The 72,089-nt window shown below is 31.2% G+C and overlaps 2 long non-coding RNA genes across 2 annotated transcripts; one reads left to right on the top strand and one right to left on the bottom strand.

Moving 5' to 3' along the window:
• Window positions 1-32,528: 32,528 nt before the first annotated feature.
• On the top strand, window positions 32,529-55,882 carry LOC139906401 (uncharacterized). Its single transcript, XR_011781895.1, has 4 exons — window positions 32,529-32,663; window positions 53,251-53,309; window positions 53,885-53,980; window positions 55,451-55,882. It is a non-coding gene; the product is annotated as an uncharacterized lncRNA (long non-coding RNA).
• LOC139906387 (uncharacterized) lies at window positions 48,548-51,443 on the bottom strand. The gene is made up of 2 exons (XR_011781873.1): window positions 51,256-51,443; window positions 48,548-51,193 (listed from the first exon to the last, which is right to left on the bottom strand). It is a non-coding gene; the product is annotated as an uncharacterized lncRNA (long non-coding RNA).
• Window positions 55,883-72,089: the final 16,207 nt, after the last annotated feature.

Genomic DNA, 72,089 nt, shown 5'->3' with positions numbered 1-72,089 from the left:
TCCTATTGTCACACATAGATATATAAATGCTCCAACAAATTAATTACCTAATTATATGTATGATACATGAAATTGCAGAGAGATGGTTCAAATAGAAAAGACAAATTATAATTTATTTCACATTATTACTTATACAATTTTTGCACTAACAAAAAAATATACTATAGTAATAATATCCTTAATTCTAGTCACGTTCATCTCTTTAGAGTAGATTTGTAATCTTCATGACATTGTACTCATTTTTTGTATGTACATTGTACATACAATCTTGAAAATTCTTAGCAGTAGTATTGGTAGGAAATCAGTGTTAAAAATATGATTTTATCTGGATATGTGATGCGTCAACACAAAAACAATCGTGAACATAAATAAAGAATATATTTTTTTAGTTGTAGGTAATACACATATAGTCGAATTTTTTTATAGATCTATTTGAGACAATTATAAGATTTGTATTTAAATTACTGGGATGAGTTAATATCTTCAAGAATATTAGCTTTAGTTTAGAACTTTGATTTGATTTAGTAGATTTATATTGGCCCTGATATAGCCACTTAAATAAAATCTGTCAATTTCACATTCTTATATTGTGACGATTAATTTTGGTTAATACAAGTGCAATTTTACGACACATCCAAATGATTAATAAGCATAATTTGATAGAATTTGACGACAATCCGTCGAATAATACAAATGTATAATAATACACTTTTTTATATGTGTTGAGGGACCATATATAGGTATATACATACGGGGAAGGAATTTTAAATTCGAAAATTGAAGAGTATTTTATATTGCAATTTTTTTCCAAAAATTAATTCAGTATTCTTTTGCTTTTATATGTAGGGGTAAATAGTGAATTCATTATTTCAATCAACATCTCCAGCTTCAACCACAGCCTCCAACGGGGCCTTCAACCGGGCACAAGCATTGATTAGGAACTCCTCGTCCATGTTGACCACTGCCTTGTGAATGACCGCAAGGAAACAAACTGTGTTATTTGCCCTGCACAGTGTAGTCCACGGGGTTCAGATCGGGTAGATGGAGGGCAAATTTCCTTTATCCATCCCACCCAACCCCCCGCCCAAAAAAAAATAATAACAAGGAACAACATAACTCAATATGCAACGCACTTGAGAGAAATTATTCTCTTGAGTTCCATGTGCGTAGGTTCGTGTCTCTGTTGTTCCTGGAGAAGGAAATATACTTTATCTATATGGACTTGTAAGACAATTACTAGGTCCGATTGATTATATAAATACATTTAAAGTTTACTTACAACTAATCACTGCAAATCCATCTGACCAATTAAAATAATATATAAAAATCTGGATTCTATAACAGATTTTGGACAAATTTAAAATTCAAGTATGACACCGGATCTGTTGACATCAATTTAAGGTATCTAGCATTTTTATCTTTGATTCTTTGGGAATGCACAGAAGACAGAGGGAAACAATAATGGCAGCTCAGCCTTCGTATTCGGAGAACATATCAAGAATTTTGTATTAATACTGGTAAAATTTGTCAGCTAAATCTGATGAGCAAAATTTCATAAAAATAGATCTCAGGCTTGCCAACATATAAAGATCTAAACTTGTTCCGGATATAAAATACCCACCCTGTATTTATACTCTTACTTTATAATGTTAAAAAAGATTGGAATTAGGGTTGAGCAAATTAACATTTTTTATACTCATTATTTTTGTTAATTTCAGTAGAAGGTATAATTAAAAATTACACATTTTGTAATTAATAGTCTTGAGGTAAATCAGAGTTACAAAAATGTTGTTGATCCGAAACACGCTGTGAGTTTAGAAGAACAAATAAACGATGGGAGTGAAAAAAGGTTTTTGTACTTTACCGATTTCATTTGTTATTTTAGAATTTATTTGGATCTTTAAAAAAAAAAAAAGAATTGAATCTACACACCTGCTATATTTTCATATGTACTCGTAGTTAATGAATTGGTTAAGGAGCTTGTCATAAATACTTCTTATTTTTTAAGAGGTTACATTGTTTGCAGTTGAATTATATCATTTTTATTTTCTCTAAGACGCTTTCTTAATGTATGTCGTGTACAGTAGTAGCCGATAGATCCATTATCACATCACCCATTGTATATGTAACCATTTTCCTTTTGAACAAATATCCATGAATTGAATGAGTCTGCAATCGAACAATAAATAGTTTCAATTCATTAGTGGAGTCTCGGAGAGAGATATTATTTGCACCTCAGAGTAGGAAGGAGTTTAGTCTTAATTTCTTTTTATTTCCTCGCATTTTGTATCAATTACATTTTGTTCCTTTTCGGATTCATTTCCAGAGGAAAATGCAAAATATTTATCTGTTTTGCACTTGCGTTTACATGAGGCTTGCGTTCCCTTTCACCTAAAAAGGATATTTGTTTGAAAACAACTTCTAAAGTGGAAGTTTATTCAGTAAAAATTAAATTTTTTTGGAAAAAAAAAAAAAAAAAAAAATTCCAGTATTACATTTTTGTAGTAAAAAACAAGAATCCTTAATTTGTGTCTGTGGAGGGGGAGGGGGGGGAGTGATGCAACATTTAACTTCATAAGATTGTAGATTCAGAAATTGATATACACAAATTTAAAACACAACTAATGCCATCCACAATTCATCAATTTAATCCGTCTGAACCGAATTTTATATAAGACAGATCCAAGGCAATTTTTCGTAAGACCGATTCAAACGGATTTTTTCTTTGTCATTGCTCCAGAGAAAACGTATTTATGAACCGATTTTGTTATTTCTACTAAAAACCATATGGGTCTTAGACAAGCCTAGGATATACAGACAGGAACCCAACACTAAACCTAAATATATATTTGCATGTGCCCCACGAAACGATGCACTTAAATAATTCTAATTTCTATTTAAAATGTGTAACGTTTCAATTAATTAATTATAAATTGTGTATTTTTAATTAATACAACGTGTGTCTATGCAGAAAATAAATACATATAGTGTGATTTTTATTGTGCAAAATAGATGAGAGGGTGGTAGTTAATTTTACAAATTAGGAAAGGTCTACCAAAAAAAAAAAGTAAATATCTCTGCCCAAAAAAATAAGTCATAAATTATAAAAAGGTATCTCACTTGTGCATGTATTTATATAGCAGGCTCTTAATACCTTATTTGGGCTCCCTCTAACGACATTTTTTTTCAAACGTGTTTTCACATTTTTTTAATAGCCTGAAATGTAGAAATTAAACCATTTAATGCTATTAAAAGATAGAAGGAAGAAGTTAGATTAAGCTACACCAAAATTCCTATCTATTTTTTCAACTGTATATGTGTATTTAAATATAAGCAGTTGAATATCCCAGCTTTTACATATGATATAAAATTAGTTGAGAATTATAACGTTATTGATTTACTAACAAGATTTGCTTTATTCGGCGTTACAGTTCTTGAACCGTAGCTAACAAAGTCGAACCGAGACTGCAATATTGCTTATTCGTGTCGGTTCTTGTGCTTTTGTTCCTATATAGAATATATCAAGAAAAGAAAGTATATATTATAAGTCAATTATCAGTATTTTTTTGAACAATTGTAGTGTTTTCCAATGATTTTTTTTACGTCGCTTGGGTGATAGAGTTGTTTCTGGGTTCAAAATACCTAAGGGCTTCTGACTGATATGAAAAAGTGGTTTTAGGCACCAGACGGTCTAAATAAAAAAGGGAAGGGGTGGGATAGATTATAGATCCAAGTCCACTACCAAGCCTGTCGGGGGCCTATATTATTTCTTAAGCTAGGGTTTCACAAACTTTACTATCCTACACTAATACATGTTTAGCTGAGATCCCCTTTATACAAAAGATGTGTACTATGTATGTGTAGACTGAACATAATCTTCAATTCTCCATCTTCCTGCCAGCCACCTTAGCCTGCCCTGACGGCCCCACTTTCAAACCCATTGTCTTAAGCAACCTTAGTTCGGGAGCCTGCTTGAAGTTTGGGCACTACGCACTCTGCGTATAAGGTATCTGCGGCCCTGTTTGTATCTAATATCATTTCCTGGGCCCGAATTTTCAGGAGACGCCCCTAGTTTATGTACCTGTTACCAAATTGAGCCTGTATAAAAAAGAACCGTTACCGAAGTCCGGAACCGAGGCCAATAAAGCTGAACCAAGGCTGAAACCGTTGAAAAGAAATAACCGATACTGGGATCGATAGTACTGCTAAACCTGAACCGGGCACAACCTTCCTTACTACTAGTTCTAAACCAGTGTGAGTATACAAAAAAAAACACTCTATATCCGTCTCATTTAAAATTCGATCTAGACATTGAATTTATTGATGTTTGTTTCAAAATTGTGAATATCGACATATAATGAACTTAAATATGTTGCATAAATCATAATTATAAATCAAGAGTGGGGATTAAATCGTTCCATAGATTGAGACCTACTTTTTTGATTTAGAAAAAAATTTCAAAAATAGAATTTTTCAAAAATTAAATTTCAAATCTCATATTTTTTTTCAAAATCTATTTACAAAAAACTTCAAAAATCTACAGCTTCTCCCAAAAAAATTCAAATTCAAATATTAAATTTTTTGAAAAAAAAAAATTCAATATTAAATAAAATCCACATTTATTCACAAAAAATTCAAAAATTTACAGGTGTTCACAAAAGATTAAAATTTTTGGAAAAAATTTCAATATTAAATGTTGTAGTAAAACTGCCATAATTATTTTTTTGAAAAAAAAATTTCAAAAATCCACAGCTAATCAAAAAAATATTTTTTATCAAAAAAAAACATTCAAAAATTCACTACTTTTTACAAAAAAAAAAAATTCTAATTTGTCGCCTTGTCTTCTTTTAGGTAGTGATTTTGTTCTATTTATTCGTCACTTAGTATGAGGAAGATCATATCACTTTCACCCTTATACTTTTTTTGAGTCAATTAGTTAGATTGATTTTCTACACTGATAGATAATGTATAATTACATTACTTACAAAATATAAAGATTTTTCTGGGGAAACAGTTATATATTTTTTATTATAAACATTGGGATCTGAGCAGGTGAATCTACATAGTATATATCACCTTTAAATACAGCCATTATAATTTTACAAATATATTTGTATCTATTTTTAACCAAACCCCCCAAAAAATCATTGAATTAACATAATGCACACGAAGGAATCTTGCGTAGGCTGACTTCCATAATTATAACTGTATATAGGTATATTAATTATAAGCCCTTCATAATCCCTTGTCGACATCCCAGAATTTGTTTTAAAGCCTTTGCAAATTGGGTTGCCGTCCCACCAAGGGCCGTAAGGGCCATAACATTCGTCTTAGTTAGTCAATAAGGCATCTTTATATTTATTCCATGTAAATATGAATGTACGTGTTAGTGTTGTTTTCTATTTGAAATCCTAAACCGGTCTGAGATTGTTATATTTTTTGTTGGACCAAACCAAAAAAGCTCCGTCTGGACCGGACTCATATAAAAATTCTGTCTAGATCGGTCCAAAGGAAAAGTTCAGTCTAGATCGGTCCAGAGGAAAAATTCGGTCTAGTTTGGTCCAAAAAAAAATTCGTTCTAGACCGATTTTAAAAATAAATTGTTTATAATATGACATCATATTATTTTTTTTAAGTACAATGACGTTAAACGAAGTTTAAACCAAGATAGCTTGGATTAATTTTGATCCTGCTGCTTATATGGATACAGTATTTGTTTTAGAACTTATCTTGTATTTTTTGAAAAAATGAACGACATTTGAGGGAGAAAAAAATGGTATCACATTATCCGAAATAAATAGGTCCATACATTGCGACCTAAAAAAAATGGTACATAGAGTGAGACTGAATCAAAATCGGTGTACAAAAAAATCACTTAAGACAGAACTGAAAAAAAACTAAAAAAATCGGTACTGGACCGAGTCTCAACACTAATACGTATGTATATCAAACATCCACTACCCACCATATTTAAATAATAACACATCTTTGACATTGTTAAGATGTTCGTTCATCAAAATAACACGAGTTACGTAACTTATGTGTATTGAGTTGATTCGACGTCTTGTAACCCACAAAAAAAATCAATGTATTTTTGTAAATTTATCGTTCCTTTCATCTCATAGCCTATACTATAATTTATTACTTTTGATGAATGCACATTTGATTAATTTATTATTTGGCGAATCAAATATTGAAGGTGATTCAGTTTCGTAATTTTCAGGAATTGTATTCAAGCTAATTAAATTTAGAAATTATTTTGCAAGAAAAAATTGTCTAACTAGATTTTGTTTTCTTCATTTACGATCTTCTAAGATGACGTCAACTGCTTTTTCTCGTGTTCTAGGGTTAAAATCGAACAAGACATATATAACGAGATTCTCGGGATTTGCAAACAAGGAAATTTTGTTAAATGAGGCCGATTTCTTTCTTTAGGGTTGAGATGCTAGTTTGCTTGATTTATCGAAAAGAAAACAATGTTTAGATCCGTGTTTGATGATAAGGAATCTGTTAATATGAAGGAACGTAGGACAAAGGACATTTAAAATCATTATACTATAAATTGCTGAATAAATATATAATCCCTAATTATTTATTTATATTTGTATACCGTCAATGATTACTTAATGAGTTTTAACTTACAAAAATATTATTTGCATTAAATAAAGGAAGACGATTCTTCTTCCCGGTCAGGGTTAATAGAAATACAAGGTTAGACCATCGTGTAATCGAGCATGCTAGCCATGATAATATATGACGTCACAATTGCTAGAATTTTCAATTTAATGTATCGTAACAACTGCTGGGCAAGAAAAAACATATTTTGACAGCATACACAACCACTCATGCCCTATGACGTAAATAATAAAAAGCGTGGTAGAAGTCAAACATCAGGTGTACACGTATTATGATATACCTCGTATTTCTATTAACCTTTTTCCCGGTGAGCCTTTTCCAAGGCGAGTAACCCCAAGGGAAACTTTCCAAGGGTAAGCTTTCTTTGATCCCTTTACAAAACTATCTCCCCTAAATATCTACACCAACCGGATGTACTTAGATCACTTTTTTTTTCATGTTTAGTTTGTGTTCAATTTGTTTATCCTCAGTTTTTGTGCATTTTTTATCATTAGTTATTTTTTTACAATATTTATAAAATTATAATACTCAACTAATAACTTCACATGGTCATTTTGTATATTTTGACGGTTGTATTTAATATATATATTTTTTTCATAACATAGAAAAGTAATGAATACATAAGAATTGAAATTGCAAATAAAATATTATTTTCCCTATGTCGATTTCAGAAAAAAACAACTAGTTCCAGCTAGTCTCATCTCTAACACTCGGGATTAATTTGGATTTCCCCTCCCCCTTTTAAAAGGATAGGTTGAGTGATACAAATGAAATTGCTTTGCTGATATATTAGGGATATAAGAATTTAGGGGATATCCTTTTATTATCCATGTCTTTGTTGCTCACATTTTTTGTTTGATTTTTTATTGAGTCAATTGTAATTAATTTGTATGGTGTGTATTTTCTCACAATGTGGCAATTAATGTTATAAATTAGGAACAAGTTTGATTTTATTTTATTTTCAGGTGAGAGATTAATGATATTGGAACAACGCGTTCATTTTAATAGTTTTACCTTTAAATACATATATTTTAGATTGGTAATTTATTATAAACTCAATCAAATAAATTCATTTAATTAGAATAGAGATAAAAACGTTTAGAATTGAATTTATGGAGCCATCATTTGAATTCTTGTATTAACATACAATAAACTTCCTTGAAGATGCTATTAAAATAAATATGTAGTAACATCTTAATTATTAATGGCTCTTCTTCTAATCTGGAGTAAGAGGATCAGGGCGTTCGCAAGGGGTGGGTTGGAGGTGTTGTTGCACCCCAAATATCCAAATTTCAAAAAAAAAAAAAATGATTCTAAAAAATTTAATTTTCTGTGAATAACTAGGGATATTTGAAAAAAAAAATTCCGAAATAATTCATATTTGAAATTCAATTTTTGACTATTTTGTGAATAGCCATGGATTTTTGAAACTATTTTCTAAAAAATTTAATTTTTTGAATTTCTTTTTTTTGAAATTCCCCAAAACAAGCCCACCGCTTGTTTTGGAGAATTTAAATGTATTTATATATAATTCTGTGGACACTTCGGAAGAAATGATTCGTGATTAATTTCTTGTCATATCAGAAATTAACCCTTCATGATACTTTTTATATATTGAGTAAGGGTAAAAATGTGAAAGTGGTCTTCGGAACCGATACAGTACTTCACAAATTAATATTGATCATAATTAGTTTCATGTTGGTACAAATCATATCTATAGAAAGAAATATATAGAAATAGCAAGATGTGCGTGACAATGAGCTACATAAAACTGTCTGATGTACAAAATTAGCCGTTAGGGAGCTCAATATTCAGTCAAAAGCTGACGGGAATACAAATTTTAAACAATAAGAGGAAGTCAAAATTCTGTAGAAAAATTGAAAATAATTTGTGTCATCATTTTCTTTCTATATAAACTAAAAAATCCTTGGATTTTTAGAAATTCATAATTTTATGAGTCATATATATCGTTTAAAATCCTATTTATATTTTTTCTGATACTACCGGACATTAAACAGTCATTATTCACTTCAACTAATAAAAGGGTATTCTGTTTGTATGTGAGTTTTTATTCAAATTTGTTTAAAGCTTAATTGTACCACAACGATTATACTTCCATAAAAAAACGTAACTTGGCATAAAATAAACATAACAAGGCCCCCCATTTTATTTCCTTATATAAATTCAAATATTAAAATATGAAAGTAATTGACCTGCACTTTGCTCTTAGGACTAGGTTCTTCTCACGGGGGAATAAGTGATAGCTAATTCAGTTTTAGAGATGCAAAAATCAATATCAGATGTTGAAGAAGTTATAAAACCTTCTAAAAATACAGTTTTGAATAGGTGTTGTTGATTAAATCTTAAAGCTCCGATGAATAGCTTAGATTCTATGCCTTTGATTGATGGTCATGTTGTAAACAAAAATTATGTATATGTCGGGATGGAGGCAAGAAGAGCTATATTAGGTAATTTAATCCGCGTAGGCAGGAACACCTCGGACATCATGAAGGCCTTAAACGTGAGCAAGGGAACAGTTTGACGGATCCGAAATCGTTTGGCTGTTGGGGACTTCCTTGTGGACAAACCCACCAAAGTGAAGCTTGAAGTCGTCAAGGATGCCTTGAAGGTCAACCCAATGATGAAGATGTCAGATTACGCTAAGAAAAAGAAGCTGCTTCGGTCTACTGTGGGCAAGACCATCCAAAAGGCGGGAGGAAGACAGCATAGAAGATTTGAGAGTCCATTCTTTCCCAACTTCAAAAATAACTTCGTCTTCATCGAGGTAAACAACTCTTGAATGATCTGAAGCACAAAAGAAAACGGATATTTTTTTGTCTTTGGTGAAAATACCTTTACCGTTAACCCCGTCTACAACAGGCAAAATGATCAGGTGGTATGCTTTAGAACGCCTGACAACAGTATCAGGACAATCACTAAGACCAAACATCCGGCCTCTGTGATAATATTGAGGTTTGTAACATCAACTAGAGAAAAAAGCATCCAATTTGGTTTTCAACTGGATACAGGTTACCTGTGGACGACTATTTGATGGTGTTGGAGGAAAATGTGGTCCCATAGATCACCAAGATCATAAAAAAGTCCAACAAGGCCACGAACGTATTTCAGCAGGACGGTGCTCAGGCCCATACTGCTAATATTGCACAAGAGTGGATGGGTAACATCATGAACTTCTGGTCCCAGAATCTATGGCCACCTACAAAATCCGGATCTGAATCCACTTAATTATTCCATTTAGCGTTAAATTGAGAAGAAAGCCTGAAAAGACACCTAACCAAATATTGATGCCCTGAAGACCTCCGTTAATCGGCAGTGGAGGCTCATGAAAAAGGAATTGCCAATGTGTGCAAGGGGTTCCGGAGGCGGTTGGAGGCTGTCATTGAGCCTGATGGTGGTCAGATTCATAATTAATGTGTATTTTTATAGTAAACAATATTATAAAATTAAATTTTATATGTACAGCATCATCCTGATCAGTTATGAGTCATTTTAATGGCTACTTAAAGGTAGGTCTCAGTAATTTTTTACACCCGGTATTTACATATTTGTAGCTGTGAAAAATTATAAAATGTAGATATTCTACAAATTCAAATATAAATATTTTAAAACATAACTAATAAGTACCGGATTCGAAAAACAAACTGTTTCCGAAAAATAGAACCGGCTAATATCTATGTTCCACCATATAAGAAATCTTGACCATTACAATATCAGTCCACATTTAAAAGCACGATCCTTGTTCCTACTTATCGGTCTTTAAAGAATATAACATTGATCCCCAGTTACGTTATGGTGGATGTTTTTCATTTATTCATTTAACTAACCAAGTAAAAATAGAACATATCTTGTAAAAATATTCATCTATTCATTATAATGCAATATAATACAAAAATGTACTAACTATACATCCCATAAATCTTATTTAGCTTATTATACCATCAATATTTGTTGAGAAAATTCCAAGGACCGGTCCCCCCCCCAATGACTGACAGTATTAAGCCCTAAGACTGAACTATGTATACCGAAAAACTAAGGACTGACACGACACTACTCTTGACATAGCAGACTTAAATTTATACAGACTATTAGGGACTTTTAAATCCTTCAATGCAAGGAAGCAACTCGCTGGAATAGGGTTGCGACTCAAAATTTATTATGAATTGAAAGAGGTGACGTTTTGTATCAAAATAATATATTTAAATTAATGAACATTTCCAGTTTAACAGTAGATTGATTGTGTTTACAGTGGGGTTTAGGAACTTATTTTAGGTATTGATACATATACTTTATCTAAAAGAACGATGAATCATTAATAAAAACCAAACTGCAACTTTATTAGGTTCTAGAATTATTTCAATCCTCCTAAATAACTTATATAGCAATTTCGGTGTATCCATCGACTTCACGAAATCATGGAAGTATCTTAAAAAGGGTGATAAGAAATTTTAACAACTATTTATCATGATTGTTAATTTGCGTGTTTGCTGGGGGTTTTTTTAAGACTGATTTTTCGAATATTAGCTGAAATTCTAAACTATAAAGTTAATTTATGCGCTTTAATTGCTCCGTTTTATTTATATATGCATATTTTATATAAGTATTAAACCAAATAAAGAATGCTGAAGAAAAAAAACTTATATAGCTTAACTTATAGGTATACAAATACCTAATATTATGTGATTAGGACCAAAACACGAGCTTAAATAAAAAGGTCACTATTTTATCGTTTCAAAAGCTCAATCCTTGTTTAAATTCTTTCTTTAATGAAGTTACGTAAGAGGAGGCGCAATTTGTGATCATTATACTTCATATTAAATCCTATTAAGAAAAAAAAATCTCCAGACACACACACTCTATCGCTGTAGTTATTTATTGGGCAAATTTCATAAAATTAAGTTGAAAATTTGAAGAGTATAAACGTGAACACTCATCATATCTACAATGTAGGGGAGTCCGGACCAGTTGCAACACTTTTTCTTTTGAGCTCAATCACTCCGAGTTGGTTATATTTAGACACGCCAAATTTTAACACAATATACCTACATTTGTGTCATACTGTTTAAATTTATTTAAAGCTTATAATAATTTTATATATAAAATATAAAAATTATAAGATTTTATACCCGATATTTTTAATATCAAGTTTTTATTACGAGCCTAAACGGTCTTCTCTACGTCCATGTCAGTTCCGAGAAGGCTGTAGAGACGTTGATATCTCCATCCAGTCTGCATAGTCTATACAGTCAAGAAGATCTAAAACTTCTGCAATAGTAATATGTCTGACTTTTGAGCGCGGGAGGTAAACCTTTTGTGAGAAAGAATGACCCAAAAAGTATTCAAAATTTATTTTTTACTCTAATTTAGCTTAACTTTTTTTAAATTTGATTTAACAAGGCAAAAAATATTTTATTTATGAATAAACCGTGTTGTTGACAGAAATATTCTAGATAGAAATCTATTCCCCCCTCCTTATTATCTTTAATAAATGATTTCACCTTGTGTTGCTCTCATCCAAATAATAGATTGGGGAAAAAGTAATTTCGTATTTTTCGCTTAATATTAATGCTTTATATGAAGTTTTACAATCATCCGATTTAAGCCAAGTGTTTTCTGTTCTGTTTGGTGACTTGTTATCAACGAGAATCAAACTTCATAATGCCCTTCTAATAAATACCCTTGTCTCTATGGGTAAAATAATCGTACAACCAATTTTCACAGGCCTCTATTGAGGCCGAATTTGTACCCCAAACGTGTTGTCCATAGAGAATAAAAGGAGGTAGTTACTTGGTGCACGGTGCAGATTGTAGAGTGGATACGTAAGAAATTCCCATCCGAGCTCCCGGAGGATCTAACGAGTCATCAAAGATGTGTGCGGCCTGGCGTTGTTTTGATATGACTTGTTGTCTCCTAATCACCAATACTGCCCACTTGTGTTCAATTGTCAGCTTCAAAAAGTCGATTTTTTCACAGTAGAGGGCAGAATTTATTAAAAAAATATATTTAATAGAATCGCTCAAACCACTGTTGTGCAACTCAAACCGAAAGAATATCGGCCCAGTATACATTGCAAATTTTCATAGTCGCTTTCAACATGTTTGTCTCTTCCAGGTATTAAAAATGTATAAAGTGCCAAACTTTTACATTTGAGACCTACATACTGGACGCACAATAATTCACGTCTGAACTAGCCAAGCTCAATAATATTCCATAAGCGTTTATAGTATACACTCACAGCTTTAAAAAGCTTTATTATAGGATCTGATATGACCAATAATGAACATGATATATTTAGTCCTAAAAAAAGCGGTCAAAAATGAAATTACTTTTTCCCCAAACTAAAATATATGTGCAAAGACATCTAAATGCAAGTAATTGTACTATTTATTACTCTCGCCTTTATATTCACTAACAAATACCATAATCCTGTGAGAGGCAACGCCGCCACCCACGAGATACTAATCCCTTCATGATGATTGTATATAGAATGTATTAAAAAATTCCTACTTCCGACAAGTGAATAGGTGACATTAACTCTCAGAGCTAATTCTATAGATCCGTCACACACAAATAATAGATAATAAATACTCACCATAGAGTGTCGTTCATGACACCTTTTATCAATGTACATACATATATGATCACAAGAGTACATATCTGACGAAATCATACATAGGTACATTCCCATCCTTTCAGAAAAGTTGTAAAAATATTTTTTTTTATAATTAATGTCTTAATTTTTATGAGTCATACATATGTAGTAATAATTTTTTTACACATTTTTTCAAAGGAATTTATATTAATACATACATATAAAATTGCATTTCAGTGATAATAATTATTTTTTTTAAATCCACTCTCCACGTGAGCGTTATATTTACATTCGTAATATAGCACATAATGTAGATTGAATGTTGTAATTTTATTTTTATAAATAGATCAAAATTATAAGAATTAGAGAAAAATATTTTCTTTATACACATAAATAATAGTGTTGGCTTTTGGACTCAAAATTCTAGACCGGGTCTGAGTAGTCTTGTGTGGTTCCTAATCTATTCGGTACACTTCAGTAATAGGAACGGTGCTATCTCTTCTTGGGACTGCTTCATATCCCAGTCAGTCCTTGGGACAGTTCATGGAACTATCGGTCGATGGAATTTGTTCTAAAAAGATCGATCGTTTATTAAAGAAAATAAGATGTATGAAACATTTGTTAAGGTTATTACACATATCTTGCAAAAAATATTCAATTTCTAATTATAAGGCAAAATAAAACGAAGATATTAAATTTGTAACTATTTATATATAATATATTCTGTTATACAACAACGTACCTAAAAAAGGAAAAAACCCTTAATCTCGTCACGAGGGATCAATTTTACCTTGTTGAAGGATCGTAAAGTAGTACTGGATAAGACTGGACCGGAGCACAGTCCTAAATAAGAACTGATAAAACACTAATTTTTTGTTTGACTTAAGTAATTTGCTCCGGACCGATCTCAAAGAATAATTCCGTCTGAAAAAGTATCACTTAAAATTCGGTCTAGACAAATCTCATAGATGAATGGTTGATGACATCAGTTTTGCACCATATTTTTGAACAACAGCCTACAATGGCGTCATATTAAGTTAAATCTGTAAATATTTGTACAATTCATAAACCAGATTAGGGATGAAATCGGTCCATAGTTTGAGACAGAAAAAAACTGTTGTATATATTGAAAAATTAAAATGGGTTCACTTTTTGATTAAGAATAAATTTGGATGAAAAAAATAGGTCTTCGACAGAGTATCAATACTATTAATACAATATCTAGCATATTGAATAATGATTAGGTATCTAAATTATAAAACAAAAATGGGAACCGATTCCATTTCTGAATCAGTCCTAGGAAATTGTTCGGTTTGGATTGTTCCAATAGTAAAATTATTTCTTGATCAGAATCGTACAAAAGATTATATTTGACTTTTTTAAAGGAAATGTTGATGATAAAGTAGGTTAATAAAACTTCCTAATGTACATGTCTATGACTACGGAGAGTGTAGACTCGCGATTCATCACTGATATGTGTAACGCATCAATACAAAATCAAGCTATAATGATTTTCTTAAAATTTAGTATTGATTACGTAGGCTGGGTTTTTGGAATTTTTTCCAAAAAAATACAAAAGGATTTTTTTTTGGAAAATAATATCAGAAATTTAATTTCAACTTTTAATTTCAAGGGAAAAAATATTAAAAATCCACAGCCATTCAGAAAAAATTTCAGATAATAAAATTTTTGGAGAATTTTTTTTTCCCATAAATTTAAATATTTGGAAAAAAAATTCAAAAAATCATAGTTCTTCGCAGAAACTTAAATTTTTTGAAAAAAAATTGAAAAATTAAATTGAATTTCAAAGACTTAATTTTTTTTTTTTTTAAATTCAAATATTACATGTTTTAGTAATACGAAAGTATTCCTTAATTTGGGGGAGCTATAGCCCCCCCAGCCCACCCCCTGCGGTCACCCTTAAAATTGACTGAAATATGTCGATAGAATAATGGGGATGCTCTCATTTTTTTTTATCTTTGTTAAATATTGGTTTAAAGTTGACGCACCACATTTATATATAATTCCATCCTTAAAGACAACTCACAATTTGTGAGTAAATATTAATCATTCAACACGTATGTCTGTGTGAATGTACTTGTTAATGTGAGACCTTAAGAGGTAAAACATACATAATTATGATTGTAGGTACGTTTTGTTTATCTGTAGATGTGTTTAAAAATGCATTTTTAATTAATTATAATCATTATACTCAGGGAGAGTGCTATGCAAATATGATAGATACTTTAATCGCACCTATTTTTCATTTGTCAACATACCCAAAAACATCTTAATTTTTCAAAAAAGAAATAGAAAATATGCCCTTGCCTCAACTTCTATTACATGAAAGAAAGAGTATTTAAATCTCTTTTACAGGGGTCCCTGCATGTTTGTATATTTGTATATATTTATTTTTGGAATATTAAAAGAAAAAAAAAAAAAAAAAATTTGAAAAAAAAAAAATCCATTGTTATTTACAAAAACTTAAATTTTTGGAAAAAAAATTCTAAAATTAATTTCCAAATATTAAATTATTAGGAAAAAATTTTAAAACTCCTTAGATATTTACAGAACGTAAAAGTTTTTTGGAAAAAAAAATTTAAAATTTAAATTTTTTTAACCAAAATGTCAACAATTAAAATTTTTGGAAATTTTTTTCAAAAATCCACTATTATTTATAAAAAATTAAATTAGTGAAAAAAAATTTTAAAAATTATTTTTCAAAATTCGAGACTTATACACAAAAAATAAATTTTTTTGAATAATGTCTTTATTATAAAGTTTTATATATTAATTTTTTTGTAAAAAAAAATCAAAAATCCATAGTTACTGACATAAAATATCTCATATTACATTTTTTTAAGTAAAAAGCAAAAGTTTCTTAATTTGGGGTGGTGGGGTTCTACCTCCCATCCGGCCCCCCATTCGACACCCCTGATTTATGTCACTAGAGAAGGCGGATTATGATTATGTATATTTTACTTTTTGTGTTACCTTGACCTGTCAAAATTTAATAGCCTCTTACTGTGGCCATATATAATCTTCGAACCAAGTGAATATCAATTAACATATATATTACAAACGAGAGAAAATAACTTTTTGTATTAGTGTTGTATGAGTCTTATCCAGTCCCATCTCATCCCTGTTATCGGTCCACAGACTACTGAAAATTATTGTGCCCCAACAGGCATTATTTTTACTAATATTTTTGTAAAGTATCTCAGTTTATCATTTGAATTAATATATATGAATATAAATATTATGATAATAATATTTTCCTTTCACTAATCTATTTTAAATGTAGAAGATTTTACATTTTATCGTCTTAATTAATTACATCCTCCAAAACCAGGCTGATTTTTCCATGAGTCTTAATTCAAGTGTAATTCAATATGTCTCGCTCCCACGTTTTCCTTGTACTCATTTTTCCCTTGGCAAATTTTGAACTCTAATTATGACATCCCCATTATATACATACAACCAAGTTTGATCAAAATCGATCAGTAACTTTTATCGTAATCTTTGTGATTTACAATGGATAACAGGCTTAGGAGAAATTTACACAAAAACATATCCTCTCTAAATATTATGAAGGTTATTGAGTAAAAACACCTCAAAAATGTTCTTCTGAAGATTATGTTGGGAATGAAATTAATAATTTTCGTCAATTTTTCTTCGAGATATTGGATAAAAACTCTTTTTGAGGCCCCTAAAAGTTTTTTTTTAATAATACAATCAGTTTTTTATTGTTTATTATATATATAACGTGTATATTCTGAATTATTGATTACTGGCAGTAGTACACGGCATTGTAGGGAATTATTAGGCGTCCACGAACTGACAAAATTTGTAGTAATACCATAGAAGAAAGCTCCCCAGCAAATCATCAGTGGTACTCTTTGTTTTCATGAGGAGGGGCACACGTAGTTACTCAATATTTAGATGTTCTCTCCTAAAGAATATAAAAAATGTAATAACAGCATCAGAATGCTTTGAAATATGATTCAATGAGCCAGGGAGTTACTTAACCTTTTCATAAGTCACATTCATTTTTTTAAATTTTATAAAAAGTATTTCTCACTTTTTTTAATATGAGTTGAACTAAGCGCCTGAGTTATTTCCACATACCAGCGTTTCATATTTTATAACACTTTTAACATATATTATGAATGTATGCTTATAAATTATGATATACATCAGAGAGCAATATTATATGCAGAGCTTCTTATAGTTCTATACACTATACTATAAACTGTATAGGTATATGATATACATCATGGAGCACTATATACTGTGCACTCTGTATACACAACTCCCTAATAAATATTCAGTGCCACTACATGTTTTTCATGAGTACATGTAACTACTACTCAATACTTGAATCAATTCATATGGGTTCTCTCCTCAAGAATTAAAGAAGAATAATAAGACTTTTTATTTGGGGGGGAAGGTAATGTGATGGGATGACTGAAGGATACTTTAGTCTATGGAGCGCTCACTAGCAACAATAAACGTACCAGTCTCCTAAGTACATATATAAAATAAAAATTGCCTCCAAGATTTAATTCATTTTTATAAAATCAGAGTTCATATTTATTACAAATCTTAACATATACTGCAAATGCATATGAATTATGATATATATCAGAGAGCAATAAAAAAATAGAAATAGTTATATTTGAAGCTAAATGCACATGCCTGCAATGTTTCATTATTACTACAACATGGTTATTCCTTAGATCTAAATATACCTATATGATTTAAGTTAGGAAAGAATATTTACAGTTCCCTCTGTGACTGTTTCTTTCAGACAGACAAACATTGCTTTGTTAATATAGATTAATCTACAGTCTGTAATACATCAAATTTGAATAATTCAACATCAGGAAATTCTACATATTTATTCATCAAAAAATATTATTTAGTTGAATTATTTATAAATTTTACTACCAACTCGATATTTTTTTACTATGACAACAGTCCCCTGCCTCGGGCACAGTCTTAACATTTGACAGATTACATTTAAATGCAATTTGTGAAAACTATTAGCTACTATAATCTTAAGAAATAGCAGTTACATATGTTGTGTTAAAATTTTGCGAGTCTTAGTCTAACAAGTTTGGAGTCATTGAGCCCCAAACAAAAAGTTACTCCATCGATCTCCCCTACTTCATGATTAAAATAACATTATACAATTAATGAAGAAACTCTTCAGTAGTTTTTTTTACTTTTGTGATTCAAATTGTTACGTCTTTGTTTCAACTGACGACTCATTGTCTGTGACATTCATTCAATTGAAGTTTATATTTTATTTTATTTTTAATTACTTAATATTGGAGGTTAAATCTTTTTAATAGCCTTGTTCACCTTTAATACCAGTAGTTATTTGGTCAAATTTTTGTTTGATCATAATATACATTATGGATTCCTTCGCATCTCCACTGCCCTTTTATAAAATATATATATATATTGCTTGAAAAAGGTCCTAGAATGTTATTATATAGAAAATTATGTTATATGTAAGGGAAATGAAGAGATGAAATCCGAGTTGGTACCTTGACATTCGAGTTTAATCCATTCCGTGACGGAGTTGGTAATTTAGTACAGGGTGGGGATTTTAAATCGTGAAAATTTAAGGATATTACATTGTATTTCCCAAAATTAATTTAGCAATTCACGGATTTTTTCCTCATACATGTAGGGGTTCATATGGTAAGCTCAATAACTCAAACTAACCACCTCCAACTTCAACCACAGCCTCCAAGCCGGTCTTGAACCTGACACAGGCCTCCATGAGGAACTCTTGTCCAATTTGGTGACTGCTTCAAGAATGAAAGGCCGTAAGGAGTCGATAATACTATGTGCACATATATTGGACCCCCTCTCCAAGACACCTCACACATAGAAGTCTAAGAGGCTTAGATTCGGCGAGTTAGAAGGCCACATTTCCTTTCCTCATAACATTTATTGATTATCTGAGTACCCTTTTGAGAAAGATAGGATGTGTGGGCTGGAGTTCGATCTTGCTAGAAGACATATAGCCTTCCAGCAGGAACCAGGTCCATCTAAGGTTTGCACACGTTCCTCAAGACATAAAGGTAGTGAGGGAGTTCATGACATCACCCTTGATGGAGAAAAGGAGGAAGAAATGGACTAGGAAGCCTTGAGTGCGTTTTTTGGATATCAGAACGATAATGATTTTTCTTTGCAGGTCTTCCTGACCCATCAGAATCCCTTATAGCCTTGGCTACATAGTAAAAAGTTCGTTTGGGAAGCTTTGTAAACTCAATAATCTCTTTATGGATTCACCGGCACAGAGGCACACAATAATGGGAGCACAGCTTTCTTATTTGGAGGATATCTCAAAGATTTTGTATTTTTTCTTGTACAGTTTTGTCAGATAAATCTAATGAGCACACATAGACATTTGGGTATCCAAAATATTGAAGTCTAAACTTCTTTCGGATTTGAAATTCCCACCTTTAAATAGTTTTTTGGGAACTTGTGTAGGTGAATATTAAAAAATAATCTTACATAGAGAATGTATTCTACCGTTACTAAATTATTAAAAGGCGTTTATGAAATATTTGTTGTTCAATAAAAAAGGGAATTTGGCTCTTATTTGGATAAATGATAGACTTATGAATTAATAGGAGTTTACTTATTTAGGGAGTTACTATCCTCAGAGGGGGAAAAAAAGTCCTTATATTGCAAGTTCTAAGTCTTTGCTATCAATTATCGTTAGTGTTTCAAGTCCTTGCTTACAAGTCTGAGTCCTTCCAGACTCTGTTTTTGGGGACTTAGACTTCTTTCGAGCTCAATTCAAGCCCATAATTATTTATTTTTTGATTTGAGCCACATAAATTAGTTTGAATAAATAAAAAGTATTGGTGCAATATATCTCAATTGTTTAATATAATTTCACTCATTATTAACAGTTCGCAATTTATTCTCAAACGAATATACATAGTTTTTTTTTCCAAATAGATACTTTGAAAAGTAACTACTTGATATCCATTGAAAATAGGAAATGATTGGTATAATATTTATTACAAGCAGTCTCAGATTCACTAAAATCTACAGAGTGTCTAAGTTTTCAGATCCAAGTCAAGTATCAAGTTCATCTTTGTTTTTCTATAATCAGAAACTGTTCAACCGGCGGTTATGGCCTCTCAACTTTTTTAAATTGATAAATTATCAACCCCAAAATAAGATCCGTTAATTAAATCCTTTAAATGAGCTTTAATAAGGATTGAAATTCGACAGAGCCTTTAAGTATGATAAATCCACAGAGTATTAACATTGGATGATTAAACTGAATGATGTATCTTTGTTTCTATGAGGGTCCTCGTTGCAAACAGGCCTCAGAATTTCAGTTTTCATTCTTGATTTAAAGGCTCAATCATTATAATTATTTAAAAAAATATCAAAACAAATTTGAAGATAGTTGACAGACAGCTATAAACTGATTGAAGGCGATATTTTCGTATGTATCTAGACAAGCAGCTGCTAATAGGATGTTTATATAACATATTTAACATGTTAAAGGCCTAATATAGTTTTATTTTCTCTAAAACTTTAATTTTAATATACCTATGTCAGCTCACCGAGAAATACATTTTTCTTGTCACCTTTTTTTCACTTAGACTCTATAAATTTCTCCATAGGGACGGTTTGATGTACAAGAATAGCCAACAGGACGCCCTCTATTCAATCAAAACCTCCTAGAATCTCAAATTTTGAACACTAATTTTAATTACTCTATGGCATCAATTTCTTGTGATATAAACTTTGCTTTCAGATTGGATAATGTTTTCAGCCATGATTAACCCTAATGAGTTTTGCCGTCATAATAGCTCCGTACATCCGCAGACAAGTCGTGCTGGACGTTTAACACTCCTTTATGGAGAATATATACAATTATAGTGCTTAACGACGAAATCCGGCGGATCAGATTTCCGAATTTTTCTGTCACATATGATGACAAAATGGTGCAATATTTTTTGTGATGAAATTTACAAATAAACGTTTCACTTTCTTGCTAAAAAACACTATGAAGTCAAGAACAAACGATTTCAAACGTAATACACTTTCAAATTCAGATATAATGTTGTGATGATTTTGGTGAACAATGATCTAAATATTAGTAATGTCTCAGCGAGGACAGGGATCTACAGGAGTCTATCAAAATGACTCTGCCCCTCACACACCTCGAAAACGACTCAGAATTGGCTCCAGGAGCACCGATAAGAATGGGTGGGTGTCCAAGGATATTTGGCTTCCTAACTACCCGACCTGAATCCGACTTTGTCTGGAGCTACCTCGAGTCAAAGGTCAACCGTGCTCGATTTTGTTGTTATATGTAATGTATTATGTAAACAGGGTAGCCATATGAAATATAAAATTTCCTTCCTAATAACATCTGCATAGATACAAAACATTTGATCATCGATTACAGTGAGATTTTTTAAGGGGTGGGGCTCTCATACACCTATCTAAGTAGATTTTACATTAAGTATATAGGTATATTGGAATCTTGGGTCATTCAACAAATGGACATTAATCTCGATGTCTGTTTATTTTATGTTTATCAAGATCAAAGACGCATAATAATAGTAATGTATACTTATTTATAATGACACTCAAGACAGTAGAAACTCCCATTTCAAAAACACGCTTATATCACATACTTATACCCCCAATACCACCACTTATGACTCCTAATTTAATGTATAAAATAATTAATCAATACTCTCCATTAATGGGGACTATGTGTACATACTATGTTGTAACCTCAGCTGATCAGAATCTTGAAGATGAGAGCATTATCGGATGCGAGACCCCCTTACACGTACTTCTTACTTTTGAACGTACTTTTTTTTTTATCTGTGCACCGGGTGTCAAAAGTTCATCATTATTTAGGCTCAAAAAGCATGATTCACAACCTTAAGGAAGTTTGTCACTGTAAAAAACAATAGGGTTGAAACTCAGATCAAGACCAAATTTTTGTTCGGTTCGGTCTTAAGTAATTTTTTCTAGAACGATTTGGAGCGATATTTTGGCACACGCCACAATTTCAGACCGTAGACAGAAATTTAATCGCTTTCACATCTTGAACCAATTTTTTAGTCTCTGTTTCATTTTTATGTATAAACTTATTTATTTTGACCTTAAACAATGGATTGATTTTCACCCTAATCCAGGGTTATACAAATATGATTTATGTATAACATGTAACTCCATATGCCGTTATTATATGAATATGGGGGGGGAGCTTGGTTTTTGAATTTTTTTTTAAACTCACAGCTATTCACAAAAAATTAAATTGTATGGAAAAAATTTCTAAATCCATAACTATTATCAAAAAATTAAACTTTTTTGAAAGACAGTTCTAAAATTAAATTTCTATCGTAAATTTTATTGAAAAAAATTTCAAATATTAAATTTTTCGGAGAAAAATTTCAAAAATCTATAGATACTTAAAGGTGATTAAATATTTTGGAAAAAATTGAAAAATTTATTTAAAATATTATTCAAATATTTAATTTTTTAGTAAGAATAAAAAATCCTTAATTTGACGAGGGTACAGTCCCTCCAGCCCTCCCCCTGCGGACATTCCTGTTATTCTAAGTCATCGTTCACAATTTGTAAACACAACTGACACCATCAACAATTCATCTATTGAATTAGTCTATACATAATTTTAAGTGAGACCGATCCAGACTGATGTTTTTTTAATTTTTTTTGTAAAACTTATGAATTTTTCTAATAGACGAGCATTTGCCGAACATCCTTTTTCCTAAATTTTACTAAATTAGTTCGATCCACTAAAAACCATAACAGTGCCATACCAGTCTAGGATTTTCAGACTGAACCTGGTCACTAGTAACTGCCCTCAGTCTCGATAATGGTATCTAAGCGGATCTCAAAAGCAATTCAGGCTTCTTATATTGCATTGACGGAGACTCTCAGAGCATTCGTATTGTAGTGATGTGTCTGGGATACTTTGCTTTCAACATCCGCCCAGAAACAATAATCCACTTGGATTGACAACAGGCAACAAATGGCGAGCACAACGTCTTGTCATAAAAGCACATGTCTCTCAAAAGCTTATCCATGCCCGTACATAATCGAAAGTGTATTCAAATAATGCATTGTTTATTTAGGTTTTTAGTCGCAAGGAAGTTGTTGAAATAAGCTTTTGTAGCCATTTCAATAATGGGGAAATAGTTATTTCACACCCGGTATGTGTTTGTATCCCCTAACACCACCCAATCCATAGACTGTGTTAATGTGTAAGTATATAGCTGATATAATCAATGAAAAATTACTTTTTTATTATTACTTTTTTCAAGTGTTTTAAGAATGCATCATGATCGATATAGATACTTAAAACAATTATGTAGGACCTCTACCCCTCAGACACAGATTCCATAAAACCATGTCTATATAGTAGTATGAAATAACAATAACAATAATGAGTAGACCTGGACTCTGATTTACGACGTCTTTAATTTATAGGGACGAAAAACATGGCATGTGATACATTTAATAGTCCTTTAACACTGAGATATATGTAAGACGGACTAACATGAAATAGTGTATCGAATATTAACGTCAGTGAATGGTTCAAAGTTTAGAAATAGTTGCATTCCATTTGAAAATACAACATGTGAAATATGCATCCAGGTGGGTACACACAAGCAATATTTCTCAAACTTTATTTCAGTTAGACAACCTTTCAAAAAAGCATAAAATCTCAAGGTACCACGTGTAGTACAAAGTGAAGAAAAAGTAATTCTAAAAATTCAGTTGTTGTTGTTGATTAAATCTGAAAGTTCCAATATTTTTTGAATAGCTTAGATTCTAAGCCCTTGGAGGCAAGAAGAGCTATCATAGTCAATTTAATTTGCTTGGGAGGACCACTTGGGGCATCATGGAGGTCTTAACCGTCAGCAAGGCCACAGTATTTCGGGTCACATATCGTTTGGCTGATGGGGACAATCTTAAGGACAACCCCAAGAATGGAAGACCCCCCAAAGTGAGGCCTAAATACATCATGGAGGCCCTTAAGGTCAACCCATCAATGAAGATGTCAGAGTACGCCAAGAGAAAGAAGCTGATTCGGTCTACTGTGGGCAAGACCATCCAAAAGGCAGGAGGAAGACGGCTTAGAAGATTTGAGAGGCCAATCCTTCTTCAGCAATGTCAACAACTCTTGAATAGTCTTAAGCACAACAGCAACGGGGTAATTTTTTTCCCTGATGAAAATAATTTTACCGTTTACTCCATGTACAACAAGCAAAATAATCGGGTGATATGCTTTGGAAAGGCTGATAACAGCATCAGGACCAAGACCAAACATCGGGCCCCGGTAATGATATTGGTGGTTGTGGCATCAACCGGAGAAAAAATACCTCCAATTTGGTTCCCTGTTGAATACCGGTTACTTCTCGACGGTCGACTACTTGATGGTGTTGAAGGAAAAGGTGGTCCCATAGATCACCAAGATCATAAAAAAGTCCAACAAGGCAGTGAACACATTGTATCAGGACGGGGCTCAGGCCCATACTACTAATATTGCACAAGAGTGGATGGGTAGCAACATGAACTTCTGGTTCCAGAACCTATGTTCACCTACGAAATCCGGATCTGAATCCACTGAACTTTTCTATTTACTGTTAAATTGAGACGAAGGCCTAAAAAGGCACCTGCCCGAATATTGATGCCCTGAAGACTTTCGTTAGTTGGCAGTGGAGGTTCATGAAAAAGGACTACTTTGCCACTGTGTGCAAGGGGTTCCACAGGCGGTTGGATACTGAGGCTGATGGTGTCTAGATTCATAATTAATGTGCATTTTTATAGTAAAAATATTATAAAATAAAATTTTCTATGTACATCATCCTGATCAATTATGAATATTTTAATGACTACTTAGAGATAGATCTCAGTACTTTTTCTACGCCTGGTATATGATTAAAAATGAAACTGTATAGCCTTAATGCAAGTGTTCTATTTATAATAATTGTCATTCTCGTTGTATGTCCTCTTTTGAGCCTTACTAGTGACCTTAGTTGCTGACTCAGAGCTGGTGGATATATGACCACATGAAGTAGGCGGATGATCCCTTTCAGAACCAAACATGTCCAGTTCTTTTGGGGCTTTTCTTTTAAAAAACGATCCATGATGATATTGCTTGTATCTTTGTAAAATCAAATGAGTTTTGCGGTAAACGAACAAACAATATAATGTTCCTTACTGTCACACTAAACCACTTGAGTTATTGATAATGGGTACTCCAGACGGATTGTTATGTTTAATTTTATATATTTATGTATATAAAATTAATTTTAAATTTGAGCCTAAAGGGGCGTCCGCAGGATTATGTGTATATATTTTTTTTATTTGGGAGGGAGGGTATGGTTTTTGGAATTGTTTTGAGAAAAATTCAATAATTAAATTTTTTGATAATTTTTTATTTTCAAAAATCCATATTTATTGACAGAAAATTGAATTTTTTGTAAAAAAAAATTCAAAAATCCATGAGTACTCAAAAAAATTAAATTTTTTAAAAAGTTTTCGAAAATCAAATTTTTGGCATCTTAATATAGTTTCCCCGAATGACAAAAAAAAATCTAGTAAAAAGCAAAAATTTCTTAATTTGAGAGGGCGGGCTACAGCCCATCCATCCCCTAAGGATAACCCTGTCCTGTCATATATAACAAGAATGTATATATGTATTAAAATATATTTATATATGAATGTCAGATTAAACCTAAACACTAGGATATCTGGAAATGTTTTATACCTTAAATAGCCAAGCAGTCAAAAATGATACTTAGCTTATACATACATATGATAAAAAGTCTGATATTTTTTTATTTAATTTTTTAGATAATCTCTAAATATGTATAAAAAACAATCAAATTATTGTTATTTATATTTAAGCATATTCATTGACATTGTTTGCAAACGACATAATATGTAATTTTTCTTCCTACTGAACACTTATCAAAAGTAACCATTCCATATCTTGCACAAGGTAGCAGAATTGTTTTTACATATAGTGACTTTTCATCAAAAACATGAAGCTTTTATTCACATGTATGTATATGCCAAGTATCATTTTTGACACCTTGGCCATTTAAGTTATAAAACATTCTCAGACATCCTAGTGTTAAGGGATTAATTCATGGATATGAGTTCCCGATGTGCAGTAAATTAGGAGTCGAGTCCTTCTAAACGTGATATTTTTTTAATGGTGTGGTTAAAGGCTGAGAGATATTCCTTTTCCACGGTATCATTCTGGCGTTATAAGTCATGCAATTCTGTGTAGATATTGCTCAAAAATAACTCGATACTTGTTGTGTGAATTCATTTTGGATGTTAATCAAGTCGTATGAAAACTTTGATAGGGATCCTGAATTCTGTCGATGTCTCTATAAAATAAATGACTGAATGAGGGATACATTTGATATAATGGAGAGTCTTGCCTATAATACCGCCGTATGAATGGGATCCTCTACCCATGAAATGAATTGTGTTACATGCTTGGGAGTTAGATTTTACTTATTGTATGAAGAATATGAAGAAGGATCCCATTTAAGGTGAAATTAGGGTAGAGGAATTGGCTAAGCTTTCGAGTCCTGCATTTTAGGCTAAGAACAACAATATACGAGTTTCCAAGGCCCAAAAAACATCAACGATTTCATCAGTAAAATATAACTTCACAAGAATAAAACATTGAAATGGGACTCCACTTATTTGCATATTTTTTATGTCTCTAATCCTTTTCTTCTAGAAGTCCTTGTCTTAATCCAGTTTAAGTCCGTGTGTAAAATAATTGTCAAATTCGGTACATGTATTATTAAACTATATATTATATTAAATTTTAAAAATTGCCTTTTTACGAAAAAAAATTCGGAAATTCTCAAACTATTAAATTTTTTGGAAAAAAAAATCAAAAATTAAATTTTAAAAGTATAAATTTTTGTATAAAAAAATTTGGCTTGGTTTTTTGAATCTTTAAAAACAAATTCAAATTTTTTGTCTGCTGCATAATTTGGTATAAATTTTTTTCATCCTGACAAAAAAAATATTATAGTACAAAGCAAAAATTTATTTATTTGGGGCGAGGGCTACAGCCCCTCCAGCCCCAGCGGACGGCCTTGACATTATGTGACAGTCTTGTATTTGATCTACTACATATTCAAAATTTTGACTAATTGAGGTATAATAATAGTATGCATTGTGAATGTCCCATTACGACTAACAGGACTATGTAAATACAAAATACGTAGTCCTTATCGGACTAAATGCATATTTTGACTACATACATACAAAAAAAAACATTTGTACATACCGCTCCTTGATACAAGCACCAGGCATCTATTATTAGTTATTTCTAAGCTAATGTAAATATGGGATTTAATATAATATACTGTGTTCATTCTATACGTTTGATTTATCTATTTAGCATGAAAGAATAGGTACCTTGTATTGGTGTGGGTGAGCAAACGAATCAAACAAAGTAGTCAGAAGATGGACATACAGACTTGGGTAGAGTTTATATAATTGAAATGAAGAAATAATAAATTGCATTGACATGGGCATGCATTAATTACTAACGCTGTTCAACAGACAATGTCACAAGATCAAAGTGATATACCTTAATCCCAAGGTTAATAGAAATACGAGGTTATACCATAACGCGTGTACGGCAGATGTTTGACTTCCACCACTCTTTTAAATATTGACGTCATAGTGTATGAGGCGTGGTGTGTTATGACAAAATCTGTATATCTTGCCCAACAGTTGGTACAATACATCAAATTCTAGCAATAGTGAAGTCATAGACTATTATTGGTGTCGTGTTTTGTCAAAATATGTCTTTCCTGCACAGGAGTCGGTACGATACATTAAATCAAAAATTCTAGGAAGCCCGATTACATGATGGTCTAACTTTATATTTTTGTTAACATTGCTCTAATCCCATTTAAAGTCTCGATTTTTCTTTATCACCCTCAGGGCCCTCAGAAAAAGGTTTTAACGTTTTTTTGTTTGTTTTTTTGGCTGAGTAAAATCTATATTGGTATTGAAGATAAACTCTATAAATATATATTTCAAACCCTAATGTTAAAGGATTCCATTCCAAAGCAATCTTTCAAAAGTGTATTTATCATGTTAAGAACAGAAGTTACATACAGAACAGAAGTTCATAGCTCCAAGAAGAATAAATCCAGAATGTGTAAAAACATCACATTAGATGGTTAAAAGTCTTAACTATAATTTAAAATTATGACACCGTAAAAAAAAATACCTATATTGTTGAAAGGCTATCACAATATTTCAATAAAAGCTCCTTTTGAACCGGATCTTATAAGACCAATTTATTCAATTAATTATTAAAGAATCATATGAAGAAAATAAGAGAAATAAAATTGTAGAAAAGAGAGAAAAAGTAGCGGTTAAAGAACTCAAAAAGTGTCGGAGTAAATCCTTCTTGAAAGTGGAATCCGAGATTGGTATTCATCAATGGAGAAGTCTGCATATGAAAATGCATCAACTTTTGTACTATAAGGGTTTGAATTCCCCACTCAAATACATATTGCAACTTGGATTGGAGAGATGAAAGATCCGTTTCGGAGATTCCCCTTGAATGCAATTCAAGATTATCCACGTACTTCTATAAAATATAATTGTTAGAAACTATACTTTCTATATGCATTTGGATCAAAAGATGAGTAGCATAGAGATGATTATTGATCCGAACTAATACTCAAAGATATATTTTCCCTGATGATGATGGATTCAACATGAAGTCTTCGGAGAATACTTTGGACTCATGAAAATTCTACCCCAACTAAATTGTTATTTGAATTCATTATTAAATCCATTGTTTCTAATCATTGAAAATAAATTAAAATCATTATAATCAAATCAATCTGCATCATTATTTCCATTTTAACATGAGATTTTTTTACAATTTATAAAAATATGTTACATAAGAATAGTAGAAATTTAGATGAGAGGCTTTGTGTGCACCCATTTTTAACTTTAATCAAACATAACTCAAATTTTACACATAATAATGATATTTTAAAATAGTTTTGGGACTTTCAATATTAAAAAAAAAGAATTATTCTCAAAAAAAACTAGTGTAGTTACGATTCATATTTCAAAGTGAAATAACTATATAGATGAAAATTAAAGGAAACAAGAATTAATAAATAATTAAGTAAACTGGTGGCCTTTTGTCAAAATGTTGATAAAATCTTATATAATATCGAGATAGACCTTCATGTTAGCAATCATAGCATAAACATCGACCATAAAACTATTTTGAACATTTTGCAGAAGGCTGGATACAAAGAGAAACTCGAATAGGATAGGAACTGTGTTTCATCAAGACAACACCAGACCACACACATCTTTGATGACGCACCAGAACCCCCCTATAGTCCGAACCTGGCACCAAGTGACTATCACCTGTTTCTGTCAACCAACATACCTCTGAGTAAAAAATTGGCTGCAATTTTAAAATAGGCCTATAAAAATTGGTTGTCCTAGTTGTATGCCAATAACCAAGAAGATCATTATGAAGTTAGATTCTCCTTGGCAACAAGTAATTGAACAGAACGGGGCTTCAAAAGAAAATCCTATATCCACAGAATTTAAGGATTTTTGATTGAAAAATATTACTCCTTGTTCTCTCAAAATATCCTTTTCGCGTGATATGGATACTTATTTGAGGCGTTTTACATAACTTTAAATAACCTTTTCATCAAACTTCAAAGTCATTCAAGGTAGACCCTTAAAAAAATTATATTCGACGATTTATAAGTTTCACCAATGTATCATATAATTTTGAAAAAAAAAAATTTATAAAATTGAATAAAAAGCAAAATGGAATTTGCTTCGAAGTTTTTTTTTTAACTTTGAAGTTGTTTTTATTCTTTTATTGAAAAGTGAATTTTAATAAAATATATATATATTTGTATAAAGTATTGTGAATTTGTTTTCTGGGAATAAAATTGCAAAATTTCTATGCTTGAAATATTATATAATACATGGGCTAAAAATTCCTGGGCTTAACAAAGAAAAAAAAATTTTTAATTATTATCATTAATTATTTATTTTTATTCATTTTATGGAACGGAGTTCCATCAACACTTTTCAAGCCATTGCTACACTTGAATGGTATTTTTCCCCATTTTCATTGTTCTTGAAATAACAAAAGTAGCGTCACACTTTTCGACAGCTGTCTTTTGAAGGTTGGTACTAACTAAAAATCAGTTGAATTAAAAAATAATAGTGCCTTCTATCTGTGAAGCCCTGGACTTTTTAGCCCATGTCTTATATATTTAATGAGAATATTATCTTTGGAAGACATGATGTAAGAATCATTGGAACAGGATATGCCCAATATCTGGGCATACAGCTTATAAAAACGAAAAAATAAAAACAAAGACGAAATTACCTTCTTCAGATTTTGTTTCATTTTGGATCTCATTCACACAATAATTTACTTGGCATTTTCATAATATTTTAACTTTGATTGATTATGTTTATATTCTTAGGTGTCTATGTTAATAATAGGTAGATAGAAGGAATGAAATGAGTATGGCTTAAAGGAGTTAGGTCCGTAGAGTGTGTGTATGTATATGTACATTAGGATGGTTTGTTTTTTCAACTTTTTTCGAATTTTGATAACGGTTGGTTCGGAAAAGTTGGGATATGGTTAAAAAGTAACATTTCCCAAATTTCATATTCTTATAATGTAATCTTTAAGTAGCACATCTAGTTCAAAGTTTGAAAGGAGACAAAAGTTATTTATTTAGTCAATAAAGATTAAGATATAGCATTAATTATTATTTTGCATTTATAAATTGTGATGAACATTGTTTTAACCTATAAAAAATATATATCATGTTTTTTTCTTAAGGTATCCAATAAAGCAAAAAGAAAGAATAATATAAGACAATTTTGATCCTTACTTTCTGAAAGTGTAAAAATAGGGATATGCAAATCATCTAATTTTCATATCTTTCTACTTTTTTTTTTTTGTTCCAAAAGACAATTTTAGAAAAAAAAGCTTTTGAAACACTTTTTATAGGATAAAAAAATTTCTATCAAAATAATTTTATGCAAAATAACAAAAGATGTATTTTTACTATCGATATTCACTGATTAAAGTGTTTTTTCCTTTTTTCAAACTTTGAACTAGATGTGCGACCTAAAAATGAACTCGTAGAACCATGCAATTTTGAATAGATAACTTTCATACCCTAAAACAACTTTTTTGCACTAGTCATAATCGAAAATTGAAAAAAAAGTTGAAAAACAAACCCATCTAATGTAAATAATTAAATCACAAATATTTCAAATACACTCTCACCTCAAGTCTTGTTTTCAAGCCTATAATTATTTGTATGCCTTATTAAAAATGGCCTAGAGATGGAAAAAAATTCCTAAACTACTCATGTCGGAGTGAATGGTTGTATGAACATATTACATAATTTTTAATTAAACTCTCATTAAGACACTATTAATTTTTTTTCTTCTTATATATATTTTTCCATTTTTAAACTCAGGGATTTCATTGTGTGTACTCCGTTAATGAACATCCTTTTTAGAATGCAGCTCTCAAACTGGGTAATAAAGAAACCCCAAAATTTTGAATATTTTTTTAAACTGTTTCGTCAATATATGCAAAAGCAATATAAGCGTGCATCTTCTGAACTTAGTGGTTGCATAATAATCCAAAATTAGTGACATATTGGAGGTGTAAGATTATTTTGAAAGTATGGGCAATCGTTCAAAAAAATTACTAATAAAAATGTATCTAATAACGTGGAGATTTTTTATCTTTGTTTTTAACATAGACTCTGAAGAAAGAGAAAGTAAATTTTTGAAAAAAAAAACAAAAAACATTTGTATTTTTCTTGTTGCCAAATGTTAATTATTCATAGAGAATAGTTATTACTTGATATAAACATTAAATTAGTAATTTTATCAATGATTGAATATAAAATAATATGAATTCTTAACGAAGATCTTAGACTAATAATCGGTGTAGTGAAAGAAAATTCATTATTTTTTCAATAGATGGCTTTAGTAATGTGTATCACATGTTTAATAAGTCAATTTACGCTGAAGGATGTTAGAAAGATAAGATATCGTGCTTTTAAAGTTTATTTTATATATTTTTTTGATTGTTTGACTAAATATGTATTGTTTCAGCAGGCATCTAAGATGGACTAGTTGCTGAAAATCAGTCTTGATACTGTAACAGCCAATCACACGCAATTTTGGTTGCCTCAATTTTGTTCCTGTAATTTGGATGTCAAACATGCACTACGCTATTGAATGTCAATTGTTGAAAATGTGTATAAAGTCATGGAAGTCCGACCATCATGTATGTACATAATCACTGTTTTGATTCCTATTTAGATTTTTTATTTCTTTTGATCCTATCTAATAACCTTTTTGAGTTCGTAACACAAACAAAGCTGCTTTGAATCCTACAAAAGTTATCTCATAAAAATTAATGAAAACAGAATCAAACAATTTATACTGTATTTTCGTTTGTTTCAAAAAATGGATTAGTTTAAAACTAATAAATTGTTAAATAACGACAATTTTGATGTCGAAGACAAATTAAATCTTGAATTAATTAGTATTTATTCATATACAGTCAATCAGAATCAATGAATACCAATTTTTGTACTTGACCAACAGTTAAAGATTGATTGTTTATCCTTTTATGACACCTTTAGAGTGGAATAACATTTCTCCAGTAGGAATTGCCGATGATTAATTTAAGAAAAACAAGAAAAATGTCACTTCATATCATACATCTTTTGTCAGCCAATACGTTTGCTCAATCATTTCCACATCTTGTCGTCTCTACGTATTTCTTTTTCGATATTTTTTATACGAGAGAAAGTTGGATATTGAATATGATATTCAATAAACCCATTATGAATCCCTCACAAAACGATTGAATGATTAATCCCCTTCCCCCATTTTTAAATGGTCATTATGGTCATTAATCCTTATACGTGCTATCAATGTCGTAAGTGTTTTGATGGAAATCAAGTGACAGGTGATGGGATTGTATTATCAGATGACACACGCTCTGCTTCTACTCCTATGAATAGAAACAAGGATTTTTATCATTAGTAATTTATCCAGACAGACATATTTATTTATGAGCAGCATTTCCTTAAAAGGAACCAAGTAAAACAATTAAGAAAGAAAGACAGATTGTCCTAATTATGGTCATTATTAAGACTCATCATCACCACCACCACAAAATTTTGGATTTGAATAATGATATTATACATTAAATGGATTTATTTTGCCTTTATCTGATTATAACCTATGAAGGAGCTATTGAGTCTTGAACATAATGTATACATATAATACATATGTGTTGTATTTCCCCTCAACAGGCGTATTGTCCTATATTTTATCCTCCTTCTTGAGTGAGTGATGACAACAGCTTCACTCACTCGTTCAGATAGATGTAAAAAAATAAAGCTTGAATGACTTTGAAAAATCATCAATGCATTTTATTGTATAACATCTAAAGAAAAAGAGAAGGAAGGTTGTAATTTTTGAGCCGATGAATTCCATTATCTAAGAAATGAAAGAATGCAATAAAAAGAACCGATATTCTTTGTACAAGTCGGATTTCTATCCAAGTATGAATGTACAAGTTGTAACTTATAAGAGCAAACTGTACAAGTTACTATAGAAAAATAAGATGAAGAATTTTTTTAATTGTGATGAGGATAATGCAATAAGTGATTATTTCTTAGATGGTCAATATATTAATGGTCAATTTTTTGAATATTTATAGGAATGTACCGCTCACAATGTTTAGAAGTCTCGTCCTAAATTTTAAGGACACGTCCAAAACACAAAAGCTGTCCCATAGAATAAAATTTGAAAAATACGCCATCAATGGCGTTTATAGCCCCTTTAAGGAGGTGGGGGGTGGAGGTTAGTCCTTTAAAAGTTTCTGAATTCCTCTCAAAAAGTTAAATCATATACATTCAAATCCCGACAATAAAAACTGCTATTTTTCAGATAAAAAGTTGGCTATATCCGGATTTTTTTCTTTAATCTGAAGGATATCATAACCACAATTTTCAATATTTATGTAAATAACTAATTTTGAAACTCCCCAACCAACCAACCAAAGATGACGGATCATTAGAGATGTTTAGCTTATATTTCTTTAAATCTGTGTTGTTGTTTTTTAAGGGGGGGGTACGCATGATATGTACCCCCTTATTGAATAAATAGCAATGCGAAATGACTTTAAAAATATACACCCATAAAAAATGTTGGAGCCAGCATACGATTTGTACCTGTAAAAAGGCAAAGTCGTCAAGGGAACTCTTTATTCTCGTAAATTTGCCTTGATGTCGATAACAAAATAGGAAAGAAACTTGCCTTTATGCAGACTTTTAAATTTGTGTTTCTTCTATGGAAAGTATTTAATGTATTAAAAAGTTAGTACCAGGAGAACGTTAACTGTAAGTGCATTTTTCTAATATCCCGATTTAACTATATATATATTTACAAATTAAACCTATTTATATACATAAGCAATAATTATTCAACGTTGATAATTTTTGAAGATAATCCTCCTTAACATAATGAAAACCATCATCGCCCCTGGACGTCATTATAGATGTCTACCAGTTACATCATCATAAATCAATCATCTTTCATGTAACCTCATTTAGATTTTAATTAGGTCTAAATTAAGAGTAATGGTAATAATATAAGTTTTACTAAATTTATTCAAACAGTAAACTGAGGTACTTTACTAAAATATTAATAAAAGAGATAAATTTAGTTTTTTTTTTTTAAATTTGGAATGGTTTTTGAGGACCGATAACGTGGAACTGAACTGATTTTCAGTCCCCCTTTATAGACTCTAAGAATTACTTATCAATTATGAGTATTCTATGACAACTTATACGTTAAAGTGGCCATAGTTTCCTTTTTCATAAATTCATAATTGTTAAGTAATTTGAATACATCAGGATGAAATGGTAGCATCCATTAATAGTTGGTTATTAAGTTGACTGATGTAGTAATTAAATAAGGTATTTTATGACGAATAAATTGAAACTTATAACATCTGTATGTAAAAGTTGAATTTCGTACAAAATCACATCATTGACAACATTATGTTGATTGTATAAGGAAGTAGCGATACTCTTATATTTTGTAACATTAAATTATGCATCCCAAAATGTGTCTATAGTCAACTATATACCCCGTATTCTACAGCTTTCTGACACAAGGCATATATGCTTAAATGAAATTATTGAATGGTAGATCCCACTCAGTGTTAGAGAAATACGCTCATGGCCAGATTTACTTTAAGCGTGACCTGATAATATTTCATTAATGCACTCTAAAATAAGAAAGTCTAGGAAACATTGCTTTAGAAAAATGGCCTTAAAGGTCACCTTGTCAAAATTAAAGAATATGGCAGACAACGATTATATATGAAATGTGATATGGTACCCAAATATAGTTTCTTTATAAATCAAAAGAAGACTCTACATATATATATACTATAGACAACATCCTTGGTTAAGTATACCCATCTTTACCTCTGCCAACGAAGTTGACTGGAGGTTATGTTTTTGCGTCTGTTTGCTAGTGTGTCTATTGGTCACCAGGATTACAGTAAAAGTTACAGATCGATTTTGATCTAAATGGTACAAGGATATATATATATGGTCATAATAAGAGGCTACTAAATTTTGAGAAATTAATCACACAACTTTAAAATACACAATTGACTATAACTTTGGAATAAATTAAGGCACAGAGCTCAAATTGTTGTTTGTATATAGGTTTAATAAATATGCTTCATATAGTTAAAAAAATCAAATTTAGAACACATGGTCATAGCCAGAGGTTTGCACTTTAGCGAGTGTCCAGTCTAGATAAATTTGGATTTGCTTATAATTCACAGAAATATACCAATACAAAAATCAGGTATTTATAAGGTACACGAAATAAAGTAGGAATTTATTATTTTCGTAATTTTTGCTCAACTTCACTTTTGTACTGTCGATATTTTCTTAAGTAAAACTTGGAATTCCCCAATTGAACAATAATCATCAAGGAGATTTATGACGAAAACTGAGATGTAGAACAACACCACCTGTAATTGAAAATGGACAAACTTTGGCGTAAAATAATAAATTCATTTACGTCATATAGTTATTAATGATGGAAATGTGAGCTCCAATAATTTGAAATATGGGTATGTTATTTTTTCATTTACAGGGAGCTCACAGCATGTACATACCAAATATTTAGTGTTATGTGAGTCTTTATCTATTCGGTCTAGTCCGGTCTTGAGACCAGTCCTGTCAGTCCTGGGGGAGCGGTCGTTAAGTTCATCCCTTTGGCCATTATAATTAGAAATATGTTCTTCCTTAAATCATACTAAGACTAACCCGTTAATCCTCTTCCTAATTTCCTTTTTTTTCATTCGTATTCAATATACCTCTCCCTTTCCTGTTTGTGCAATAATTCGGGTTTTTTTTTATTTTTACTTTTTTTGGTGCATTTTCGAGAAGATCACCCATGCCTTTACATAAACTTTGAGACATGGAAAATCGATCTTAATTTATTTAAAAAAATCAACTTATTTGCGAAAAAACAAACTTGTTCCACGATTTTTACAATTAATTTTTTCTCCCTCCATTTTGATTATTATTGGCTTTTTTGCATGTCAAACTCGTAGACCCACTTCTCATCACCAGTTATGATGGGTTGGAATTCCCACGATCAAGCATGAGACTTGTTCACAGTACTTTTTTTTGCTGAAATGCAATTTTTTTTAACAAGCCGTGCAGAAACCCAAATTTTCAGACAGAAATTTACGAACGGACTTGTGAGAGATGTTAAGGCAATGTGATAACTCCCTCCCTTAAGCTGGCATGACGATTTTTTTGTTCAATAATTTATTTCATAGACCAATTCGTGAAAAACTAGTGAGGTATACTGACTTATCAAGCTGTTGCAAGCAAATTGTTCTATAGATCGCGCTCAAACTTGGTATTATAATGAAAGACAGTGCTGCCGACCTAGGATAAAAAATAATATCCATTCAGTGCGGGTAATTTAAATTATCAATTCCAGGTACTTTTTGACAGAATATAATTCGGTAATTTTTTTTTCTTAAACTCCAATAGGCATATCTTTATTCTGAATTATGACAAATCAAAAACTTCACCTTTTAAAACACAATCACTAAACATATATTAAATGGGTAAAAAATAATACAAAAAGTTAAACTTTTTTTTTTAAGGCCAGGTTAACTACCAATGTCAACTACCAGGGAAATTTACCAAAGGGACGAATTCATCATCGAGTACACATTCCAAAAGTTATTGGAATGGGTTACCTGTTACCTCTGCATAGATAAATTATCCCCTTTATTTTGTTGATGATGACATCTAACTTAAGAGCCTTAGAAAGATTGTTTTTGAGGTCCTGACTTGTAGATTGTTTGTTTTTTTAATTTGTACATATTATCATTTACTTCAGAAACACCCATCCAGTTGAAAATTAGACTGGCTATCATTGGTATTAACCGATCAAAAAGATGTCCTTAATTGCATTCAACATCAAGAATGTCCATGAAGTATAGGCCTTTGTCTATTAATTGTGAAATAATTAATCAAAATATTATTTTGGATGATTTTGTTGAAGATATAATTGTATAGAATATAGTTTTTTATTTATGACAATATTGCATAAGGAAATGAAGAACAAAGGTAAATTTTTAAAGACTTCGATACTTTGTCATCACTACGGCATCCATAAATAAGTCTTATACCAATAAGAAAATACTCGGAATAAAAAACAAACAAAATACGTGCCAAGGATGCTGAAGAGACCCTTGGTATCTCCATCTGTACTCTCTACGATATCAAGATGTCAATTACATCCCTATATATATAGGAAAAGCCAAAACTTATACATCAACAATATGCCTAACTTCTAGCCTACCTTCATGTGGCCTTCTCCCAGCTCTGAACTCAACCCCTGGACTTTGCAGTTTAGGGTGTCTTGGAGAAATATGTCTGTTTCACCTCTAATCTAAATTTGGATTGGTTCCGAGCTTACATCATGACAGATTGGAGACTTATGGACACGATATTGATCGTCAAGAGCTAGTCACCGGCGTGGCAGTGCTGTCATTGCTTGTGAGGCTGGACATAATGAGTAAAACATATAGTATTTAAATATATTACAGATTATTGTGGAGTTGTCTTTTCTAGATCCCATAAAAATAACGTTTTTCATAATTTCACAAAAAATGCAAGTTTTGAGTCCCCATCCTGTATTCGGTAAACCAAGGGTCACCAACTCTATGCTGGCGGGCTCCCGTTGGCTTCTTCATATTTGCCCCCCTGACTTGTCCTAAAAATATTATATACTTTTGATTTCTTGATAATTTTTGAGCTGGTAGCTCTCAATCCTTTTGAGAATCTTAAAGTAACTCTCAGCATTAAAAAAGTTGGTGATCCCTGCTCCTAACATAAGACTAGTTAGTTAAGAATGTATTACTGCTTACCATAGTACATGTATACATTATACAATAGTACCGATATGCATACATTACAAAACTATACATACATACGGTAAGGAATACGATCACACAAAGGGGTATATGTTCCAGTACAGTAGAAATTGATATTAAGTGATACTTAATTTTATATGTAGTTATTATAAATAATTTGTTTCATTTTTGTATACATTTAAGAATACAAAATCTTCATCCTCTTCTTGCATGGCTTGGTATCTATCATATGAGAGGGATGAACATCTGTTAATAAGGTGGTCTGCACTTTGTGGTTCTTCCATACAAATATTGCACATATCACTTGTATATTTCCATTTGTACAGATGGGCCAAAAATGGCCCATGACCTATGTAGGCTTGAACAAGTAAGTTCATTTTTTGATGCGAAAGTTTTACATTCTTTTGTTTTGGTTTCTTCAACATGTGAAATGCATGTTTTATTCTTTGATCTAATCTGCATCTGTCGCACAAAACTTCGAAGAAGAAGACATCCACTACTTTCTTTATGTAGGTAGGAGACGCTCCAACTCACAAAGGATTTTGACTTTGAGTACCAATCTTTGCAAGATAGTCTGCAAATTCGTTTCCTGAAATATCTGAATGGCCTTTTCACCAATCGAGATAAATGTTTATTTCCCATTTTTCTATGTGAAGTATTTTTTTTTTCCACTTCTTAATTTGATCATTTTTTCTAAACGGACTTTGAATAGCAGAAATTGCCGATTGAGAATCCGATCGAATTATTACGTTCTTTGTGTGATGGCGATGATTTCTGCTGGGAAGATCGATGCTTCGTTATTTAATGATCCTGATGAATTAACACGTCACCTATCGTGATAGCCCATCCTGCATCTGTGTTCCTTTTCTCATCTTTGGATCCGTCTGTATATATAATTGTATCAGGGTGTTCAACTTGGCCCTTGTCGACCTAGATACGATTGCCGGTGATATAGTCACATACTTTATTCATTCCAAATGGATCAAGTATTTTATTGCAAAGGAAACTATGCCCACCATGCCTTGGAAGATCATAGATACCATTCCAGGGCCCCGGAGAAAATGCCATGTTCTCCATCTAGACTTCGTTGCTTGCACTTGTATGTTAAGGTCAAGGGGAGTTGTATAAACTTTGCCTTGTTAAGAGATACTATTATTGTGAGCAAATTGATACTTAAGTAAAGGAAGAGAGAGAAAGAGCAATAACCAGGTAATGCAAATGCAATATCATTTGAACTCACACACACGAAGGAGATTAACTCCATTTAATAGCTCCTTTACCCTCTCATTTGATTAAAAAATACATAAATTGACTAATAAATTATACTATAATTTTATATTATATAGTTATAACTAACACAATCCACTGCCTTTTATGCATGATTAAATCTATGCATAAATTATATCTAGAACGTGGAGTCACATACGAGTTCAAATAAACAATACCGTGTAAAATAATCAAATTGCCCCCTTCATTTGTATGCAGATCCCGTGCCCAAGTAGACAAAAATATCTAATATAATTAAAAATTTAATTTGTTACTGAATAAATTAATTAATATTATTATTATTATTTTTTTGTTCTAATTGTGCAGCGCAGAGCGTGCAAGGAAGGTTTAATTAGGGTTCATTATATACTTAAATATTTGAATTATACCAAAATTTAGACGTAAAACGATATGAAAACATTTATTTTTATTACGCCAACTTTTGTCTTCATATCTTAAAAAATGAGTCTAAGGAGAAGTGGGAGCAATACTTATGCTATTATTAAATTAAGAATAATCTAACTATCACCTGTTGTGTTATGATTTTGGGGAGATAAAACAAACTAGTGCTATAAAGAGGAGAAGTTTTTACATTTAATATCATGAGTGCGTAGAAAATATCATAAATATTTAAATTCTTATATATTTAATATTAGATGTATTTTCAAAATAGTTCACAGTAAATATAGGCAAAAATGCTTACTTAAGAGGATGAAGTTAACAGAACCACGACTGATAAAATAATGAACAAAGAAAAAGAAAGAACACACGCAACAGCCGTTTTACCTTCTTTAATTGTTAACCTTAGTTTTTCTTCACACAGATCCCTTCTTTACTTATGGTTAAATAGTCGGTAATTATTATTCTTTTTTTTATTTTTTTTTGTACCTTCATAAATGTATACAACAGCCAAAAGTTACTTTTTCGTTGTCATCATCGGTTTGAATAAAGAAAGAATATGTATACAAAAAAAAACTAAGTCTACCGAGTAGAAAAAAAAATATAAATTTTATTCTTTTTTTTCTATTATTTTAATAAGTCGTAGTGCTAACTTCTCCCTCTGAAGTAAGCATTTTTGCCTATCCTTGGTGTATCTTTTATTCAAACTCATACTACAATAAATGTTTTTCAGTATCTAACAATAGGAACACTCATTTAATTCAAATTAATTCAAGTCAAAAAAGGAATTTATCATTGAGTACAGAATTCAAAACAGATCTGAGTTATTCTCTCAGTCATTTGAATTCTGAAATATCTGGAATCATAATAATTCGGCACTATTATCGTTCAGTGTCATTTCTTCCACTTAAAGCAATCCCCCAATTAAAAGTAGAATCAATAAAACTTATGTAAAAGTGTTTCTTATGATTGCAATTGTTTTTATTGAATCAGTATCGTATTCTGAACTCGATATATTTTCATTTTTAGGCTGAAAAATGACACTCTTCTTTAGAGTCTTATAACTTATTCATAGTACATACCATAGTCATGAGGAATATCATAGTTTATATTATTGAAAAATGTATAATTTAAAAAAGATCTATTTAAAAAATATGCATCTTCAAGGATTTTTTTCCCCATTTTGTATTTTTTAAGTGATCACATTTTGAAATATTAAAATTTCTATAATCCCAGATATTTCAGAATTCAGATGACTGAAAGAAAAACTGAGATCAGTTTTGGATCTTTTGCTCATAGATAAATTCAATTATTGTCTTCAATTCATTTGTGGAAAATTTGCCCCCCTAATTGTTCCCCCATGCAATTATTTTATTTTACCTCCACTAATTATATTTTCATTCTTGAAGGTTCTCTTTTTCATATCACTAATTCAATTTCTCTGCCCCTCCCCTCCTCCATATAAAATCATATAACAGGAAGATTCTATGGACAGAGCGGTTAAAGGTAAATAAACAATTCAATCTAAAAACAAGGAAGACTATGTTCCTAACAACAACCTTTTGCCACAGTCACCCTTATTTTTCTCTTGTCACTAGGGGGAGACTGCCTGTTCAAACTGGTTGCGTACCTAGAGGAACATGTAGCAGTTTCTAATTTTAAACAAATCAGAATTAAAAACTAATAAATCCTACCTTCCATCCCTAAAGTCCTTAAATAGAAATAAGGGTCTTCATTCAGTAATACCATATGTTTGACTCCTGCCTTCTCCTCACACTCTTTGAAAAATACCATCTCTATACATATATAACTAAATAAAAACCCTTCAAGAATTATCCCTTTTAACTGAATTGACAAGGTGAATTATGTTAAGGTAAGAAATTGTTGCATACGCCATGACAGAAATGACAAAAACTGATAAAGTGGCATCCCTTTGGTATAAAAAGTGACATCTTGCGTGTGGAAAAAGAATTTAGACATATCATGAGTTTATTCAAGCTAACAGGTGTATAGCTTTGGTCAAAACTCCTTTCCTCCTGATCTGTTTGATACCAGACAAAAAAAAAATTGGTAAAGATAGTTTTTAATACCTTTTATAACAGAAATAACGATTAAGTTCTGTGAAGTCCAAACAAAAATCCCATATTTGGAAAACTAATAAGTAAATATACTGAATCCAAGACACATAAAAGATAACATTTTGTTGACTAAAAATTTACCTTGATTTATCTTTTTCTGAGAATCATCTATGAAAAAAAAATTGATCGTAATTAAAGCGGGACTGGACATTGGCTACGCATAAAATAGCGCATGTCATAAAAAAAGCAAACTACAATGATTTTTCTCAAAATACACAAAAATTACATTTTTACTTTTCCTCGAATTTTCCTCAATTTTTTTTCTTAATAATCCTTTGGAGGCACCACAAATTGGACTTAAAGTACCATCATTAATTGTCACAATAAAAGAATGATAATTTTATTTGAAATGAGCCATGTAGTCGTCAATAACATTCTGTTAAACAAAATAAAGGTTTTAAAATAGATCATCATTCCTCCCAGAAATTTGAATACTAAGCTTATAATTGACTCAAATAGGCCTGTGACAGGACATATCGGCCAGAAGTATTTGTTTGGCAAGTTCAACGAAGTCAGTAGAAAAGGAAAAGTGTTCTTGTTGCTATCCGAGGCGAACGAGACAATCTTGAGATTGCAAACTTCTTAAACCTGGACAGATCCTTTGTTTAGAGAGTCAGGAAGAAAGTGTGGGAGTGTGGAGCTGAAAAAGACTCTACTCTACGCCACACTGCAAAGACAAATATTGAACTAGTTGCCAGATTGGTTTATTTTTTTACACTTTGATAGGCCCTGTGTTTAGCCCCAAAACTCTTAGGGCCAGCAACACCATTGACTGCTTTGAGTAAGGCGCAGTTGATTGACACAACAACAGATCCTTTTGCAACGCTAAATCCGAACTGATGTCTAGGATCTTAGATAAATTAAGGCATCTACAAAAGAGTAATATTATAAAGATCTACTCCCCTTTCCAAGTTCAAGTTGAGGCGGTTGTTCATGCCAAAGGGGATCATATTGAATAAAAATAAAATAAATTATTCATCATTCATTTGGCATTGGTTTTTTATTAAAATCGGATGATTAGTTTAGGAGAAAGTCCATTTTAAAATATAAATCGTGTTGGTTCTTAAATAGAGGAGGCACCCTGTATATTACTTAGAAGAATGATAAATACTTTAATTAAGCCTTAAGTACGTAATAATATTGATAAACTATTATCTTATATGAAATATACTTTAAGTTTTATTGAATGAACTCAATGGTCCAAGAGCAAAATAAAACAAGCCCATCAATATCCGCAAGATGGGGCAGGTGTACGAAGTTGCCGTAATAAACAAAGAATTATTCAAATGACTTATAACGAATAATAATGCAAGGTGGTGCCCCTCGCAGCATCTAAGTAAGCAACACTCGTGTCCCATTGATAAACTGACGTACGTAAAAAATAAAATAGTGTTGGTTGTTAAATAGAGGTCGCACCCTGTATTTATTAAGTAATTCAATAAATTGGAATTTTCTGTTTAACTTAATTTTCGTTCAAGGTTATTTTGATGTGGGAGCACTACACATATTATGTTGTTTTTGATTAAATAATATATTATATCAAAACTAAACATAACCCTAGGTGCGTAACTCATAATTTTGAAAAAAAATTATTTTATGTCTAAAGTATGTATCTATTTCCATTTTTGAAATAAATTCCCTGTACTTTTTTACTAGGAGAATCTTCATTTATCGTTCAAGTATAATATTATAATATAGTATATGTACTATCAATCAATTATTATTATTTTCAAAATCAGATTATAATACACTTTTGTATAACAAAAACACAATTTAAACATATTATTATTAGGTATATTTAGAAAACCTAAAGGCATAATTTGAAACTAAGTTATGATTATTGCAATTAATACTAGATGAACCTCTATCTATGTAATACTTGTATCATAAATGTATTTACGTATAACAAGGCTCATTCAACATATAAAAAAGCCTCGTATACAAAACAGAAATTGCAAAAAGCATCTTGTTGTTATCAGTTCAAATTTATGTCTAATCTAAAAAACAAAGCAAAAACAATTGATATTATTAAATTGAAGGTCACTTTGGCAAGATAAAAACATTTTAAGAATATCAAACGACTTTATAAACATACAAATATTATAGTTTGTATTTATAACATTATTCACTCTGAAATACTTCATGGTCTATCTGCATATTCTGCAAAGACTATGCCGAGTAATTATTATTAGTGATGAAAATCTTGTGAATTTTGGGGGATATAAAAAGAAGAAACCAAAAATCAACATGGTGACCCTGACAATTTGAAGGTTGTTTTACAGAGGAGTTAAGTAATAAAGACAACAGATGAGAAACAGAAATTCATTCTTCAGATTACCAGTTCTAAAAAACGAATAGGCTATCAAATACATTGGATTTTCATCACTGTTAATGAGTAAGAAATTGACTCAAGTAGTAGTCGTAACACGTAGATTCATATAAACTAACATTATATGTATACAGAGTGCAGCAATATAAATTTATTGCTGTATCATGCTTGGAATCAGGATAGTGATCATATACACAACCCGTTATGCGAGAGTTTATTTTAGCATATTAGAAGATGTGGTTCTTGGTGCTTATAAATGTGTCGGCAAAACATTTTAAACTGTTATAGACTCAGTACTTCACCTGACATTCCGTGGGCTGAGGTGTACTATAGAATATTAGATGGGTTCTTTGATGCCTAGAAACACGTTGAAAGTAGAGTTTAAACTGTATTTTTGCCCAATACTTAATCCGTTCAACCTGGGAGTCAGGGTGTTAGGAGGCCTCCTTGATGATAGAGGAAGCAGCTACGAGACCTTGAGTCCAGCGTCTGACCCAGAATAAAGCAACCTCTTTCTCATCTTGTGAAAGAAGACTACCAAAATATTAGCACTCTAATAAAACAAAGATTAGAATAACTCTAAAACAGTCTTTATTTTTTGTTTCATATTCATGTCTCAGGCAAAGTCGGGTAAACCTTCTCTAGTTCTTTTGATAAATGATATACCAGAGACGCTTTTAGACAGTATTCCGCTTTACCGACTCAGTCTTGAATTATTGGGCGTCAAGTATGGATATGTCTCAAAGGAACAATTTTTCCATATTTTACATTTTTATTACCAGAAAGGGGGGGAAAAGTGGAAAGCCACCAAGAAAATTTTGATGTATATGGGGCTGCTGATACTCTTTCTGCTTTTGAATGGTTCTAGACGATTTCGTTCTTGGGTAGTGGAGGTGAATAATCCACCACGCATTGGCACGTCTGTTGTAGAAAATGTCCATAAAATAATGGACAATATCGAGATAGACCGTCATAGTAGCTGTCATAGTATCGCTAAGACGCTGAATATTGACCATTAAACGTTTTGAACGATTTGCAAAAGGATACATACAAAAAATTACTGGAATAGTAGATAATTTATGTTTTATCGATACAACGTTGACCGCTCACATCTTTCATGACGCGCGTAAAACTCTAGGAGCTCGGATGGGATGTCCTGACACCTGGCACCAAGTGACTACTACCTGTTCTTGTCTATGGTCAATGCTATTAGAGATACAAATTTGGCATCAATAGAGGCCTGTCAAAATTACTTGTGAGAGTTTTGTTTTCCAATCGGGGCATTTAAGAAGTTGGATTATCGGGCATTTAAGAAGATTCTAACATTTCAAATAAACACTTAAATAAAGCGAAAAATTTTCCACAATCTATACAATAATCAAAATTTTATTAAATGAGGGCTCTTTATACATTTTATATAGGTCGAAGTATTATTTGAAATTCATGTTTAAACAAAAAAGGATCAATGAATATAGAGCTTTTGTCGATGTTGTTTTTACACATATTGTGTTGTTAGTAGCAAAGAGATGGAATTCTATTAATCAAATTTAATCTAAGTAGACATAATTAAGTCCAGAATAAATGTTGATCGTTTTATGACGTCATTATCATGACTGCCTTCATGTTTAAATTGATTACACTATTGTTTTCTTAGGATGTATCTAATTAATGTCAGAAGTGTTGACGTGTTCATGTTTTACGAGTATGGGAACTCCTCACCAACTCATCAGTATTACTCTGTATCGCTCATGAACACATGTACTATTTATTGACTAATATATAGTTAGGGGTCGTCTCTTTATGATGACAGTTTTGGAAAATACAAAATAGGGATTTTAAGGCATCCAAAAAAAAATTGCACGCTTTAAAATGTTAAGGATATAACTAACCCCTATATAAATATACGGATATAACTAGATGCAAGGTGTTCAATTGAAATCTGAACACCTACTAATTTAATAATTCATGAAGGTTGAGTGATTGAAATTAATGCATATTTCGATATACATATAAAAGCATAAAAAAATATTTATAAACAAAGCAAATCTGAGCTCTCTAACTTACATAAAAGTTGAGAAAATGACACTCAAACGTAATCGATCAATTTCCATTCGCGCAATCCAAACAATGGTGCGTCTCCAGAACCATCTCCCCTCCCCCCCTTTCGGTAAGTACGAAACGTTGGAGAGAAAGAGGAGTTCTGTCAAACAGGGCAAACTGAGTCCGGAGGAGTAAAAGAAAACAGTACAGGCTAATCCTATCATGTCAATGAGAGCCCATGTAAGAGATTTCGGGGCTTCCCACTAGACTGTCCAGTGAGCTATCAAAAAAAGTGGATGGAAAGAGCCTTGTGAGCCTGGTGACTTTTGACACTTGCAATGAAAGAACCCCATCTCCTCCGGTGCAATACTCTTTTCAATTAGTTTTGATCTTTCTTTTTTTTTGGCACTTTTGTCTCTCATAAAGTCCTGATGCCAAACCCCTTCACTTCACCTTTTGGGTGCATGTCGAGGGGAAGGCCTTCAGTGTTGGTCATCCATACATCGAGGTCCTCAAAGCCGCCATAAGTCAGTAGTGGAACGTTATGACAGAGGAATACATCCACAGCGGATCCTAGACCTTCCATCATTGCGCTAAGAGCAGCTACATTAAAGATTGAAAAAGCTCAGACAAACATATATTTATAGTATTAATTTTGTTGAAATCCTAATCTTTATTAATAAATTGTGTCTTGTTGAAGTTTAAAATTCAAAGTGTTCAGATTTTATACACTCGGTATAACCGATAGATGTGGGGAATTTTAATTTTGGCTGTTGTAAGGTACGGAGTGTTCGAATTGAACATTATTAAGATGATCCAAGGTGCTTCGACTGGGTCTTTGAAATTATTAAATATCATCCATCGAACTCATCTATACATTTTGAACAATGCGGAAGGTATTAAAAAAATTATAAAGAGCTTGAAGAAACGAGCTAGTTGTTAGCCTAAATACGATAATGCTCTTACTATTACATATTTATGTTTTAGGGATTTTAGTGGCTTTTTTGCTATTTCTATGTAGACGGGAATGGGTTTTTAAATTGATTTATTCTGTCCTATAGTATTATTTTACTGATTTTTATTCAGTTCGTAATTTATACATTTTCTGTATTTGAGATGCTAATGTCTATAAATTAGAAAAACTGATGTTTGTAAGCCTTAATCTGGTGAGGCAACTTATCCAGAAAATTTTAAATAATTCTTAAATATTATTTGCTATATAAATAAAGATAAAAAAAATGTATATAGGATATAATGAATGAATATTCCTTGTTCCTAGAGTGGGATTCAAGAACAGAGTTTTTTCAATAAATAAAACTTTCATTAATGAACATATTAACGATATATTATTTGACAGTATTGTTTCTGCACAACATTTGATCTTTCAGTGTCTTCTCCTCTCCTTTTTGCAATTTGCCAAGGAAAAAACAGGAAAGATGATTTTATCATCCCATAGGTTAAGTTCAAATAATATTCACATATCAAAAACGAAATAAGACTATACCAATTTATTAGCTATATAAGTATAAACATAAATATTAAGTAGAAACGTATATTTTTTCAATCATACAATTTTGATGTTTGCCAAATATTCTAGTTAATAAAAAAAGTGCAATCTTAAAGGAAATTTACGACTAAATTAAATAGATAATATATCGATGATGATATCAATAAGAGAACATTTTTATATATAATTAAATGAATTAAAATGTCTTTTAATGTTTAAATCCTTCACTTTTTTCTACAAATCAATTAAAGAATATTGAAGTTTGACTTTAACATTTTAAATTGAACAAAAAAAAATGTTGGTTATGACTCGAGGACACGGGTACAACGTTCTGAACATTACATATGGGCAAAATTTTATCAATACAAATCTTTTCTTCTTGGTTTAAATCTTATTTTTTATCAGAGTCAGAATGAATATTTTTTTATGTCACTCAGATCAAGGCCATCAAATTTTACAGGGAAGAAATCCTAATTTTTCCTTTCTGCTTCCAGTACTTGGTGCACGGATACAAAATACTTTGCACCAGACAATTGACGGTACCAACTAAATCGAGCTTCTATACAATCGCTTTTTACCTGCCCTGGAAGGAAGTATTCGAAGCCACACTATTTCAGAAGAAATGTTGCAAGGTTTGTAGTAGCATCTGTAGTTTGGTTCACTACAGCAAAAGTTTCTTTAGTGAGGCCCATTTTGTGAGAGGTAGATTCACACTTCCATATAATTTAACCAAACATGGGAATTTTGAAGAAATTGAAAATTTTCCTGATTTAATGACAGAGGCTCCCTCGAGGAGTCTCTCTTTCTGCGTCCTCCGGAAGGCGTTTTACAATTTAGAATATTCCAGTATTTTCTAATGATGGAGAAAAAATTTGTAGTTATTTTCCAATTAAGATTTTGATTAGAATAATAATTTAGGGCCGCAATTGTGATTTCATGAAAAATACTATCTGCTAAAAGTATATTGGTTTTTTCAATAGACGTGGGATACAAAGATTTTGTCGTGAGCTTATAAGCAATTTTAATAGTCTTGTCTTTCTCCATTTCAAAAATATCAATAATATGCTGGAAATTCGGTTTCGACAACTGAACATACATAAAGTTAGGGAATATAAAAAATAAATTTCTTTGAAAATAATTATAAATATTTTTTACGTTATGTGTACTATCAAAAAGGAGGAATAGTTCCTGTTCTGGCCTTGCAGAACTTGGGACACTAGCCTTCCAGGATCCTCCACACATTGCCAAGAAACATTTTCGATTAGGGCTTGCATTATCCATGGAGATTGCTAGGACGTCAAATCTGATTTTAAAGAGTTCAGTATTAATTTGAAATAGTAGATTATGCAGTACAGACGAATTGAGGCATACAATAGGATACATCCCAACTGTGTCTCGATACTTTGAGCACACAGACTTGATCATGAACACAAGGAGTGCCCTTGTTATGTTTCCTCCTTCTTGTCCAGTCATCCTTCCTCCAAAATATTCACTCTTTGGGCTGTACATACTTCATCAACCATTAGAATAACCTTCTTTTGATTGGGTGACAATAACTTGAGTCTTACGGACAAGTAGTCAACGGACGAAGATGAAAAGCCAACATTCATGGTAAATGCAGATGACAATTTTCTTAAGTGACTTGTGGAAGGAAGAGTCTTTATCCTGAGATAATTGACGATATAAAGCTGGGCTGGTGTTATGCCATAACAGAGAAGTAGCTAATAATACAAGAGAGTATCGCTTCTGTTTCGGTGTAGAGTTTATCAAAGCAAGTTGCTCTCTTATGAAAATAAACTTTTTCTGTTAGTAAGAGTCTATATCCGACGGATATAGATTTTCAACGATACTCTCAACTTCATTGATTAAGTGATTAATCATATCTTTCATTGGAGGAAAAGGAATACTCTTCATATGAGCAAGGATGTTCTGGAAAAGGCTTACCGAGGTGATCTTTCTATTCGTTGTGAGGTGATTCACGCAGCTCCGATCTAGGTTAACGTTCTTGAGGTATAAATTGAATGTCAAATCACTATTTATCATCACTGAGAATTCCATTTCGACAAAATTAGAACACAGTTCCGATAGACAGTAAAACTGAATTGAATCTTCTGTCCTCCTCCAATGAACATTTGGTAAGGAATTTTTCATCTCCACACTTAAGACACAAATCACTAAAGTCAATAACAGAACCATTAAGGAATAATGATCGTTGAGCTTCAACGATAGCTTCATTTTCCTTAGAAATCCTGGCTGATGAGGTAGCTCTCGATGTAGGCCGTTGACTTTTGACGGATGATAAGTATTTCGGAAGATTGGAGGAAATACTAGGCACTGTAGAGGGTTTCAAATAACGTTTTTGGAGCTTATTATCTTCAACTCCATAAGATCGATATTTCCTCTTGTGGTCTGCGCTCTCATATACAAAGTAATCCACATAAAAATGGAGAGAACATACCCTTGAATACTTAGAAGGCGCCTAAGTCCCATTGCTGTCCCGTGGAATGGCTCTAAGCCAGGCACCTTTTGAGGATTCATCCAGTGGAAAAGAATGGAGCGATAACATTGCTATGGCTGGTTTTCCATCATATCCGGAGGAGCACTTAGGAACACAGCACTTATTAGGGATGATCTGAAATATATAGATAAATTATTCATCCCATATCCACAAGTTGTACAGGATATTTTACTTACTGTGCTCAAAAGTAAATCATAGAAGAGAAAGAAAAGCACACAATCACAAGTAATTCATAAGCTTAATTTAAATAAGCAAATATTATAATAATTAACTTAGATTGTTGTCAGCAATGCACGTTTTAATTATGATGAACAAAGCTGTATTAAATAAATACTAAATAGGCTGTTGAGTATGAAAACACGAGGAAAAAATAATAGCCTCATAACAAAAAATTTCTTTCCTTTTTTTAACACGTGAGCGTTCCAGTTATTCTAGATTTCCACGATTAATCCTGCATGATGACACCAATAAGAGATATCTACATAAATATGTTCCAAAGTTGTGTTCGATTATGCATGTTTAATTAACGTTTCGTGTTACATTCACCTTGACCTCTAAACATTTAATATCCTCTTACTGTGACCATTTATAATCTTCGTACAATGTTTGATAACAAAATTGATCCCTAACTTTTTCCTTAATTCTGGTGACTAACAAACCAACAGAGGCAAAAACATAACCTCCGCTAACTTCGTTAACGGAGGTAAAAAGAAGAAAAAACAAAGTTGACCTTATTGACCTTTTTATGAACTTTTCAGCGAAAATTAACTTATTCATTCAATTTTAACACCCACAAAACCACCCATAATTATCTAAGTTATCATAGTCGAAGATGGTACCTACAAAAAAATATATTATTTGGATCATTTTTGTTCTTTTTTTCTTGTTGATGTTACTTCTACCTCCGATTTACAAGAAAACAAACTCTTAGCCCAGAGAGAAAAATGATTCCAAATCTTAATAGAACCAAAAAACCTGTGTTAGTTTCAGTAAATTTAATTTCTAAACTATTATCGGTGGAAAAAACTTTCATCTGGTACATGGGAAGAACAAGCCAATGTTGTATTTAAAGCAATTAAAGAATGAGATATTGGACAATACTAAATCATAGTAGTGTGTTTTGACACTGCAAGATCAAACCGGCAAAAATAATTAAACTTGTGTTATTCTCGAAAAATTACGAGGTAAAAAACTTCTACCATTGGCTTGTAGACACCATATAATAAAATTAATTATTGGAACTGTTTTCTATGAATGTACGTTTTCACATCTTCACCAGACGTTCTTTTGTTCAAATTGGTCATCAATCAACAAAAACTAAGTATGAACGTAGTACTGCCGATAAAGAGGTGGACAGTCTTTTGGAAGGCATACGAGATAGTACTATTAAATTTGCAAAGGGTAATCTTAAAAAAAGATATTAAAGATACGAAAATAGAGAACTATTAAAAATATTAATTATATTTCTTGGCGATGCCTCTGAGCGTGGAGTTAAGTTCATGTCACCTGGTGCTATGCACCATAAACGTTGGCTTTCAAAAGTGATATTTAGTCTCAAGATTTGGATGTTTACACTAGAATTCAAATTGACTCCAAAGGAAGAACAAGGATTACGTGATATTTGTGTTTTCATTGTAAGAGTATATATCAAAACTTGGGTCAATGCATCTCAACCCTCCAATGCTCCTTTGATAATACTCTTCAAATAATGAACATATATCCAAATCTGCCTTATAAAAAATTAACAAAACATTTATGTTATTTTGAGGAACACGTTGGACATGCATTCCTTGGTGATAGAGTAAGTTTAACTACAAAAAGACAAATGCTTAGCTCCCTCGAAGTTAAGCAAAGAAGGCTAAAAACTAAACTAATGAATTTAGACATAAAAATATAGAAGACTTTGTCATGAAGAAATCAAAACAAATTATGGAGATATGTGAGCGTCCAAATAGTTTTTTATAAGTTGACTAAGCACTTTGGTATGGTAGGGAACCCATTTTATGTAAAATATAAATAAACATATTTACTTAAAAAATGAAATATTTTAAACTGAATAAATCTTGTCTCTAAATATGTAAATATAAATAAAATATGTACTTGATCATTTATTTTATATATCACCAAGAAAAAAGAACAAAAATGTATCCAAATAATATATTTTTTTGTAGGTACCATCTTCTACTATGAGGACCTAGATTATTAAGTGTGTTAAAATTGAATTAAAAAGGTAACTTTCCCCTGAAAAGGTCACTTAGGTCATTGTTACTAAAAATTAAAGAAAATTAGTTGAATTTAATGTGAATTAAACGTAACTGCAAAATTTAATGTCTATCAGTCTCTTAGTTTGGTTGCAATAGGCTAAAGAAATCAAAAAAGGCTCATGAGCTCAATTTCAATTAACTTCAATTGACATTATTTTGAACATACATATATATATATTTTTTTAAATAGTTATAATATATATTTTATTGTAAATTTAGTTGTCTCAATTTATTGCTTTTACAAAAAAGTTTTAATTTGAGGTATATGGACAGTATTTAAGCAAATATATAACTTTTTCTTTAAAAGTGTAAACTTTCAAAACTTTAGGGCCGTTAATAAATACCTCTAAATATTTTTCAAAACTGTTCAAACTTTTCTTAAATGTTTTTTTTACAATTAGGAACCATTTTTTGACCTAAGCTATTTATTTTTCCAAAAACATTGACTTTATTGTCACCCTATTGGTTATGTTTAATTTATAATTTTTATGCATTTTGCTTTTATCGTTTATTGTTGCTTATTTTTGTTTTTTTCGAAAAGGGGGAAAGTGTAGTAGTCATGTTTAGACATGGTAGGTGGCACCCTTCTCGGAAGAGGGAGTTAGGACCTTAATACATGAAGATCTACCTATAATAAGTAAGTGTGCTTACTTTAATTTCATTTACTAAGTCTAGTAATGGTCCGAGTACCAACCATATATTACAAATACCACACAGTCACTTGTTAATTTTTCGCTTTTTTTCACCATCTCGATGTTTTGAGCTTTGATTGCCTGAATTCCAATTTACTTTTGTTAAGTTTTGAATAATTTCCACTCAGAAAACAACATCTTTACCTCATTTTTTCATCAATCATTTTATTTTTTAATGTGCGAGATGACGGCAAAAGTTACGGTTTGATATTTACAAAGGTTATAAATGGTCACAGAAAGATTTCAATAAATTTTGAGCTGTCAAGATCAAAGTATCATACAATGTAAAAAATAAATAATGAACAGAGGGCTGATATTATATTTATATTTTCAGTCAAGAAATTATTGAAACAGTCAAATTAAATTTGATGCCGAAGTCAGTACAAAAATATTTATATTGTAATGACTCTATTTTGAATTTGATTAAATAAAAAAACCTTTGTAATTATTTCAGAAGTGCACAGAACTTTAATTTATAGAACATATTTTAAGTTACATGAATAATTTGAAGGTATAAAATTATTTTGTTGATAAGGATTCTGATTTTCGAGTATTTCTCACTTGGTTCTTTCATAAGTTTGACTCAACTTACAAGAAAAAAAAAACACTTCAAAATAAATCTATATCCTGCACAATTATATTTTATTTATATATTTGGAATCAACCAATTCCAAGAAAAAGAATATAAAGATTAATAATTCATCATTTTTAAGGGTGTTGTTGAGGAATTAAATATGCCTCCGTTTCAAATTTTTATTTAAAATATGGGTTTAGTTGGTGTCTGAGAAATAGGTCTTTAAGATCATTTGTAACTCGTCAACAGAAAAACAATGTAAAACACGCATCAGATGTAGCCTTAGGGGCGTCCACTGGATAATATATAAAAAAATATATATTTTTTTATCTGGGGAGCGGAAGGGGGGTTGATTTTTGGAATTTTTTTGGAAAAAAAATCCAAAAATTACAGTTTATTGGAAAAAAAAATTCAAAAATTGAAAGTTATTCGCAAGAATTACATTTTTTTTGGAAAAAAATTTCAAAAATCCTAATAATTGTATTTTTTGTAATAAAAATTTAGAAATCCAGTACTGTTTACAAAAAATGAAAAAATTTCGAAATGTTTTTTAAATATTAAATCTTATTTTTGAAAAATTTCAAAAATTAATCTTTTAAATCAAATAAAGGTTTTTATCTATAGTCAAACTTTTTGAATATCTCATCCCATCCCAGAAATTTGGATAATAATGCTTTCCATGACTCAAACATATTTTTTTGAAATATTGTATATTTATAAAGAAAAAGCCTACATTCGGATTTTCTCCTATTTTTGATTTTTATTGAAGATTGTTTATATGTTAACACCGCACTAGTATTTCTTTTAGAGTTTTTTTTTTATTATTTATTTCTTTTTTCAGGCAGAAATTCATTGTATCCTCACTGTCGGTATTTCCTCCTTAGCACACCAATTTTAAAATGAACAACCTTAAAAAAATCCATTTAATACGAATTTTCGTTTTGTTTCAAATAGTGGTTTTAAGAGGGTGAAGAAAAAAAAAAGCGAAAAATGAGAGTAATAGAATAAAAACTAATTACGCCGTCTATAATTACGCAAAAGACAAACCACATATTTACGAAGAGCAATTTGCAAAACATTGTTTAAATGTATTTTAACGTTCTTGTTACTTGATAATTAATGTGTTCCAAATTGGCTTACAGAAGAATATCTTTTGTTCATGTGTTTTTCTTTTAAAATTTTAATTCTCAAAAAGGATAAGAAAATATCTACTGGAAGGTAGCATCCATGTTTGTGTGTTGTTGTTTTTTTTTTGTTTTTGTTTATAGTATTGAATTTATGAATCTACTGACTTTTAATCCATTTATAATCTGAATAAAATAATAACCAAACATATATTTTGATTTGATAGCCGTTTCTAAATATTTAATTGAATAATAAGAAGTTTGTTTCCTATTTTATACATGAAGGATTAAAAATTATTTTATTGATCAAACTAAGGGGCGTCTGCAGGGGGTGGCCTCTCCCCTCCCGAAATTAAAGAATTTTTGCTTTTTACTGGTTATTTTTTTGCGTCATTCGGTCAAATTATGCAGCAGAGCAAACAATTTAATTTTTTATGAATTGCTAAGGATTTTTTTAATTTTTTGTAAATAGCTGTGAATTTTTTAATTCTTTTTTTAAAAAAATACTAATTAATTAGTGTATAGATTTTTAAAGTTTTTTGTGAATATCTATGGAAAAAAAAAATTTATTCGATTTTCAAAAAAAATCCAAGCGCCCCCCCCAATAAAAAATATATTTTTCTGTGGACGCCCCTGAAAGTTTAAATTATTTGATCATCAAAGATATCATCATTATGTGTTAATATTAAGATATATGCTCCACATATTATACACTAATATGGAAGTAAACTTTATTCTCCGGATTTTAAGCGTCAGCGAATAGACAAATTTAGTTCTAGTAATTTAAAAGATAACCCTCCAAGAAATCTTCAGATTTACTCTCTCTTCATATTTCCTGAACTCGCTAAAAAGTAGTTACTAGAAGTGGATTTGGTCTAGGTCCGAGCTCGAAAGCCCGAACTTTGCAGTTCGACATATATTTCTAATGTGAAATAATTCCTTTATAATTGGTCAATGACTTCATCTTCACTTTGCCACTTTATGAAATATAAGGGTTGTTAATTATTTGTAAGTGGTATACTTAAATCAACAGCTATTCACACAAAAAATGAAAAAAAATTATAAAGCTCATATATATCCACAATAATTAAGTTTTATGGAAATAAATTTCAAAAATTAATAGCTACTCACAGAAAATTAACTATTTAATTTTTTGGGAAATTGGATATTTTTAGGGAGGGGGTATAGCCCCTCCAGCCCACCCCTGCGGACGCGTCTGATTTAGCTCTCATGAGTATATATCAGAATGAATTAATTGTATCATATTTTGGCCCGAAAGCTCACAGATCTGCCCAAAGCCTAGTAGCCCGAACCCCGATATTTTATATCCCGACCCACTTCTAATAGTTACTCTATAGTTAGATCTTTTCTCATTTAGAATAAAAGAATAATAATAAAAGCTTGAGAAAAAAATAATAATGTCGAGATGAGCCAGGTAGTACTTCGCTCCTTGCTGAACCTTATCTAAAGTCACATAATTTTTTTTTTAAATTCCATATAAAGCACCTTTCATTTGTTTTCTTTTTTAATATGAGTTGACTTAAACGCCTGCAAGCTTTCATTCATTTTCACATTACGTTTTTATATAGTTCTATATTGAATGATCTTTTTTCCTCAGGATTATATTTTTTTTTTTATTTGGCGGGAAATTTTTTAGAAAAAATTTCAGAAATTCAAATTTTTGTGCTCTGCTGCATAATACGCCAGAATGTTGCTTTTTTTTTAAAGAAAAGAAATCCTTAAAAAAATTACCTCCTATTTTTGCATCAAATTTTTTCATCCTGACGAAAAAATTTAATAATTAAAAGTAAAAATCAATCATTTGAGATGAGACGGTTCATATCGGTCAATTCAATGTGCCACGTCATAGAACTGTTACGTTTGCAAACGACACATTACTAATATGAAGTATTAGTATTGATATTTCTTAGATCAAGTATATAAGCCAGGGATCGGGAACCCATGGATCCTAAGCCAGACGTGTCTCTTGTGAGGACTGCATCTTTCTATCCGACAAATCTTTAATAATAAAATATGATACGTTAAAAATATTGCAAGAACACTGTTGACGGCTGTTATCTTATTCGGTGTGGCTCAATGTTATCAGGGGGGACTTAAATTTTGGGTTTAATTAAAAAAATTATCTGGGAGAAAGAAAGAAATTCGAGGCAAAAATAGGGGAAAAATTACTTTTCCTCAAAAAATGGTAATTCGGACAAAATATGCAGCAAAGCAAAAATTTTGATTATTTGAAATTTTTCCTCTCCCCTCCCTTAAAAAGAACATATATATATGAATTAATAAAGTGCTTCTAATGAACTTTATTAATATGAATTCAGAGACTTATTGTACTTTAAAAGTGTTGGTCATACATAAGATGCATACTAAAAAATGACTTAGTTTCAACATAGATACATACAGACAAACTAAGTTGTATTCGTAAAGTACGCGTTTTTAGACATGAAGTTAGCGTCCTTTCACTAATATTATACTAAAGTTTCTTTGTTTACAAATGGGGCATGCACATTATTTACTAACAGGGTGACCCATAAGTATTAAGACAGAAACTTTAACTTAATAATTATCTTAGAGGGTGTATATTTTTAACTATGTTTGTTGCATATGATTTACGCAACCTTCATCTTTCTTTGTTGGCATATAAACTTTTTTCTAAAACGGGTTTTTGAGCCTCTAACGACGAAATCATTAACCGAAAGCGTAACATCACTTTACTTCATTTGGAAAAGAAGAGCCTTAGGGCCATTACCAAGCCCCTAAAAGACCTCAATTTGTCCAAGTCATCGGTCTACTACACAATCAAGGGGACTGAGAATGTCGATGACAGGACCAAAAGTGGTTGCCTGAGGTTCATGAGGACAACCAGGTTGATCCAGGAAACGGAGTCAAAGATTCACCCCATTAAGAAGCGCTCCAGGTGAAAGATGGCATATTAACTTGAAGGAGCCGATGATGAAGCATTAACACCTACAAACGTGGTAGCTTCTTATCTGGTGACATCGTTGGTATCCAGCCTTGCCATTTTATGGGTAATTGACTTTTTCAGGGCCTCCAGAGACGAATTATACATGGCAAAGGCCTCAGCCTTGACCCTCCTCCAGAGATTGATATCCTATTATAATGAAAATTTGAATATTTTTTGCAAAAGATATTTTTTTTTTTTTGAAAAACAAATTTTCCCCTCTTTTCTCATTAAATTTTTTCTTCCAGAACAATTATTTTTCCTTGTCCAAGACAAAAATTCCTTCAGATACCCCCATTCCCTGTATCTCATATGACATTATTTGGCTTAATACAGAGATATTTTTAGAGAAAATTCCAAGGACCGTTCTTAAGACTGGACTTGACCGAATAAATCAGGGACGATACAACACTAATCTTAAGTTTGACAACTCCACAAAAAAGGGGATAGATAAAATATTTGCCCAATTTCCCCCACGACAGATTAGGTAGACGTAGCGCTTCATAAGTTACCAAAAATTATCCGACCCGACTATGAATGAAGATCGAATTTTTATCAAATTAATACTTAATTAATATTAGGTATTATTATTATTCATGAATTCAAGTGTGTCAAACATTGATATTACTTGAATAATTCAAATTTTATTGATTTATAATTGAAATTCAATCTGCTATTTATATACATATAAACTTAAACATCACAAGGGAAAAGAATTTCTCTTTAATTTTTTTAATGAATCCCTTCTCAGTCAGCTCCGTACATTATCTTTATTATCGATTAAATGAGGTCATTATAGTTTCTTGCCAAATCTTTAATATTCTTAGTTTCATTGTACATACTGTATACCTCTAGTGAATAAATAATAGTGTTGTGCATCGGTCTGAACATCTTAGATCGGTCTGAGACCATTATGGTAATTAACAGGGGTGTTTACAGGGAGTGGGATAGAGAAACTGTTGCCCGTACCAAATTAAGGCATATTTCCTTTTTATTAGAAAATTTAATATTTGAAATTAAATATAATATTTCATATTTTTTTACAAAAAATTTAATTTTTCAAATTTTTTTCTGCAAAACTAAATTCTCTGTGAATAGCTTTGGATTTTTGAAATTTTCTATAGAAATTTTTTTGATAGTTTCCAAATTTTTTTCCAAATAAATTTAATTTGTTTATTTTTTTTCAAAAAAAGTCTGAAAGCAAAGGTCCTCGCCAAAAAAATATAATTCAGCGGACGTCCCTGGTTAGTGGAAAGAATTAATTTTGTCCTTTAAAAAAATATGTTTGAACCGGTCTCAAAGAAAAATTTGGTGGTTTATCATTGTGTTTGTAGCTATGTCAACCTCCGCTGGAACATAGGAAAATCAGTCATGGACATTTACACTGAAATCTCCTATACCTAGCCGGAATAGACTACTACTCCGCTAATAAATTAACCTTTGTCTGAATAGTAGGATTTTTAATTTTAATCCTCATTATAACAAGGGCTTTCTTAGGGTACGTATTATTCTGAGGGTAAATGTCCTTCTAAGTGGGTAGAGTTATTACTAGCCTCCTTCCAGTTATTCCTAGTATGGGTAACGAAATTAAGGTATTTTATTGTACCTCGTAGTGTACTCGGCAGACTGTTTTAATCTAGGTTAAGTGCCATGGAGGATGGCACTTTCACTCTGGAGAAGAAGGGGCATCCAGGACTTCCCAAGTAGACCCAGAGCCTAGGCAAGGTCACCCCCTTGTTCGTGACCTGATTTATTCCAGTCCTTGGCTAAGCATTCGACAAGTACAGTAGACGTTGCAGCTTTGAGATATGTTGCTGCCATAGAACAACGCAAAACCTCATGCACCTAAGGATACACAGGATATCCTGACCAGTAGTGGTGTCCCAGAGCATTAAAAAATCCCTTATATCCTTACCTAAGCCTGAATTACTGTTCTCTATTTACGAAGATCAAACATCTACTCTGAGAGGACAATTTTGACGGCCTCGAAAAGGTTATTTGTGGTATACAGCGGGCGATGAAGAAAATGATAGAAGAGGAGTCTTGGATTAATTTAAAATAACCACAACTTAATAGTATCCCAGAGCGAAGAAGTTAATTGATTGTACAGTTTTTTAGCATTTTTATAAAACACCGCAAATTATTTATGACTCAAGCTAATAGTTAACCATTTTTGTTAAATTAATTATTCTTATCAATATTGGACCCTTTATGGTCGAGAGTGACTGAGGATGACACAATTAAGAAAAACTTATTATTTTGCGTTCGACTGGGACGTGACGTCAAATAGAACTGATTCATCCCTAGTAATATGTACCAACACCTTTTAATCACCAGTCTTTCTTATACAATTTCACAATCAAATCATAAACAAAGTAGTATGATCTATGTGCTAATTATTGATAAATAATTACTCTTCTCAATTTTGTTTTATCTCATTTCAAGCATTTTTTTTTTTTCTTTCTTTCTTTATTAAATATATAAATGAGCACCATTAATTATGAGGACGTCATGAGGAGGAATGTTGCCAGAGAGAGAGATAGAAGTATTAATCAATTATATTCTCCATGTAAATATGGGTAAATACAATATGTAATATCAATCCCAAGGTAACAGGTAACACATATGTATATATCCACATAATAGCACATGCTGATTGTCTTAAGTACATCATTAGAAAAATATGTTAAAAGCTGTACAGATTCTGAATCAATTTAAAATTTCCTGTTTCAACCAATCATTGGACAATCCTGTAATATAAAATACAATTTTAGAAATGTGCTCTATGCATAACATTCAAATCCCACGTTTTTGCACTTACATTGTACTTAAAAACGGTTCGAGGTTCGACCACATGCCGCGAGTTGATATTATTGTTTGGCGGATTCGAAAGCAATGTAAGAATGTGATCCATGTTTATGTTGTTGTTTTATGTACTGTTTTAGACACAGACAAAATACAATGGTTACAAGAAAAACATGGCAGAAAAGCAGAAGTGAAAAATGTTAAAACCGGTAATTTTGTTATAAAAAAGAGAACATTAGAGTAAAACTTGATGGTTAGGAACGATTTAATCGGTTTTGAAATATTTTTATGGGGAAAATTACTTAGGAACTCAACTGCATCGCTTCTCAACGCTTTTTTTGGAACAAGTGACTTTTAGAGTTCCGGTGTTCTACTATATTTAAAATCTACAAGGGAGGTTTTTAAATCTGGAGCTAGTTTATACCTCAATATTTTGCCAATCCTGAGATCAATGTTTTAAAATTGTGCTAATTTGATTAAGCTGTTAAAATTGTATTAGAAAAAAAAATCTTTGAGATACGCCGTGCGGTCACGACAGTGTGTCTCCGCGCCGGGAGCACAACAAAATAGATTATTGAGTTTACGAAATTCCCTGAATCGACTGATTGGTCGGGAACATTTGAAAAGAAGGCTCATGATCCTTCCGAGAGCAAACAATGCACTTCGACATCCTGAAGCAAAAGAGTAAATGAATATGGCCTCCTACCTGGACGGATCTAAACTTTTTGGACTACTATGTGTGAAGCATCTATGAAGAAGAGTCCAATAAACGCGCATATAACACTGGTAACTCCTTGCAGACTGATATTTTCTAGTCAGTGGTCAAATTTAACAATGAGTTCATCATCAAGGCTTGCATCAGGGTCAGAACCAGATTGAGGACTGTGATTGAAGCTGGGGTTGATTGATTTGAATTATTGACTTCACTATGGACCTTGTTATGTAAGAGTAGAATGTTTGTGAATTGCGGAATTAATTTTGGGAAATAAATTACAATATGTAATTTTTTTCAAAAAATTCCAATACTTTTTAAATTTAAAATTAGAGAAATGTTGTGAACATGTTTGATTTTAACTTCAAAGGAAATTACAGACTAGGAGCTCCAAGACAATATGTTTGAATTTTTTCTGACTTATATTTAAACAAGTTCAAACTAATTTCACATGAAATAACAACCCGAAAAATGAATAAGAAAGATTTTATTACTCTTAACTTAGTAGCTGCATTAGATAGGTGTCAATTAAGTATGAGAGATATAGTATTTATTCTTGAAGCAGCTATTAATTTATTGGTGCTGAATATTTATTGATTTCCGATTAGTAAAGGATACGAAGTGATGGAAAAAAGATTGGGTGACTCCATAAAAATGGATTTCAATGTTGTGGCTTTAATTTGGGATGGAAAATTGCTGATTTCTTTGAATAACTTGAAAATGAAAGAAGAATGTTTGCCGATCACATATGAAAAGTAATCCTAGAAGCAAAAATTTGAAAGAGAAATCCTTTCATTTATTTGTCGTCATCATCTTCATGAACTGATTTTAAAAAGTGTTTTCGAAGTGAAAATCAAAAATGTAACAACAGGTCCAAATATTCATTTCTTCCAAAAATTAAAAAAATATTGGAAAAATATAGATTCCTTCAAAATAGAATCCTTACAATCATTAGTACAAAGTAACTTATCACTTTCGGAAATTGAAGATTTATTAGAATATTATCGTAGTTAACTATCAAAAGAAATTGTGGGAGATGATTACATGGAGCTCATAGAACTATTTATTATATTTTTAGGGGGGGAACATGATTAAAAAAATGTAGACCTCCCGGTGACATGGACTACTTACTCTCTTTGGATGACCCAAACAATTATACTCTCTGAAAATATCCTTATTAAGTTATCAGCTTAAAATAAATAAAGACGGCAAAATAGCATTATTAAATAATGTTTATTGATTGTAACAAAATACATACATTAAGCCTTGCCTTCAATGTATTTAAGCAGTCAAAGCACCATATAATGATTTATGCTTGTTAAAACCATTTAAAGCTCACAAAAAAAAATAAACAAAACAATATTACAAGCTTCCTGAAAGAAGCTTAGTCATCCTTTATGGTTTTTGACTGAGGAAGAAGTTGCTTCCATTTCATTCTTCAATGATGATAATGATCAAGAAGCTACAGAAATTGTTTTCTTAAATTTGAATAAAGAAAGTATCTGGGAACAAAGAAAAAGATATGTTGCATCAAATTGAGCATTTAATGGTTCTTGGTTTAGTGCGTAAATGTTTTTAAATCTAGTGATAACTTTATTTATTGTTTGATTAACAACTCATCTATCATTATATGAAATTTTATTTCATTTATAAAAAAAATTGAACATTTCAAGGTTAATTATTTCAAATAATTATTATAATCATACGAGGATCGTTTGAGAAGTCCGTGCAAAGTCCAAGAGGTGACACACCTGGTGCATATCGAGTTTTGTTTAGTTAGTAGTATCTCTTGGAAGAACGCACACCAACTTTTAGCCAGATTGGTCTATTTTGTTCTGTTTGGCATTCGTTTGAATCCAAAAAGTGGAGTGATTTTCAAAATAAATATGGAAGGAAAATAATTTCCTGTGTTGATTAAACATAATTTTATCTCTGCAAAACTCCTCAAGAGACTAAAAATAAGCTTGATAAACATTATGGGACTCTGGACCAACAATTACAACAGTTTATAAGTGGTTTCAAATTTTTTAGAGTGGTCATATGGAACCAAGGTTACTTATTCAGAATTGATTTATTGTGCGAGTTGGTGCTGTGTTGGACCCTATTTCCATTAATTTTGCCGCCACAACTGCTGAGGTGTGAGCTGGTGCTGTATTGTCGTGATGGAAAAGGACTTTTTTGTGAGCCAATCGTGGGAGTTTTTCTTGCATCTTGGTTTTTAAATGCTCCAATCACTATGCACCTGTAATAGTTTTACACTTTTTCAGATAGTCGATGAGGATTATTCCTATTGAACCCAAAAGACAGTCGCCATAATCTTTCTCTCCAATTCCTCGATTCAAACGAATGTCAAACAAAACGAAATGGACGGATATGGCTGAAAGTTGGTGAGTGTTCTTCCAAAAGATGCTACTCACTAAATATAACCTCGGTACGTACCACCAATAGTACCGTCTCTCGGACTTGGCATGGACTTTTCAAGTGACCCTCGTATAGTTAGGTTTAATTAATTATCCTTCTTCAAAAATATACAACAAAGATGAAAAAATTGAAAGAGCCTGTCGATATCCCGGAGGGTTTTTTTTTTCTTAAATTATATATATGTAAACATGAATTATAGTAAATACAGGTCAAATAAACAAGGACAATTAACAATTATCTGCCTGAATGATTCATCACTTATTCAAAATGGTTAGTATCTTCTTTATTTTCTCCGTTCAATACTTTTGACAAATTTATAATTACAATTGCAAATCCCTTTTAAAAGTATTTATGATTATTAAACTCGAAACAAGTGAATTGACAGCTACTTATTAATCCTCATGATCCACAGGAGAGAAACGAAATCCATGTCCTTGGATTATTTTTAACTTTTTAAATAAAATCAAATTAGGGGCGTACGCAGGAAGTAGACTGGAGGGGCTGTAACCCCTCCCCCAAAATTAAGGATTTATTGCTTTTTACTAGAAAATGTGATATGGAATTTTTTGTTTCTTCAAAAAATTAAATATTCAAAAATTAATTTAATTTTTGAAATTTTTTTCAAAAATAAAATTTTCTTTGAATAGCTTTAGATTCTTGAAATTTTCCTACTAAAATTTAATTTTGAAATTTTACTATAAAAAATATAGTTTTTGAATTTTTATTCCTAAATTATTTTTTTTTGTGTATGTAAACAGCTGTAGATTTTTGAAATGCTACTCTCAAAAAATTTAAAATGTGAAATGAAATTATTCACAGAAAATTAAATTTTTTGAGAGTAGCAATGTATTTTTGAAATTTTTTTCATAAAAATGTAGTAATTTACTATTTGAAATTTAATTTTTAATTTTCTTTTTTCCAAAAAATTTAATTTTGCATTTTTTTTCAAAATAAATACAAAACCTCAACCCCCCCAAAAAAAAAAAAATATATATAGATAGATATAGATATATATACATATTCCTGCGGACTCCCCCCTACAAATGACTACAACAAAAAGAGTTGATCTTCTTAGAAGAAAAGGATGGATGTGTGTTTAAAACAATAAAAACCACTTCATGCTACAATTCCCAATAATTGAATCCTCAAAAAATATATCTAAATGACAAATGAATTAAGAAATTTATAGGAGTTGAAGAGGTCAAATAATTAACTATTCAGATGTCATGTTGTATATATACAATATACATATATGGAGATTTTTCCTTCTCCTTGTCCTGAACATCAGGGGGCTTCTAAAACTATATAAAACAATAATGTTATACTGTAGTAAAAGTTAAAAAGTATAAAATCTCTAGCTGTGTTTTTATTTATTTATTGTCTTGGACTTTTCATAAGATACATGGATCTGAGCAGATGCTTAAGGGAGGCTCAATAAGGAGTACATTGCTACAATGCCAGGTCCCAAACAATCAAACATTTAATCAATATGACGGAATGTCTTATTATCCCTGAGCATATCCTCTGTTTTCATACTGTTTGTACCGTATGAGGACTTTCTTATAAAATTGCATCTGTTGTGGGACAGACAACCGACTTTTTTATTAAATTAAAAATTAATCATTTTATTTTAATCTATAGAGTGGTGACTTGCAGTAGCGTTTAATTACGATTTAATCACCGTTATTTTTAAATAAAGGGTTTCATTACACAACCAAATGACAGTTGAAACAAAAATCATTCAGTTTTGTTTTTCTCCCAAATCTCCAAGTGTAAAAATATCGGAGTAAAAAAAGACAGCAACGCGGATTCAATCTGCTGCGCTATTGTCATTTACAAACAAGCTAAAAAGGCCACTGGCATATCCATTTGGACTGCCTACAACATCATAAAGTCCATTACAGCTGTATACAGCTACGAAGAACTAAACAAAAGGCCAACAACAATTGGCTTACTTCTGGTCTACCTCTATGGGGATCTCCTCTTGGTTTCTTTCTCTCAAGTTCCAATTGGCACTTGGAATGTGTGACTAAGATGATCGTTTAAGAAAATTTTAAACATAATCTCTGAATGAAAGTTATTTGGAATTAGATATTCAAAGATTTTTCCGGAATATGACTCTGTGTGCTGAAATCAGGATAATCCTTTGAAGAAATTAGTTGAATTAAATTTACAAAATAAAATTAAATATTTTGAAAAAAAAATTTAAATATTAAATTTTTTTATTTTATTTTTATATTAAATATTAAATCTTTTCCAAAAAAAAAAAAATGAAATATTAAATTTTCTAGTAAAAAGCAAAAATTCCTTAATTTAGGGGGGGGGCTACAACCCCCTCCAGCCCGCACCCTGCAGACGCTCCTGCTGTATATATTTTTGTTCGCGAAGTAATGATGTCCCCTTGAGACATTTTTCCTAAATTACGGTATTATATACATGAGACAGTGACGTCACCATTAATCTATCTCAGCCTTCCAGGAATTCGGCCTGTTCCAAATGGGCAGTGTGTCAGAAAAATAGGATTTTAGTTGTAAAATTGTATCTAATTTTCGGAAAATTTGAAGTATTACAAATGACGGTCCAAAAATTATTTTCTAAAAAAGTCCTACAAAAATATATATTTTTGAAAAACAAAATAATGAATGGGAAGTTAGAGTTCACATTCAATGTTTGGATCTCACTTAAGGTGTACTTTTTACTTGAATTTTAAAAAACTTTTAAATAATACAGGTTTTACATATTTTTATATGATCCTATCAAAAATAAATTCATTTTATTACCAGAAAAGGTCAGAGTATCTTACGTAAATTCAGACCGACATGAATGCCATTGCCTGATAATTATGTCCAAATTATTGATAGATGTAAAAAATGTTTTTTATAGGGTAGGCATTTTTTTTTTTTTAGGTTTTAACACTGTGATATACCTCATATAAAATGGCTGATTTTCCGAATAATGGCGTCAAATGGAAAGGTTTTATAATGAACATAACTAACTTGTCACATAAAAATTAATTAAAAATTATGTATTCACGTTGTCCTATGAACAACGCTCATCCTACGCTCTCTGGATCGTTTAAAAACACATAAAAATCTAATCAATATTGAAATATCAGGGTGTGCGCAGTTATTAGACTTTTTTCCTTTTGGTTTTTAGAGAGATAGTGAAGAATTTAATACATAATCTATGAGAGTAACATGAGACAAGTTATGTATTTCTAGTAGGTATAGGTTATTTCCTTGTTGTCTTTCAATAGATACAAACAAGAAACACATGGCTTACTACATACAATAACTGTATCAACAACCACGACAAGACTGGTAACCAAGAAGAGAACAGGGGAGTCCGCTGGATTATATATATATTTTTTTTTCTGAAGAGGGGCATAGTAATAAAAATATTTTGGAAAAAAATTTGAAAAATTAAATTTTTTTGGAAAAAATTTTCATCTCTTCACAAACAATGAAATTTTTCAGAAAAAAATTTCAAAGCTGTACTGAAAAAAACTTCAAAAATCCATAACTATTATTTTTTTTAAAATTTCAAAAATCCACAGCTGTTCACAAAAAATTAATTATGTCGGGGGAAAAAAATCAAAAAAAAATTTTAAAAAAATTATAAATATTACATTTTCTAGTAAAAAAGGAAAAATCCTTCATTTCTGGAGGGCTCAGCCCCTCCAGCCCATCCCTTGTGGACATCCCTATAGAATTTGCTCAATTGCTCCATCATAGATTTAATTAACTATGCTAGAAATACATTTCTTTCTACACTGTGTTGGGTTTTAATGCGTTAGTTACCTTCACCAACAAAGTTGAACAAAGGATATATTTTAACCTCAGTTTGTTTGTTAGTTCGTTTGTTTATTAGTCACCAGAATTACAACAAAAGTTACAAATCCATTAGGATGAAACATTGTACGAAGATTATATATTATGAGGGCATAAAATTTTTAGAGGTCAAGTTAACACAACGCTTAAAAATTGCATAATCCTTATAACTTTCGAAAAAAATTGAAATACATAACTAAATTTGATTCAATATGGAGGGGTTCTCCAGTCTACCGAATGCCCAATCTACTTAGTAATATATTACTATAATAGTACTACTTTTTTAGTATAGAGAGATTACTTTGCTAAAGAAGTAATATGGAAAAATTACTTTTTTAGTATAGAGAGATTACTTTGCTAAAGAAGTAATATGACAAAATTACTTTTTTCATTGAGTAATATTTTATGACTTATTATATACTTGTGCTAGTACCCCGCATTGCCGAAAGTTATTAGGTGTCGACAAACATACAAATTTTGCTGGAATAATATAGAAAATAACTCCCCAACAAATCTTTAGTGTTTTTCTTGGAATTCAAACGTAGCTACACACTCAATTCATAGAAATAAAAAAAATATAATTACAACTCTGATGAGCCAGGGAGTACTTTAGCTCGTTGCTAAACCTCATCTATTGTAATTGAGTATTCCCTGATTAAAGTCACATTTGATTTTTGAAATTTTAAATAAAATATCTCCATTTCTGGTTTTTTTTTTTCATTTTTAACATGAGTTGAACTAAACACTTGACAGATTTCATTAGTTTTATGCAGTACTCTCTATATGTTATCCTCATTTTTTTTTCTTTATCATGTATTGGTATATAATATACATCAGGGAGCACTATATACCCATGCACCCTATTATTTATATATACAGATAAACTTTGATTTATTAATATAGACTAGTGGGGGGGGAGGGATATTATAATCAAATTACAATTTTAGCCCAACTTTTCGGCCGCAAAATTATTTTGTAAGCACTATGGAAATAAAATAAAATTTCCCCCCTACCCCCAAAAAAATACTTTTTCGCCCATGAATGCGTATTTTTTTAATATTTTTTCAAAGTGATAAGATGTAACTCGCCAATGTCAGGATCATTAAAGCCTTTTTATGCTTAAAGCAATAGTTATATAACCTTTTAGGTTTTTAAAGTTGCAGTCTTCAATGGGCGTTTCTTTTCCTTCTATACCCATTTTGAAAATTACTTTTTTTAACGACATTCTTTATTTGTAAAGGGATTCAGAATTTTCAATCTTTAACTTGTTTTTCATTTTGAAGAAAAATATTTAAAAAATACACATTAATGGCTGAAAAAGTAATTTTGGGGGTAGGGAGGAAGGATTGGCAGGAGTTTTTTTGCAATTGAAGAGTTGGGCTAAAATTGCATTTGCTTATTTTCATTCATTAACATACCCCTCCCCCCTACTAGTGGTAGTACTTGGTATTGTCTGTAGTAATTTAACGTCATCTATACGACAGATTCTGCTTTAATAATATAGAAGGAAGATAAATTTCCAAGAAATCATCCGTATTACTCTGCATTTTTCATTATTATACTCACACTTGACTACTCAATCTACTTCTATCAATTCACATGATGTTTTCTGTCCTCAAGATTGAAGGAACAATAATAAGAGTTTGATTTAAAAAGTAAAAGAATGTGATGACTATACTTTAGCCTCTAGACTACTCACTAACAAACAACAAACAAAACAGTGATCCCTGTAGGCTAAATACAAAACGCTCGTAAGAGTTAATTAATATTTACCTATCAGCGTTTATACTTGATTCAAATCTTACATGCTATACTGAAAATGCCTATGAATTTTGATATACATCAGAGAGCAATAACAAAAGCAAAGAGACAAATTGCTACATAATATTCGATGATACATCCACCCGCCTGCAATATTTCATTACCAGGACCCCATTGATACTTCTCAGATCAAAATATGTTTAGTGTAATGACTGTGGTAAAATCTTCAATTCGACAGTCCGTGCGTTTGTGGAATGCATCTGAGACGCATGGCCTACCTCAGATGCTAAAGTAATAGAGTTAAGCCGTTATCAATACAAAGGCACTTATTGCACAGAAGATAACAACGTAGGAACCGTTCCATACCTACGAATTGAAGAGTATTTTACTGCCAGTTGGAGCAAGATATGCAGCTTAATCCCTGAAAATACCTTCCCTGGGAAACGACAATTCTTTGACAATGGTTAGGAGGTAGATAAAATGCTTCCCAACTCTCTCTTTTTAATACCATATGATTATTTAATGAAAATAATTTTTAAATAACAAACCCATTTTATTTTAAACTGTGATATGAATTTTATTCTATTTTTACAAAATAATTGACTTTTGTATTTTCATCCAGATTTTACATTTAAATATTTTAGAATTTTGATATAAGTTCAACCCGGAGCTTAAAATTTAAACTATTACGTTTATTCATGTATGTATATATACGCATTAGCTCCGATTTTATGTATTAACATATTAATGAACGGTGAATAATAATAAAAAATATATTTATGATATACACCATATACAATTCACCCCGTGACTGTTTTTCATAAATACATTCATACATACAGACAAAAGAAACTTTGTTTAATTAATATAGATTACTTGACTGAATATGTCATTACTTAAATTGTCTTGACCTATAAAAAAGTTAAAGCAACTCATCCTTTGACTATGAGTATGCAAGTATCATAGAAACCATATATTTTCAGAAGTGAAACACTTTTTGACGTAGAAAAATTTAGGAAACTGCTCCAATGTTTTATTATATGGTCAAATACTACACTATAAACTGTCTCTAATCCAGATAATAAATATTTTCGAAAGTAGGAGTAAATAATAAGTTAAGATTGTAAATTCAATTATGCAAAATTGGAGACTGCTACTACTTCATTTTTACAAATTTTTTTTTTTTTTTTCATTTTTTTTTTTTTTTTTTTTTTCATGTGTAAACAATTTTTTTTTAAACTATAAATGATAATGAGTTTCCCCGCAGGCCATACTTTCTCTTAATTGGAGACAGTGACCACAGAAAAAGAAATTCAATTATTGCAACCTTTTCACAATATAGAAAATTGTGAGTTTGTCTCTTATGGAGAATCGGGAGAGGGAAGGGAAGGGACACAGAGTCGATCCGTGGACTGAGAAATGAGGACAAGATATAAGAAAAAGTTGTAGATGGGATCTTCATTCCACTGATTCACTCCGAGTCCCTCCCACCGGAATACTGCATAAGAGACAAGATCACAACTCCTTCATATAATGAGACCTTTAGATTTACTTTCATGATCCTCCAAAGTGCTAACTGTCTGAATATCTCAAAAAAGACAAGATCCTTCTCCCAACACTCCAATAATATATTCTTCGCTTTGCGAAGTTATTTCCTTATATTTAAAAGGTTGCGATAGTTGAATTTCGGCTTTCCACTGTCTCCAATTTCAAGATAAGAAGAGAAAGTATGACGTAGAGGCAAGCCTATACCATGTGCTTGTTTCATTCAAAGGATCCAGAACCAAAAATAATCCATGATTTAAAAAAATATATATTAATACAGAAAAAATAGTTGAAAGGAGTTT

The sequence above is a fragment of the Lepeophtheirus salmonis genome, chromosome 9 (genome assembly GCF_016086655.4).
Source record: "Lepeophtheirus salmonis chromosome 9, UVic_Lsal_1.4, whole genome shotgun sequence".
Taxonomy (NCBI): Eukaryota; Metazoa; Arthropoda; class Copepoda; order Siphonostomatoida; family Caligidae; genus Lepeophtheirus; species Lepeophtheirus salmonis.
Note: the sequence above shows the minus strand (reverse complement) of the source record. Positions and strands in the feature narration are given on the sequence as shown.